The 71,582-nt window shown below is 39.3% G+C and overlaps 7 protein-coding genes and 1 long non-coding RNA gene across 8 annotated transcripts; 5 read left to right on the top strand and 3 right to left on the bottom strand.

The window, feature by feature from the left end:
• The first annotated feature begins 25,715 nt into the window (after positions 1–25,715).
• Positions 25,716–28,411, top strand: LOC145132706 (protein LIKE COV 2). The gene is made up of 6 exons (XM_079067600.1): positions 25,716–26,007; positions 27,266–27,318; positions 27,398–27,675; positions 27,772–27,869; positions 28,005–28,131; positions 28,207–28,411. Exons 1-6 carry the CDS (start codon positions 25,888–25,890, stop codon positions 28,305–28,307), a joined length of 777 nt encoding a protein of 258 aa, XP_078923726.1. The 5' UTR covers positions 25,716–25,887; the 3' UTR covers positions 28,308–28,411.
• Positions 28,412–28,497: 86 nt separating this feature from the next.
• COG0212 (NagB/RpiA/CoA transferase-like superfamily protein) lies at positions 28,498–31,719 on the bottom strand. Its single transcript, XM_079067588.1, has 5 exons — positions 31,253–31,719; positions 30,949–31,039; positions 30,356–30,582; positions 28,998–29,073; positions 28,498–28,888 (listed from the first exon to the last, which is right to left on the bottom strand). The coding sequence occupies exons 1-5, from the start codon at positions 31,640–31,642 to the stop codon at positions 28,608–28,610; spliced, it is 1,065 nt and encodes a 354-aa protein (XP_078923714.1). The 5' UTR covers positions 31,643–31,719; the 3' UTR covers positions 28,498–28,607.
• A 325-nt stretch (positions 31,720–32,044) lies between these two features.
• LOC145111431 (uncharacterized) lies at positions 32,045–32,749 on the bottom strand. Its single transcript, XM_079047708.1, has one exon. It carries the CDS (start codon positions 32,747–32,749, stop codon positions 32,045–32,047), a length of 705 nt encoding a protein of 234 aa, XP_078903834.1.
• Positions 32,750–39,853: 7,104 nt separating this feature from the next.
• LOC145111417 (uncharacterized) lies at positions 39,854–40,318 on the top strand. The gene has a single exon (XM_079047697.1). It carries the CDS (start codon positions 39,854–39,856, stop codon positions 40,316–40,318), a length of 465 nt encoding a protein of 154 aa, XP_078903823.1.
• Positions 40,319–46,069: 5,751 nt separating this feature from the next.
• On the top strand, positions 46,070–46,615 carry LOC145111395 (uncharacterized). The gene has a single exon (XM_079047680.1). It carries the CDS (start codon positions 46,070–46,072, stop codon positions 46,613–46,615), a length of 546 nt encoding a protein of 181 aa, XP_078903806.1.
• Positions 46,616–49,207: 2,592 nt separating this feature from the next.
• LOC145132690 (uncharacterized) lies at positions 49,208–51,470 on the top strand. The gene is made up of 3 exons (XR_013718197.1): positions 49,208–49,482; positions 49,716–50,740; positions 51,190–51,470. It is a non-coding gene; the product is annotated as an uncharacterized LOC145132690 (long non-coding RNA).
• Positions 51,471–54,575: 3,105 nt separating this feature from the next.
• On the top strand, positions 54,576–56,647 carry LOC145132681 (Low affinity potassium transport system protein). Its single transcript, XM_079067571.1, has 3 exons — positions 54,576–54,725; positions 55,441–56,137; positions 56,273–56,647. Exons 2-3 carry the CDS (start codon positions 55,503–55,505, stop codon positions 56,340–56,342), a joined length of 705 nt encoding a protein of 234 aa, XP_078923697.1. The 5' UTR covers positions 54,576–54,725; positions 55,441–55,502; the 3' UTR covers positions 56,343–56,647.
• A 146-nt stretch (positions 56,648–56,793) lies between these two features.
• On the bottom strand, positions 56,794–59,069 carry LOC145132671 (beta-caryophyllene synthase-like). The gene is made up of 5 exons (XM_079067561.1): positions 58,626–59,069; positions 58,276–58,494; positions 58,029–58,167; positions 57,389–57,637; positions 56,794–57,240 (listed from the first exon to the last, which is right to left on the bottom strand). Exons 1-5 carry the CDS (start codon positions 58,973–58,975, stop codon positions 56,947–56,949), a joined length of 1,251 nt encoding a protein of 416 aa, XP_078923687.1. The 5' UTR covers positions 58,976–59,069; the 3' UTR covers positions 56,794–56,946.
• Positions 59,070–71,582: the final 12,513 nt, after the last annotated feature.

Raw genomic sequence — 71,582 nt, 5'->3', positions numbered from 1 at the left:
AAGGGAATAATCGAGATTAAACATACCATTGAAAAGTTCAATGAATCTCAAAAGAATCTAGGATTTCATTTCATTTAAAACCCAATTCTTCATTTCGTTTTTCTTGGTGGAATTGGTAAATCGTCATTTACCTACCTTCAAATAATTTGCAATTGGATTATGGCATCCCTCTTCCGAATTGTGAATTATTTTGTTGGGTCCTAGCCTTAATATTTCCTTTGGGTGTTATATTAAGGATTGTTTATCTAATCAAAACTTTGTTCCTTTTCTTTTTCAGATGTCTGGCTCAAACAACGCTTCCGGCTTGAACTCCAACTCTTCAAGCTCCTTTTCTCTTTTGAACATTTGTGGGAGGGTCACTTTTGATGGGTCCAATTTCAATGATTGGATTCGCAACATTCGAATGGCCCTGCGATACGAGGAGAAAGAATACGTCCTCGATAAAGAACTCAAAGAGATAGATGAAACCAAAGCTACTGCTAAACAAATAGCTGAGTATCGGGATCACGAAAAGGACTCGACAAAGGTGTCGTGTATTATGGTAGCCACTATGACTCCTGAGTTGCAGCGGCTCTACGAGGACTACTGGCCTTATGACATGTGCCAAGATTTGATGGAAAAGTACCATCAAAGTGCGCGTCAGGTAAGGTACGAGATTGTCGCCTCGTTGATAACAACCAAGATGAAAGATGTAGATTTCATCACGAGCCACTTGCAAAGGATGCAAAGGTATGTTGATCATTTGATCAAGTTAAATGTCAACTTTGAAGAAGAGTTGGCGATTGATATTATCCTCCACTCTTTACCTCCTTGTTATGATCAGTTCAAGATGACTTATCATATGAACAAGGAGGAAGTCACCTTGAGCAAGCTTCAAGGTTTGTTCAGAACTGCTAAAAGTGGACTTAAAGGCAAAGCTGTCGAGTCCACCCCTACTACTGCTACCCCGGTCCTTGCTATAGGACATGGAAAAGGGAAAAAGAGGAAAGCTCCCTCTAAGAGCCACAAGGGAAAGTCCCATGATGGATCTACTTCAAATGGATCCAAAGGTAAAGCCGGTTCCGCCACTCCCTCATCCGATCCTAAAGAAGCAACATGCTTCTAATGTCACGAGAAGGGGCATTGGAAACGAAGTTGCCCGAAATACTTGCAAGACATCAAGGACGGGAAGATAAATCCCTCTTTGCAGGTATTTATACTATTCAATCTAATAACTCATCACATGCTAGTTCTTGGGTCCGTGATACAGGATGTGGTTTTCACATTTGCTCTGATTTGCAGGGGCTAAGAAGAAGTAGGGATGTGGAGCATGGGAAGATGAACTTGATAATGGGGAATAGGAAATAGTCGCCTGTCACCAAGATCGGGATTTACTCTTTAGTTCTTAGTAGTGGGTTAGGATTAGAATTAAATGATTGTTGCTACTCGTAAGAGATGATGAGGAATATTATTTCTTTACATGGTTTGTACAGACAAGGTTTTAGATTTTCATTTAATAATGAAGTTGGTTCTATTAATGCTTTCTATAATGGTACTTTATATTTTGAAGCATTGCCTTGTAATGGTGTATATGAAACTGTGATGGTTGTAGACAACTTAGGAAATAATGTGTTGCATATCGATTCATCTAATGGTTTAGACAAGGCATGCTTGTGGCATTGTCGTCTTGGAAATGTCAACAAGAAACGCATAGCCCAACTCCAAAAGGATGGAGTCTTGGAGTCATTTGACCTAAAGTCAGATGACACGTGCAAATCTTGTTTACTTGGAAAGATGACTAAATCACCTTTCACTGGTACTTGTGAAAGAGGTGAGGGATTGTTGGATCTCATACACACAGATGTGTGTGGTCCCTTCAGATCCACCACAAGGGATGCTAACCGCTTCTATGTGACTTTTACCGATGATTATAGAAGATATGTGTATATCTACTTAATCAAGCACAAGTCCGAAACCTTTGAAAAGTTCAAAGAGTGTAAGCAAGAAGTAGAGAATCAATTGGGAATGAAGATAAAGATGCTCAGATCCGATAGGGGTGGTGAGTATCTTAGTATCGAGTTCCACGACTATCTTAAGGAATGTGGAATTGCTTCACAAATGACGCCACCTAGGACACTGAAGCTCAATGGTGTAGCTGAGAGGCACAATCGAACCTTGTTGGACATGGTTCGTTCCATGATGAGTCGAGCTTCGTTACCTATCTCATTTTGGGGGTATGCCTTAGAGACTGCCGCCCATATCCTTAATCTAGTCCCAATTAAGAAGGTTACCAAAACACCTCACGAGATGTGGACAGGGAAGGTTCCCTCGTTGTCACATATCAAGGTTTGGGGTTGCGAGGCTTTCATAAGATGAGAGACTCACGACAAGCTTGAACCTCGTAGTGAGCGGTGTATTTTCATCGGCTACCCACATAAATCTTTTGGATATCTTTTCTACAGACCTAGTGACAACGTGGTAATCATAGCAAGGAGAGGGGTTTTCCGCGAGAGAGAACTCATATGCCAAGAGGACAGTGGGAGGCAAATTGATCTTGAAGAGCTTCAAGAGTCAAGAGGTGAAGGAACCTTTAACACTCGCACTCAACCTGAGGAAGAGATTCTTGTTGAACCAGTTGACGAGTCCTTACCTCTGAGACGTTCCAGTAGAGTTAGTGTTCCACCTGTGTTGTATGGTTTCCATATAACCAGTTGACTATGATGAGACCTTCTCACCAGTGGCCAAGATCAAGTCTATTAGGGTTATATTAGCTATCACTGCGTTTCATGATTATGAAATTTGGCAGACGGATGTCAAAACTGCCTTCCTTAACGAGAATTTGGCTGGAGATGTTTACATGTGTAGCCCAGAGGGATCTGATACCACTGATGGGTTTTGAGCATTCTAACACTCCTATGGTGTACATGCAACCATATAAACCTTGGATCTATGTTTGACTAAGATACATGCAAATAATTATTTTTCCAAGGTTCTTATCCTAACTAGCATGGCATGGGGTACTTGAATCAAATAAAACTAGTAGAATTACTTACCTTGTAGTAGTAGTTGATTGCTTGGAGTTTGAGAGCCTAGCACCAATAATGTGGATGCCTCAAATGGAAGTCACAAATCACCACAAACTTGGAAACTTGAGAGAATAGTCACAAACTTCTTGAAATCGGCCCTCTTAGTTTACACACATCAACTAGTGCAATTTCAAGAACCAAAGCCTCCTTTATATAGTGTGGTGGATTAGGGTTACATCCATGTAAACCCTAATACACATGTCTTTTCATTTCCATGAGATCCATGGGTTAAAGCTCCATGGAGTATCCATGGACTTTCCATGCAAGTCTAGCCCATTCCAAATAAGCATTAGCCCACACTATATAAATACAAGAGCCCATATTTAATTAGTCATACTTTTGATCTCTAAATTAAATATTGATCAATACTAATTAAATAATATGATTTTATATTAATATATTAGGACTTATAATATATTAATAAATCATAACTTATACTATTCTCAAACGATTATCCATAAATTGTTCGGGTGAAGTGCAACCCAAATGGACCATGCCGGGTCGGGTCAAGTACATACCAAATATAGTTATGGACTTAGACACTATATCCAACAGTCTCCCACTTGGATAAGTCTAATAACTATAGTTGCAAGTATGACTTCAGGAACCGATCAGCAATCGTAGCTCTTTAAACTCTGTTGAACTATGAAGCGCCATTTTAGATAAGTGATCATATAATCCTCTGTTCTAGATATCAGCCGGACAAATACATGGAACATGGTCTTGCTTATTGTCCAACATTTGTTTCCCGATTTCCGATTTGTTTGACATAGAACTTAACTGAACACATCAATTTAGTTCTGACCGGGCCCGGTACATAGGTCAAAACAAAATCATCGAGGGGCCCAGATATCGCTTCTAATCCTAGAAGGAACAGATAAACTTCGACTCATATGTTTGCTCTACTACTTGTTGAACTACACACAAAGGCACGGTTTATAACATCGAGTTACCAATGCGTTTTCGTGCAATCAATGCATAACCAACTCATAGGCAACAAATCATATCTCTAGGTTTGAAGACTTATATGATATTACCGTCTCACGATCACTCGAGATAAATTCCATGAAGTGATACAAGTGAGCGTGGGTTGAATCCAATACTCAGAACTTATGAGCACTCATGAGTGCTGTAGCCCCGCTTTGTCTAACATCTTAGACCTCTACAAGCCAACCCATGACAGTCTTGATTCATATCTACTTCCAACATATGACCGACTGTGGAGAGTTTGAATAATATGATATAAACCATAACATAATTATTCTGGAAGTCAAAACATGCAAAAAGAAATAATAGTAAACGATTGACAAGAGATAGCAACACTTTACTCATAAATAACAGCTTTTATTTATCATCAAATGTCAATTACATTTTACAAATTTCAAGATTATCTAACTACTAAAACTAATATCATCCTTCAGCCCTATGCTCCGAGCATGCTGGAGATGCTTAGCCCGAGTCAGTCCCTTCGTGAGGGGATCTGCTGGGTTCTCATCCGATGATACCCTCTTTGCCACGAGGATTCCTTCTTCTATTCGATGTCTGATGAAGTGATATTTTCTGTCAATGTGTCTGGATCTCCCATGATCTCTTGGTTCCTTGGCTAAGGCAACCGCACTATTGCTGTCACAGAAAATCTCCATTGGCTCCTTTATAGCTGGTACAACTCCAAGGTCTCCGATGAAGTTCTTTAGCCATATAGCCTCCTTTGCTGCCTCGCTTGCTGCTATATACTCTGATTCACAAGTGGAATCAGCCATTGTCTCCTGCTTGGAACTTTTCCAAGTAATTGCCCCTCCGTTTAGAGTAAAGACCCAGCCCGACTGAGAGCGGAAATTATCCATGTCAGTCTGAAAGCTAGCATCATTGTACCCTACAACTCTCAAGTCCTCACTGCCACCGAGGGTAAGGACCCAGTCCTTAGTCCTCCGTAGGTACTTGAGGATATTCTTTACCGCAGTCCAGTGTGCCTTGCCACGGTTCCCCTGATACCTGCTAACCATGCTCAAAGCAAAGGCTACCTCAGGTCGAGTACACGTCATAGCATACATGATCTATCCTACAGCTGAAGCATAAGGTATTCGACTCATTTCTGTTATCTCAGCCTCAGTACTAGGGCTTTGTGTCTTACTCAATATGGCGTTACTCTAGATGGGTAACTCTCCTTTCTTGGAGTTATGCATGTTGAACCTTTTCAACACTTTGTCCACATAGGTGCTTTGACTAAGTCCAATTAGTCTTTTACTCCTGTTTCTCAAAATCCTTATCCCTAGGATATAGGCAGCTTCTCCAAGGTCCTTCATAGCGAAACACTTCCCAAGCCAGGACTTTACTTCCTGCAGGGTTGGGATGTCATTTCCTATGAGTAGTATGTCATCCACATACAGTACCAAAAAGCTGACTATACTCCCACTAGCCTTGATATAGACACAAGATTCATCTTCACTCCTTGAAAAGCCAAATTCTTTGACTTTCTCATCAAAGCAAAGATTCCATCTGCGAGGTGCCTGTTTTAATCCATAAATGGATTTCTCGAGCTTACACACTCTACTGGGGTACTCTGTACTGACAAAACCCTCTGGCTGAACCATGTAAATATCTTCAGCCAACTTTCCATTAAGGAAAGCGGTTTTGACATCCATTTGCCATATTTCATAATCATGAAATGCAGCAATGGCTAACAGAACCCTAATAGACTTAATCTTGGCCACTGGTGAAACGGTCTCATCATAATCAACTCCCGGAGTTTGAGAATAACCCTTTGCAACCAGCCGTGCCTTATAAGTGTGTACATTACCATCCATGTCGGTCTTCTTCTTGAAGATCCATTTGCACCCAACTATCTTACGATCAGGTACATTGTCAACCAAGTTCCAAACTTGATTGTCATACATGGACTGTATCTCGCTATCCATAGCCTCTTTCCATTTAGCAGCCTCAGGGCCTGCCATGGCTTCCGTGTAGCTGTTAGGCTCATCCAGATTTACCAGTGTGTTATCACTGATAAGTGTCTCACCTTCTGCAGTAATATGAAAACCATAATAATGCTCATGTGCATTCCTAACTCTGGTGGAACGCCTCAGAGGTATAGATTCTTCAGTCGGCTCAACAGGAGTTTCCTCCTCAGGTTAATGGCTAGGGTTTGAGGTTCCTTCACCACTTGACTCTTGAATTTCCTCAAGGTCAATTTGCCTCCCACTGTCTCCTTGGCTCATGAATTCTCTCTCTCGAAAGAATCCTCTTCTTGCTACAAAGACCACATTATCAATGGGTATGTAGAAGATGTAACCAAAGGATTTCTGTGGGTAGCCGATGAAAATACACCTTTCGCTTCGGGGTTCGAGCTTATCGTGAGTCTCGCGTCTCACGAATGCCTCGCAACCCCAAATCTTGATGTGGTCTAGATTGGAAACTTTTTCAGTCCACAACTTGTGAGGTGTTTTGGCAACCTTCTTTGTAGGGACTAGATTAAGGATATGGGCGGCAGTCTCTAAGGCATACCCCCAAAATGAGATTGGTAGCGAAGCTCGACTCATCATGGAACGAACCATGTCCAACAAGGTCCGATTGCGCCTCTCAGCTACACCATTCAACTGTGGTGTCCTAGGAGGTGTCAATTGTAAGACAATCCCACATTCCTTAAGATGGTCAAGGAACTCAGTACTAAGATACTCACCACCACGATCGGATCGAAGCATCTTAATGTTCCTGCCCAACTGATTCTCCACTTCTTGCTTAAACTCTTTGAATTTCTCAAAGGTTCTGACTTATGCTTGATTAGGTAGACATATCCATATCTACTAAAATCATCAGTAAAAGTCACATAGAACCGATTAGCATCTCTTGTGGCGGTTCTGAAGGGTCCACACACATCCGTGTGTATGAGGTCCAACAAACCTTCACCCCTAGCACAAGTTCCAGTAAAAGGTGACTTTGTCATTTTACCAAGCAAACAAGATTCACAACTATCATCTGACTTTAGGTCAAATGACTCCAAGACTCCATCCTTTTGGAGTTGGCCTATGCGTTTCTTGCTTACATGTCCAAGACGACAATGCCATAAGGATGCTTTATCTAAGCTAGTGGAAGAGTTAATACACAATACATTATTTCCTAGATTATCTACAACAGATACACTTTCATACACGTCATCACAAGGTAATTCTTTAAAATAAAGAACATTATTAAAGAAAGCATCAATACTACCATTATTATTATCAAAATAAAAGGTAAAACCTTGTTTATACAATGCATGAAAGGAAATAACATTTCTTGCTATTTCTGGCGAATAATAACATTTATTCGAATCTAATGTAAACCCACTATTTAGCACTAAGGAATAAACTCCTATCTTGGTGACAGGTGAAGCTTTCCTATTTCCCATGATCAAGTTTATCTTTCCCTGCTCCACATTCTCACTTCTTTTTAGTCCCTACAAATCACAACATATGTGAAAACCACAACCTGTATCAAGGACCCAAGACTTAGAATGAGGTGAGTTATTAGACAATATAGTGTATATACCTGCATGGTTGGGTTTTACTTTCCCATCCTTCAAATCTTGCTGGTACTTTGGGCAGTTTCGCTTCCAGTGCGACTTTTCATGGCAATAGAAGCATTCAGCCTCATTAGGGTTAGCAGAAGGAGTGACAAAACCTTTCTTGGTTTTGCTTGAAGAGGAGCCTTCAAGGGTCTTACCCTTGGTACCCTTAGAAGGGTTCTTTCTCTTCTTCCCTTTGCCATGCCCGATTGCCAAGACATTGGCCGCAGTTGGAGTAGGAGTAGGAGTAGTAACAACCGACTTACCCTTTAGACCACTTTCGGCGGTCTTCAAGAGTCCTTGAAGTTTGCTGAGGGTGACTTCTTCCTTGTTCATATGATATGTCATGCAGAATTGATCATAACACGATGGCAAGGAGTGCAAAATGATGTCTATTGCTAACTCCTCAGGGAAGTTCACATTCAGCTTCAGTAAACGGTCCACATACATTTGCATTTTCTGCATGTGGCCCGTGATGGGTTCACCATCCTTCATTCGGGTTGTTATCATGGAGGAGATTATTTCATATCGCTCTTGACGAGCACTTTGATGGTAGCGGTCCATCAAGTCCTGGTGCATCTCAAAAGGATAATAGTCTTCATAGGACTTTTGGAGCTCGGTTGTCATGGTGGCCATCATGATGCATGCCACTTTTGTAGCATCTCTTTCATGTACCTCATATTCAGCAAGCTCTTCAGGAGTAGCAGTTGGCTTGGGTACCTTCAGCTCCTTGTCGAGAACATATTCTTTGTTCTCATACCGAGTGACCATCCTGATGTTTCTGATACAATCTGTAAAGTTGGACCCATCAAAGATGACTCTCCCACAAAGATTCATGAGAGAGAAGGAGCTAGTAGGGTTTGAGCCATAAGCATTGTTATTGGAAGACATCTGAAAAGAAGAGGGAATAGATTAGATTAGATATAGAGATAGTCCTTAACAAAACACCCAAATGTAATATTAAGGCTAGGACCCAACACAATATTTTATAACTTAGAAGAGGGATGCCGTAATCTAAGCTATAAGATATTTGAAGGTAGGTGAATGACGATTCACCAATTTCCACCATGAAAAACGAAATATTTAATTAGGTTTTAATTGGTTTAGAAACTCCTAGATTCTTTGAGATTCATTGAACTTTCTTCAATGGCATGTTTCAATCTCGAGTGTGCCCTTCAAGTTTTGTGACTGGGATGCCGAGGATCACAAAACAAGGTGTGAAGTAACCATGCAAATTACTTGGTACCCTTAATGTATTACCCCTCAATCGATGTGCCGGTTAACCACACACGCTCCATCGATACTATGATAAACATTAATTCACCCTTTACCTACCTTGTTAAGTTCAAGTTAGTGTGCCGGTTAACCACACACGCTCCACTAACGACTTAAACAAAGTGTAAAGTGTAATTTCATGGATTAACACCTTATTCATATTTTCCTAAAATAACTAAGATTGGGAATTCAATAAAGTTTAGTTACTTTAGTATTATCATTATACTTTTAATGAGAATTTATAAGTCCTTGTCCTACCCGTTCGGCTAACGACCCTCCACCGATCAAGGAAGCGGTGCGTGAGAGTGGACACCCATTAAGTTGCCATTTTATAGGCAACAACCTTATACCCCCCTTATAGACCGGCTTCGTGAATGAGGCGTACTAGCGGTAAGACGACTTGATCTTATACATATATAAATATTATTAAACTTATAATATTATAAAGTATAAGGGTTGAATTTTAACTTTTAAAATTCTAGGGGTTGGAACTAAAGTTTTTAATATGACTTTACATGTTCCAAAACTTGAGGGCAAGTTTTGTAAACTTTCAAAACTTTTCATTTCTCATAACTTATGAGTTAATGGTTATTAAAAATGAAGACTCTTCATTTTTTGTAACCTATGTGTTCTTTTAATGGTTATTTATAAATGTGACTTTTGGTTATCCATAACTTAAGAACTAGTTATGGACTCCATTAAAACACATAAAGATCAAGAATTAATCTAATCAATTATTAGCACATAATTTCTAAGATCTTCTAAACTCATATGTTTATGAATGTTCATATCAAAAATTTCAAGAATCGTAAGTACATATACAAAACTTGAAATTTTGATACGAGCTTTTGAACAAAACTTCGATTTTCAAGTTTTTTTTTTTTTGCATCAAGTATCAAATAAACAAACCAGGCTCTGATACCACTGATGGGTTTTGAGCATTCTAACACTCCTATGGTGTACATGCAACCCTAGAAACCTTGGATCTATGTTTGACTAAGATACATGCAAATAATTATTTTTCCAAGGTTCTTATCCTAACTAGCATGGCATGGGGTACTTGAATCAAATAAAACTAGTAGAATTACTTACCTTGTAGTAGTAGTTGATTGCTTGGAGTTTGAGAGCCTAGCACCAATAATGTGGATGCCTCAAATGGAAGTCACAAATCACCATAAACTTGGAAACTTGAGAGAATAGTCACAAACTTCTTGAAATCGGCCCTCTTAGTTTACACACATCAACTAGTGCAATTTCAAGAACCAAAGCCTCCTTTATATAGTGTGGTGGATTAGGGTTACATCCATGTAAACCCTAATACCCATGTCTTTTCATTTCCATGAGATCCATGGGTTAAAGCTCCATGGAGTATCCATGGACTTTCCATGCAAGCCTAGCCCATTCCAAATAAGCATTAGCCCACACTATATAAATACAAGAGCCCATATTTAATTAGTCATACTTTTGATCTCTAAATTAATTCTAAATTAATTATAGATCAATACTAATTAAATAATATGATTTTATATTAATATATTAGGACTTATAATATATTAATAAATCATAACTTATACTATTCTCAAACGATTATCCATAAATTGTTCGGGTGAAGTGCAACCCAAATGGACCATGCCGGGTCGGGTCAAGTACATACCAAATATAGTTATGGACTTAGACACTATATCCAACAATAGTGACGCCAGCTTTCAAACCGGGAGAGATAACTTCCGATCTCAGTCGGGCTGGGTATTTACCCTAAATAGAGGAGATGTTACTTGGAAAAGTTCCAAGCAGGAGACCGTGGCTGATTCAACGTGCGAATCAGAGTACATAGCAGCAAGCGAAGCGTCGAAGGAGGCAATATGGTTGAAGAACTTCATTGTAGACCTTGGAGTTGTACCAGCCATAAAGGAGCCTATGGAGATTTTATGTGATAACGAAGGAGCGATTGCCTTAACCAAGGAACCAAGGGATCATGGTAGATCCAGACACATCGACATAAAATACCACTTCATCAGACATCGGGTAGAAGATGGACTCCTCGTAGTTAAGAGGGTATCGTTAGAAGAGAATCCAGCAGATCCTCTTACAAAGGGTCTGAGCAGGGTTAATCACTTACAACATGCGAGGAGCACTGGTCTGAAGGACAATATTAGTTTTAGTGATTAGATAGATGTTTTGAAACTTTTAATAGATAAATGTAATTGATATTTGGTGATTATATAATGGAGATTTATATATAAGTATTGTTTGCTATCCTGTGTAGATTGTTTACTATTGTTTCATTTTTGCATGTTTTACTTCCTAAATAATTGGATTGTTTAAATTATCCACAGTCGATCATACTTTGGAAGTAATTAATGAGGCAAGACTGTCATGAATTGGTTGTAGATTAACTAAGTGCTTAGACATAGCAAAGGTTTGCTACAACATTCATGAGTACTTATAAAATAAGATTTGAGTATTGGATTAAACCCACGCTCATGTGAATCACTTCATGGAATTTATCACGAGTGATTGTGAGACGATAATATCGTATAATCTTTAAACCGAGATATATGAGTTGTTGTTTGCGAGTTGATTGTACATTAATAATGCGTAAATGCATCAGTAACTTGATGTTATAAAACGTGTTGTTGTGTATGATTTGACAAGTAAATAGTACAAGCATATAAGTCAAAGTTTATCTGTTCCTTTTATCCTAAGAGGGTAAAAGCGAAATCTTGGGCCCCTCGATGATTTTGTGTTGACTTATATGTCGGGCCCGGTCAGGACTGAATTAATGAGTTCAATTAAGTTCGTTGTCAAACAAATCAGAAGTCGGGAAACAAACTGTTGGACATTGAGAATGATTATGTTCCATGTCTTTGTCCACACGATATCTTGCAGAATGGAGCATTATATGATCCCTTATCTAAAGGACGCGTCATTGACTAGGTCAGAGTTCGACAACGGATTTTGAGAGCTACGATTGCTAATAAGATTCTGAAGGTGCATTGGCAGTTACAGTTATTAGACTTATCTAAGTAGGAGACTGTTGGATTAGGTGTCTAAGCCCATAACTATAATTAGGATGTACTTGATCTGATAGTAGCATGGTCCTTTTGGGTTGCCTTCACCATAGCAATTTGATAGGACGAGTTTTGTAGAAAGAGGTTAATTAGTGATTTATTAATATATTATAAGAATAATATATTAATTGAGAAATCATATTATTTAATTAGTATTGATTAGAAATTAATTTGGAATTGATTTAGTGATCAAAAGAAACTGATTAAAAGAACGGGGACTGATTATGTAAATTAGTGATAGTTGTAGTTTGGGCTAATGGATCCTATTGATAAGGGGTGGACGAAAATCTATGGGAAGCCCATAGAATTTTCATCCAAGGCCTATCATGTGGGGGTCTATGGTTTGCTTAGGGCCTAAGCAAGGGAATTAGGGTTTCCAGTTGAAAACCCTAGTAGCCTCAACTATAAAAGGAACCCCAGGGCTCATGAAATCGGCCACTTGATTCCTTAGAAGAAACCCTGGCGGAAATCTTGTAGCCTCCACCTCTCTCATGTTCAATCATTGCTAAGTGGTGTTTGTGACTCCATTAGAGGTGCAGTACTTGAGGCACTAAGCTCTTAAAGGTCAAGATCAAGCAATCAACAAGAAAGGTATTCTTCTAACCCTAATATGATTAGATTTAGTTTTCTTGTATGTTGGATTAGGGTTTTGCTTTGGAAAATTAATTTGCATGTATAACTTGAGAAAAACCTAGATCCAAAGCAAATAGGGTTGCATGTGCACCATAGGAATGTTGTAATGCTCAAAACCCATCAAACTTGATTTCCACTTAATCCATTAAGACAAAGCTTCCCAAACATAGATCTGGCCTCCTTGAGTTGGATTATCACGTAAAGTTGGCAACTTTACGTCCATCTATGACTAAATGAAGCTCTTAAGCTTAAAAAGGAACTTAATGGTTGACTTAATGCATGAATGACACCATTCTTCACATAAAGCTTGCACCTTTATTCTTAAGAATTCCAAAACAACTCAAATCTGAAAGAACCAGCCCTTAAACAACCCAACTCATCCGTAGACTCAAAAAGAAGACTAGAATATAATAAAATAGCCATTAAGAGATCTAATCATACACAAGCCAAGATGAAAACTTGATACCTCAAAAAGCTTCCCCGCAAGGTGATGATTCTGGATCCAAAGCCTCTCCACCAAGCCAAACAACTTCAAGCTTCGCTTCTTTCCTTCCCAAGGGCAAAATGTGTACCAAAAACCTTCTAAGAGCTCAAGAACACCACCAAGAGACTAAAATGGTCGATTTAGGGTTTTTAGGTTATGGAGGCTAGCTTATAAATGAACCAAAGGGACTAACATAAAGCATATATAGGGTACATCCCTCAAAATTAGAGTTTCATCCTTTCCCTCGCACGCCCAACGTACTCCTCGTACGCCCAACGTATGAGGTCTCACAACCCGATCCCAGCTTCGCAGTACACTAAACGTACTCCTTGTTACGCACGATGTAGATCCCTTCGCACCAGTACGCCTCGCGTACTCTCTTGGTACGCCCCGCATACTAAGGTCTACCCTCAAACCCTAATTCATTCCGAAGGCCATAACTTCTTCGATACAACTCCGATTCCGACCATCCTTGTATCCATGACAATGTAACAAGAAGCTCTATGCTTTAAAAAACACATACCTATCTTACAATATCCCGAACAAACAGCCAACTTCCATAAAATCCGAGCTGAAAATTTGCCAAAATACCATTGGCTCCAAAACTAACTCCGATTGCCCGAATCATTCACATACCATCAACCACACCCAAATGGGTAGCGATTCAGAACAGGGCATTACACACTACTAAACCTTTTTTAACACACATATACCCTAATTTAGTGATTTAGGAAAAAAAACAATTCGTATATGAATCCACACCCACACATCCCGCAATTGACCAAATTAGAAGATAAAATCATGTATAAAACCACACCAAAAAATCATATATTAACCCATACCAACACATCTGGCAATCAATGGGAATGTTTTCATGGATGATAACAAAGTGGGGAGAAGATAAAACCTATTGATGGACAGGGGATATGATAGGTACACACAATCAGTAGAAAAACAAACAATCGACCAAATTAGAAATCAATCCACAAAAGAATCTTGAAATCTTCATCCCCGCCCCTACCTCGCTTCATCCCCCTCATCTCGCCCTCTTCCCTACAATTCACCAACATAACCACCTCCTTTGGTAAACCAACCCCACCAACCACCATCTTCGCCTTCTGCTATGGAAACCACTACCATCTTCGCCTTTTGCTATGGAAACCTCGTTTCTTGGATGTCGATTTTGCTAAGAAGGAAAGATGGAGATATGCAACTTATTTAGTTTGCTCCAGTAGGAAACACCTTAAGGCAACAACAACATTGATGAATGCATCAAAGCTTACATGAGGGTGATAGGGTTCCGATTCTGTAACATCCATAAAAATCATGAAAAATTTAAACTTTTTAAACCAATCCAAAATCATAAATTTTTTACACATAGTTTTCAAAACATGTTCAATATCATAGCTTCCCAAATCATAAGTCAAAACACAAGGATGTGTACGTTCACGCCTTCGCCTTCCCGCGATCATCTGAAGTACCTGAAATATAACCCAAAATTATAATCCTAAAGCTTAGTGAGATCCCACAAAGTACCAACACATAAACAGATAACATATACAATTAACAGCATACTATGGGTCCAATCAACCATCGGGTTGGAATACACCAAGCCCCTCAACCATCGGGTTGGAATGCCAACATACTATGGGTCCAATCAACCATCGGGTTGGAATGCCAATACACTATGGGTCCAATCATCCTCAGGATGGAATACCCTCTGGCCCATTCAACCATCAGGTTGGTATGCCTCGGCCTGTTTGCTTACGCACAAAGCAGTGAAGCCTCAACCACCAACCAAACATGTGCACATATAACAGATAATCATATAGCAGTCTACAGCCAGCCAAACATATCTATGGATCACTAAGCATAACATCGTCCTCTATACCAAGATACCGATCTAACAGATCACTACAGTACAATAGCATGCATAACAGGATATCAATCCAACGGGCCAACCTTGGTGCCTTCTACCCGTAAGTACCGTGAGGAAAACTCACCTCGCAAACATAGAAGCTGATAAGGTCCCGACTCCGAATCTCAGCTCTCTAACCCACACCTAATCCCACAAATTGACCAATTCCACCAAAATCCCAAAATACCCTCAAGGTCAAACTTGGTCAAAGTCAACTGGTCAAAACCTACTAAGTCAACTGAGTCAACCCAGCCGAGTCAACCCAACCGAGCCAACTCAATAGGGCTGAACCAATGCAAGTATGTGGGGCGTACTCCTGAGGTACGCATGACGTACACGAGCCCTCGTAGCTTGACTACCATCGGGGTGGTTGATCGAGTACACGGGGTGTACCCTCGCAGTCTTCAAAATCCAATAAGTGCTTAATGGCTTAAGCACTTAAGTCCATATTCTATATCCAAGGCTCAAATACACTCTAGAGTCATAAAGTTTCCAACTTTATTACTTTACAAGTCCAATAAGTGCTTAACTCAAGGTCTTAATCCATTAAGTGATGGGTTTTGAGCATTCTAACACTCCTAAGTGTACATGCAACCCTAAATACCTTGGATCTATGTTTTCTCTATTATACATGCAAATATGATTATCCAAGGTATTATCCTAACTAGCATACCAAAACATTGATACTAGGATACTAAAATAGATAGAATACATACCTTGTTGTTGTTGCTTGACTCCATGAAGCTTGAGAGCCTAGTGCCCCAAGTGTGACACCTCAAATGGTTCACACAACATCATGAACTCTTGGAATAACCATGAGAAGAAGACATACATGTTCAAATCGGCTAGCCCTCAAAATATGTATCACTAGTGCCAATTTCTTGAACTAAAGGGGTTCTTATATAGTGTGGCTATTAGGGTTACACCATGTAACTCATGACTTTACCCATTCCTTATGCTCCATGGGTTTTAACCTCCATGGAGTATCCATGGATCACCACATGGGTTAAACCCAACATAAAGGAATCTTGGATCATAAGCCCACATATATAAGAATGAATGATTTACACAATCAATCCCCATATATTTAATTAGTCTCTTTTTAATCACTAAATTAAGTCCAAATTAATTATTGATCAATACTAATTCAATAACATGATTTCATATTAATATATTAGAACTTATAATATATTAATATGTCACAAAATGTCTTTTCCTCATAAACGGTCTATCCAAATGTGCCGATGCCATGCAACCCAAATGAACCATGCCGAGTCGGGTCAAGTACATACCAATTATAGTTATGGACTTAGACACTAATCCAACAGTCTCCCACTTGGATAAGTCTAAAACTATTATTGCGTATGACTTCAGGAACCAACTGGCAATCGTAGCTATCAAAAGCCGCTGTCGAACTCTGACCTTGTAGATGAACTCTGACCTTTGTCAATGACTTGTCCATTAGATAAGGGATCATATATTCCTCCATTCTAGATATCATATGGACTGAGACATGGATTATAATCATTCTCTCTGTCCATTTGTTGTTTCCCGATTTCCGATTTATGACGACTGACTAATTGAACAAATCAAATCAGTCCTGGCTCGGCCGAGCACTTCCATTTGTCATCATCAAATCATCGAGGGGCCCACAGATATCGCTTTTATCCTGAAGGTAAAAGGAATGGATAAACTTCGACTCATATGGCTTGTTCTACTACTTGTTGAATCATACACAAAGGCACGTTTTATAACACCGAGTTACCGAATGCGTTTTCGTGCAATCAATGTACAACCAACTCATAGTAACAACTCATATCTCTAGGTTTAAAGAATATAAGATATTATCGTCTCATGATCACTCGTGATAAAATCCATGAAGTGATTCCAATGAGCGCGGGTTGAATCCAATACTCAGAACTTATGAGCACTCATGAGTGTTGTAGCCCCTTGTCCAACATCTTAGACCTCTACAAGCCAACCCATGACAGTCTTGATTCATATCTACTTCCAACATATGACCGACTGTGGATCGTTTGAATAACTTAGTCAATCAGGAAGAACGACCTAGTTATTCTGGAAGTCAAAACATGCAAAATGAAACACAATAATAATAGAATCTAATATGGTATCAAAACCTATGAACATAAATAAAACACCTTTTATTTATCACTATATGATTACACATTATTCATTGTATACTGTTTCAGCTATCAACTTTATTCTTGAATTTAAAACAATAGTTGTCCCATGCTCCAAGCATGTACACTATGTTTTCTAAACACTAGTCATGCCATACACCAAGTATGCATACTATGTTTGTCTATGATCTTCACTTTGTGAATTAGATCAATTGAACATAACTCCAATGATCCTCTTTCACAGTCCCAAATCCTTACTGCAAATGTAAGAATTCCAAATTCATGCCATTTACTGAAATCTGTTAGATTCTAAACTTATATGCATTGATCCTCCTGTAATGATTATGCACAGAGTCAGAAAGACTTGACAACAACCATTACAGAGCATTCCAAGGAGATCAACTCCTTGGAAACATCCTTCTTGCATTAAGTTTCCTAATCTTACACAAATTGAATAATTTCCAAGTTTGAAACATTTCCATATTCCATTTTGACTATCACTTCTGAACAAGAGTTGCCTCCTTACAGATTATGTCAATATGGTCCTTCCAGAATTAACACTATACTTCCAACTGTCCTTGAGCAACCAATCTTTGGTAAACCTTAGATTGTCCTCGACAATTGCTTAATCCTTTTAGTCATATCCAGTTCTAGACCTTTTCCCTTCTTAATGCCCCAGGCATTTGGAAAATTTTAGAAAGGATAAATATAGCACATGTAATCGATCCTATATCCGAAGCATATGGGACACGAGTCATGATGTCTCACATAAAGACTAAACTAGTCTTTTGCTATAACATTTCCATTTCTATTTGCCAAGTTCTCATAATTCAGATTATGAAAAGGGATGTCGTAATCATAATCGAATTTTAGAACGCAAATAATGGACCCATATATAGAATTTCCTTATGTTGAGTCATTCCAACATGAAATTCATATATATATCCTTGACTAAATACGACTTAAAACCTCAATCTAAGCTTTTAGAATTGAAATGAAGTATAATTTCCTCTCCCTTAATTATAGCAAAACAACTTTTTCAACCCCTGCAGCCTCACGAATTGAAACTTTTGTTTTCTATAATTAACATTGCTAACTTGCAATCTTTATCATAATTATCATGCTCCCACTAACATGATTATTATTAGCATAACACTCATGCTCCCACTAGCTTTGACATGTAATCAGAAATCAGCTGGACTTCTAGAAATCAATACTTTATTGACTTTCTTACCAAAGTTCAGATTTCTGATACTAGATTACTTTGATAAAACTTTATCAATATCATACACCTTATCTTAGATAGCTCACAGGTGTGTCTAAACAATTTTAAGAACTATGAAAAGGGATGCCGTAATCATAGTCTCGATTGTTTAGACCTTTACCACTTCTCACAAGTCCATGTTAGTGTGCTGGTTAACCACACACGCTCCACTAACGACTTTGAGAATGCAAATATCACAATTGCTATCTAGCTAAAATCTACTTAGTGAAAGTGTTTCCTCACCATCATTTTCATGAATCGGAGAGAAACCTTATGACACTTAGATTTTATGGTGTATGAGTTCCTATCCATATGAATTTTGTCAAAACCATAATCACAAGACAAGGTTACTGACAAATCCACACTTATATGGATTAAACTTGTGCAATCTTAAATTCTTGCCATTTGGCAGCTCAAGGGCCTGCCATTGCTTCCAAGTAGCTGTGCAACCAATTGAGAACTCTCAGAACTCCTGTGCAAAGCCAACTTGAATAGGCACAGACATGTCGACACGATAGGTTATAAACCTCAAGTCGTGTGCTAGTGAAGAACTTCATGTTTTATTCTTGATTAGTTCTTGAGACTTTCAAGACCTTTAAGACTCCCACTGTCCTCTTGACATATAAGACTTTCTTGTCAGATATTCAAGAGATAGTGTGGATTCTAATCAAGACAAACACTTCACACAATTGGCCTTAGTTGGTCTTTGTTTTATCCAAAACATCACAACTTACCAATTTCAAATGTACAAGAGTAGAAAACTTTTACTCTTACATTTGACAAGTGTTTTAAACCTTCTTTAAGACATGTCACTCAAGTTACAATCTTAGAGTATAACTCTAAGAATTGTTTTTGGAACGAAGTATAAATCATCTTCTTGATTTAACCACTTCAACAATTCATAGCTCCTCTTCTTAGCTACCAGAATGCACTTAGAGGATGAATTGTGATAAGGTCTCTTAATCATTACGATGATTATATAACATGATACTAAAGTACTCTTCCATCTTTTCAGATTTGAGAAACTTTCATCTTTCTGCCTAAGTTGATTCTTCTTATTCGCTCTCCATACATTGAAACCTTTTCCAATGTCTCAGAATTACACTTAAGCTTGTAAGTATAACCATATTTACTGAGCTTTAGTAAATAATGACGAATAGTCTTAACGATTATTTGTGGTGGGCTTGATCAGTGCACAAGAATGTGTACTCGATCCTTTACTTGACTCACACATCCATGTGAACAAGTAGTTAGTCTTAATTTTTCCAATGCTTGAAAGTTCTTATTCATCATGCTATACAACTTGCATGATTCCAAGTTTCTATCCAACTGAAACTTAGGTGATGAGAATCTTTCCTTATTTGGTAAATTTAGACACTGCCACAAATGAAAGAATCAAATTCATATTTCCACTCTTGCCCTTAATGGAATCTTATAAGCAACAAAAGTTTTCACAAATTCCATTGTAAGGATATTTTAAAATAAATAAAATCAAAATTTTTTTTCCTTTTATTTTAAAACTTTGCGGAAAAACTATCCTTACAATGCAAAAGCACATGAAAACTTTGTTGTTATTATTCCTAAGCAATATATCATAACTCTTAAGAAGTAGCTCAAGAATCCGATCTTCAAACTATGCGATAGAAATCCATCTACGCCATCAGATTCAACATATTCTTTCTTTAAGTTTCTTCACTTTTCCTTTGATTCTTAAAACATAAACATGTGACCCAGTCACATCATGTATCAAGAATCTCAGAATAGAAACTTAGCAGAGTTAGATAGTGGACTTTACCTGAAGTAGAGTCAAACTTATTGACTTTAACATCCTTAGGTAAATCTGGCAGCTTCACAACCAATGCCCCTTTCTTTGGCAATGGACCCTTGATAATGAGACTATCTCAGACTTAGCCTTTCTCTTTACCATTTGATCAACCAAGTTGACTATGGCCGATCCCTTTCCATTGGGAAGAGAGAGCTTTACTGGATATCCAATATCATCATTGTCAAGGTCCATAAAGTTTTAGGAAGTTGATCTTAGCAAATAGATAAGATCATTAAGGGTCTTGTCATAGTCTGTTTCATAGGAGTCCCAAAGGAACTCACTATGTGACTTAGAAAGTGATTGATCATCAGCTTCCTCTAGACTTTGACACCCAACTCTCCCGGCTTGTCAATATGTGACTACATCTCCAAGATGTGATCACATATAGACCTTTGCTTGCCAATAGGGCTTGAGTGACCTTAAACTTTTCAGGAACTTGTGGGTTAGGGAGAATAACTGGAGGAAGTGAAAGAAGTATGATTTCCATGGGACATCATCTTCATTTAGGAAAGCTTGTTTCAAGAGATTTGGGAAGATCATCTTTTGGGAGATATTCAAGATAGTTGATTTAAAGTCCTTAATATAACACCCAATATGAAATATTAAGGCTAGGACCCAACACAATACTTTTATAACTTGGAAGAGGGATGCCGTAATCCAAGCTATAAAATATTTGAAGGTAGGTGAATGACGATTCACCAATTTCCACCAAGATAAACGAAATGTATTATTAGGTTTTAATTGGTTTTGAAACTCCTAGATTCTTTTGAGATTCATTGAACTGTTCAATGGCATGTTTCAATCTCGAGTGTGCCCTTCAGGTTTTGTGACTGGGATGCCGAGGATCACAAAACAAGGTGTGAATAACCATGCAAATATACTTGGTACCCTTAAGTGTTTACCCCTCAATCGATGTGCCGGTTAACCACACACGCTCCATCGATACTATGATAAACATTAAGTTACTCTTTGCCTACCTTGTTAAATACGAGTTAGTGTGCCGGTTAACCACACACGCTCCACTAACTGACTTAAACAAAGTGCAAAGTGTAATTTCATGGGTTAGCACCAAATTCATATTTTCCTAAGTAACTAAGATTGGGAATTTATAAATGTTTAGTTACTTAGTATTTATCATTAATACTTTTAATGAAGGGAGAATTATAGTCCTTTCCTACCCGTTCGGCTAACGACCCTCCACCAGTCAAGGAAGCGGTGGGTGAGAGTGGACACCCATTAAACTGCCATTTTATAGGCAGTAACCTTATACCCCCCTTATAGACCGGCTTCGTGAATGAAGCCTACTAACGGTAAGACTGACTTTCTCTTATACATATATATATATTATTAACTTATAATATTATAAAGTATAAGGGTTGAATTTTAACTTTTAAAATTCTAAGGGCTTAACTTGGAATTAAAGTATTCATAAGAGAAAACTTTTCAAATTCCAAAACTTGAGGGCAAGTTTTGAAACTATTCAAAACTAATTAATTCCATAACTTATGTGTTTAAAGTAGTTTTAATTAAAAAAAAAACTCTTCAAGTTCTATAACTTGAGGACAAGTTATGGAAGACTTTAAACTAATAAAAGAATGTAACTTTTCTTTATTTTTGTAACTTATGGAATTAATTAAGGTTACACTTTTTATTACTTAATGAAGTGACTCTTGAACCTCCATAACTTGAGGACAAAACTCTTCATTTTTGTAACCATTACCAACTTTTATGAGTTTTATGAAACTTAAATGTGACTTTTCATATAACTTGAGGACAAGTTACAAAAACACATTTTAGAATCAACTCTTAGATTAAAATGGATTGAAAACACATAATCAATTAACTTTTCTATTAATCTAAGCAACTCATAAGAACAAGATAATTTAATCAAACTTTTTCATGTAATTAGCCAAATCACTAAACTAATACAAAACATGAATCTATTGACAATTATCTTTGAAATTGGATTAGTATGAACATTACCACATCAAAAACAGGATTATAGGTTCAAAAACAGCTTATGGTAATGTTCCTAGTCCATTTCTAGCCAAAAAACTCGAAGATATGCTGTCAGGGGCTCCTACTCGTCGAGTGTATCAACCTACTCGCCGAGTAGGATGATTTTCTTCATGGACTCGGCGAGTGCATCAGTGGACTCGGCGAGTCCAGTGCCCAGAATGCCCGAAATTCGACTTTTTCAGCATTTTTCAGCAATTTGCATCAAGTATAATTGAAAACAAGCCTAGGCTCTGATACCACTGATGGGTTTTGAGCATTCTAACACTCCTAAGTGTACATGCAACCCTAAATACCTTGGATCTATGTTTTCTCTATTATACATGCAAATATGATTATCCAAGGTATTATCCTAACTAGCATACCAAAACATTGATACTAGGATACTAAAATAGATAGAATACATACCTTGTTGTTGTTGCTTGACTCCATGAAGCTTGAGAGCCTAGTGTCCCAAGTGTGACACCTCAAATGGTTCACACAACATCATGAACTCTTGGAATAACCATGAGAAGAAGACATACATGTTCAAATCGGCTAGCCCTCAAAATATGTATCACTAGTGCCAATTTCTTGAACTAAAGGGGTTCTTATATAGTGTGGCTATTAGGGTTACACCATGTAACTCATGACTTTACCCATTCCTTATGCTCCATGGGTTTTAACCTCCATGGAGTATCCATGGATCACCACATGGGTTAAACCCAACATAAAGGAATCTTGGATCATAAGCCCACATATATAAGAATGAATGATTTACACAATCAATCCCCATATATTTAATTAGTCTCTTTTTGATCACTAAATTAAGTCCAAATTAATTCTTGATCAATACTAATTCAATAACATGATTTCATATTAATATATTAGAACTTATAATATATTAATATGTCACAAAATGTCTTTTCCTCATAAACGGTCTATCCAAATGTTCCGATGCCATGCAACCCAAATGGACCATGCCGAGTCGGGTCAAGTACATACCAATTATAGTTATGGACTTAGACACTAATCCAACATTAAGACCTTCCATAAGATGTATGGATCAATTCTAACCAATAAGACTTCATTTTTATGGCTTAGGGCCCCTCTTAGGGTCTGAAAGGACAACTCACAATGACAAGAACAAGCCATGCACAAGATGAGACATTTGGGACCAAAAAGTAACATAAAAACCCCCATTTCTAGATCTACAAGATTGAAAAACAAAGGTGCAAGCTTTATACCTTAGGATACTTGCAAATGAAGAATAAATCCCAGATCCAAGGTGCTTCTTCCCTCCAAGATGAGTTTGGTTCCTTCCTTCTTCTTCTAAGCACACAAACACACACCTTAATGTTTGAAATGGCTTCACAAGGTGGTTCTAGGGTTACAATCACGAAAGAGAGGGTGGAGGTTGTTAAGGTGAAGGGAAATGAACCCATAAGGATTAGGGTTTCCTCATTTAGCAAGTACGCCCTGCGTACATAGATATACGCCCAACGTACTAGGGCGTGCCCTAGTACGCTCAGCGTACACACTAGTACGCATGGCGTACTCCTCACTGCCAACATTACGAAAATGCCACTAAGGCTCCAATGCACATTTTCTTGGACTTAGAGACCAAAACACATTATGATATAATTACAGGGTTGAATTAGAAGTACGTGAACATTAGGATGTTACAGATTTTGTCAGAAGATGATCCGAGGGGTTTTCGGAAGGTATTGACTATGAGAATAATGGTGATTGTGGTGTTGGCAGCTGATTTGTGGTGGCTGGAAGGAGAAACGTATCTGGAAGAAGGAACGATGGTGAGGAGCAGAAGGTGGGTTTTGAAGAAGATGATATATCTTCTGGGTATTAAAACGATAAGGAAGAGAAAGAGAGGGAGAGAGAGAGAGAGAGAGAGCCTTGTATATTTAATAATAATAAACTATTTAAGAAAAAGAAAGAAAAATGAAAAATAAATACCCCAAGGGTATTAAAGTCATTTTAGTTTACTGAGGGACCAAATCCATAACGAAATTAGCTTAAAAGGATCACAAAACCAAAAAAATCAAGGTTTTGACTAAAACTCAGAAAAAATACATACCATAGGGACCATTTTTGCAATTTTATCAAAATTATAAAAACGTATTGTACCAAATTTATAGAAGTAAATCGATATCTTATCTAAAAATGTAAATAAAGAAAACTTGAAATGTGGAGGAGGGATGATTGCTATCTACGAAGAAAAAAAAATCGTGATCTTGCCTAGCTTGGCAACGAGAAATTAAATATCCTTCTACCTTTTGTTCATACTTTTTTTCCTATCTATTTAAGATGATAACAAGTATACACATTTAACATCTCAATCAAATTTAAATTAAATTTAATGACACTTATCTTTTTTGGAAACGACAAATTTAACTTACTCTAAATTACACCTTAAATCCACCTATGTCCATGACGAGACTTGAACCCTCAACGTCAAGGAGGGAGGGCAACAACGGATACCGCCGGTCTAGAAAGCCCTTTGATTTAATGACACTTATCACCATCTAAAATAACTAGAAGGATAATAGAAAAAAAAAACAAAAAGATATTTAATTTTTCGTTGTCAACACAGCAACCACTAAACTACATAGCTGTATTTTTCCTACTATTGTTAATCATTTCATAGTAGAGGTGACAAAAATTGACACGACACGAAACCCGACACGAAATAAACGGGTTTGGGTAAGATATTTAAACCCGTTTAAATAAACGGGTTGACACGACACGACACAGAAACTAAATGGGTAAGGTTAGGGTTGAGAATTTCAACTCGAATATGACTCGAAAATGACCCGTTTATTTGTATGCAAGTTTTTTTAATCATTTAAATAATCTAGAAAGATACAAAACCAAAACCATAAGTAAAAGAAAACCTTCAAATTGAATTGTTTTGTAATGTTGAAATGACTTAGCCGTCTAGATCAAGACTTCATTTCAGTTTTTCCATTCTCTCCCTAACTACCCAGTCTCTTTCACCACTCTCACATCCTCATGACCTTGTCATCCGCCTCCCCAACTCCCACTCTTTTAATTTTGTCATCTGAACTTGCTATGACTTCATCTATTCTACCTCCAAACTATTAGGTTTTCCTTTTGGCCTACCCAACTCCTACTCTTTCAACATGCTCAATCTTTTAACCTCACATGACACGACATATTTCAAGGTATAGCCCTAACCCGAAACCCGACACGAACTCGACACGAAAATAAACGGGTTGACACGACACGACACATTAATTAAATGAGTCGGGTTAGGGTCAAGCACTTTCAACCCGTTTAGTGTTTCGACACGACACGAACCCGACACGACACGACACGATTGCCACCTCTATTTCATAGTGGTTAGTAAATAGATAGTGAAAAGTCAAAGCTAAATTTGTCACGTTGGAAAGTTGAAGGTTCATAGTTGAAGTTTCTATAAATTGAAGGGGCAGTTATATAGAATAAGAAACATCTAAACTTCCACTCCACTCAAAGACAAGCAGCCACACAGATTCATCCCTCTTTGGGTCTCCTCTCGTCACACTTCGCAATTGTTTCGTCAGGACATCCCGGCGGCAGATAAAACCCTCCTCCGATTATCTCTCCGATCAATATATCAACAGTCTCTCACTGTGTCAGAATCTGAATCTTCCAAATGGCAGAAGGGTCAAAAGAATCAACTTCAAGTACTGTTAGTCAACATGATATTATTGTCGAAGATACCGAAGACAGCGTCAAATCCCCTCCAAATTCTCCCAATTCTTCCACGCGGAAGGTTTTCCTCACCTCTTTCTTAATAGTTCTCTTAATATCTATGAATAGTTTTGGTTGATTTGTTTTCGAACTTTTCTGAATCAATAGTTGTTTTTGGAATTTCTGAGATCCAAGTTTCTCGATGGAATTCGAGTGCAGTGGCGCGGATGGCCAGTTTCGGATTTCTCAAATTGTTAATAATAAGTTCATGATTGCTACGTATTTCGAGAGAAATCAATCAATTTTGATGATGCTCCGTTATAGGTCAATTTTGAATTTGGAACATAAACCTAGTAGATGACGACGAATAAATCCTTAAAGTAATCATCTCTATTGATGTAATTTCCTTTTACATTCCGTAAGTAGGAGTCGACCAGAAATGTGTGCTACGAATTCCAATTGGGAAGTCAATGCCAACCTAAAAGAAAAATAAAGATTAGGAGAAACCATGTTTTGATATTACCATTGGTAGTATTTTGAAATTCGCAACATAAAACTAAATTGACAACGCATTAACTCATAATTAACATAATTTCTTCCTCATTTTGTAAATCCAGGGGGTCAACTATATAGATGTATGATTTTGGCAAATCAAAAAAAACTTATTGTATGAAATGTTGTTCCATGGATTGCTAGCTTGAAATTGAGTTGTTCTGAGCTCAAAATCAATAATGTTTTTGTAGCCATTATTGGTATTAAGTATTGCATGTGCTTTTACCTGCAATCTTTAAATCACCGAGGATTATAGTTATAGTGTATAAATCGGTGAGTGTTGAACCCTAATCCAGTAATAATCTGTTGTAGGAATAAGTCTAGAATCAAGGAAGGTTGTGACATTTTGGTGTTTTTATATTTAATTAGGGTGGATTTGCCTAGTCCTACACACCACCCTGGATTGGGGAAGACCGCGTTAGAATCAACTTACACTTACAATAATTACACATTTTATAAACAATGTAAAGAATCACTAGTCATACGATATAAATCCCAAAGATCCATATCAATGCTTACAAATCCAAAAAAGTTTCAATACCATTTGAAAAAGAAAAAGCAAACCCTTCTCCCAAGTTGTGATCTGATCACATAATGATTTATCCACAATGCAATCACTAATGCACAGTTTTTTGATAGTGGGATTTGCATGGGACTGATTAAAGAAATGGTTTGGTGTAAGTCTATTAATTAATTAATGTTATAGCAAATGTATACAAGTCAAAGCTTAGGTGAAAATCCATTATCCATATTACATGAAGGGTGGTATTGACATAAAAATTTGGCAGGCTTGTTATGCTGTGCTTCAGAGTTGGGTTTCAAAGAAATTCATGACCGGATGGTATGTAATATGTATACCTTTTTATTAATACATTTTTTTTTTCTGTTGTTTAATTTGGAATATATATATATGATTTCAGTGTTGTCCTGTTTCCTGTGGCTGTGACCTTCTTTGTGACATGGTGGATTGTACAGTTTTTTGATGGTTTCTTCAGTCCAATCTATGAAAGACTTGGGGTGGAAATATTTGGTCTTGGGTTCCTTACATCATTGATCTTTATATTCTTTGTGGGTATCTTTGCTTCATCATGGATGGGTGCTACTGTGTTCTGGGTTGGAGAGTGGTTTATAAAGCGGATGCCCTTTGTAAAACACATTTACTCTGCTTCCAAACAGATTAGTGCTGCTATTTCTCCAGGTAAGTTTGTTGTTGATTAGAATTTTAGAATTAGATTTTGTTTGGAATTTAAAAATTAAAAGTAAAAACTGTTTCTCTTTGTGGTTTTGGTGACAGACCAGAACACAACTGCATTTAAGGAGGTTGCCATCATTCGTCATCCTCGTCTTGGGGAATATGCTTTTGGTTTCATTACATCATCAGTTGTTCTTCAGGTACTTAAATACACAAACAACATAATACTTTCCCTTTGCTTTTGAAAATTCACCTCAACATTCTATTAAGGATGTGTTAATACCACAATTGACTTTTGAACTGATTTCCATATGATGATGATTTGCATTTTGCAGAGGGAAAATGGAGATGAAGAGTTGTGTAGTGTTTATGTCCCAACAAACCATCTCTACATTGGTGACGTATTTCTGGTCAACTCTGAAGAGATCATAAGACCAAATTTGTCTATCCGAGAAGGCATTGGTTAGTGTGCTCCCCTTCCTTTCCAAACATTTTCCCTCATATGAGTTTTACAAATTTTCCCTTGTTTCATTGCAGAGATTATTGTTTCGGTGGGTATGTCAATGCCACAATCTATATCTCCTATAGAGAGGGTCCCACATGCAAACAATAGGATCCCGCTAAACAGTATGATGTAGAACCTGAGCTTGTTTGTATCCATCTATATTTTCAACACTTACTATTATTATTATTATTTTTTTTAAAATATTTTTGTTTGAATCAAATGAGAGGTTCGTTTGTATTCTTGTATTCATCACATATTTTAGTAGCAACATGTGTGTAGTCGCATAATATTTTTAATTTTAGTAGCCACCCCGACGCTTCATCTTTTCTTTGTAAAAAATAACAAACATAATATATGTGATATACAAGCATGAATAGTTAAGTTTTAAATAATAATAATAATAATTAAAAAAAAAAACACACACACACACACACTATCGCTTTTGTCGTCTTTGAGCAGTAGGGGGAAGTTTCTCAGAAGGGCCAGTGGGAAGTTTTTGTCCAGTTTCTTTTTCGATTATGGCTTTAAGTTCTCTAAGGATTTTAACCTGGCGAAGCTTCTGAGGTGAAAGTTTATCCCAGTAAATACCTTGAGGTTTGGGGATGGATGTGTTGGTAAAAATAATTTGGGTGGGAGTGCATATGATGTCAACAGGGACATCATGGATTAACAGCTTCTCAACAGGAATATCATCCACTAGTTGTTCGTCATGCACTGAAACACAACTTAACCCATTACGACCAGACCATTAAGTAAAAAATAAAAAATGTGTGTCTTGAAGATTTACTGTTAAGACAAAAGATTACATTTAAATTTTTTTTACCAGATGTTACGATTGGGGTTGAGTCGTCAATTGCTCCCATATAACGCAGCATTCCGTATTCAAGTTCTGCAAATCCCTGCATTATTTGTATTACCCGTAAACTTTTAATCAATCAAAATCTAAGGAAATCTCAAGTATTATTATTATTATTTTTAATCCTTATATAATTTAACGCCATACAAAGGAGCCTATTAGTATTACTAGCCAAGCTGAAACCAAGCCCAACTCATTGAGTAAAAATAAAATACACACCAAACATTAAATTTTATCATGCTCACCAAGTTTACCGAAATGTGAGTCCATTTACACAAAATATGTCACATAAAAACTTTCTTTGGATAACTTTCTTTGAATTTTCACTTGCTTATTGGTTTTGTAAGGGAGTTCTACCTTGAAATGCAAGACAGCAAGAAACAACAAAAGTACTTACACTATATGTGTATGTATTGCAGCTTCATACTTTCAGTTCTTTCTATTACAACATTGTCCTTTCAAAATTTTCTTATTAAGACACTCTACTTTAAAAAATCTACAAAGTTATAACAATGTAATGATTTTTTTTTGTTAGGACATTTACTTCAAAAAATCTAACAAATTATAATTATTGAAATTTGCTTTATATATTTAAATGACATTGCTATGGTTGGGCAAATTATTAAAAGTAGTATGGTGAAAAAGTAAAAGCATGTTGCTACTTTTTGCATTTAACCCTTTTTTCAATATGGCAAAGTTGGAATCCAAAATTACCTAATTTGCCCATTTGTATATAGCATCTATTTTGGTCCATATAATAAAAACTATATTTTGTCATCTTTAATGGAGCATCTTAGATACTTCATTTCCATGAAAATCATAAAGTTTTACTTTGCATATGCTTTAGGCAAATTGTTTTTGACAAGTAACTAAAATACCCTTAAATAAAGACATAATAATGGAAATTTGTGGACCTACAAAGATACCAACAATTTATTTATAACAATAACAATGGGCAAAAAAAATAATTGTCACATAAAAAATTCCAAAAAAGGAAATGTTGCAAATCCCATGGAAGATCTTGAAAACTAAACTTTTGCAGTTTTCATGGGATATAGAGGCTATTTAACTAAGGCCCTATTTCTTTTTTCCCATTTAGTGTTATCTCGATAAATAATGTTCCTTTTTGCTTTTTGAGAAAATAAGAGACTTGATAAATAATGTTCCTTTTTGCTTTTTGAGAAAATAACAGACTTGACGAGGAAATCAAGTCCAATAAATCAAAAGATTAAAATACACCTAAATGCCTAATAGTCAAATACCTATATTAAATTATGCAGTCACATATGTGCAAGGATAGAGGGAGTTAGTTGTTAAATGTATACCTCACCCTTGCCTAGTCGAGCCCCAGTTTTTGGATCAACTGCAACAGAACCAATGACAATAAGGTCAACCTTAATCTTCTCATCCAATCCAATGGGCTTTCCATATTTGGCAACCCCGACAGATGTGCATGCCTCATTTATGGTACTAGGATTTAACGCATTTGATTCAAGTACAGAGAAAAATCCAGTCCTTAAACGGGGTTGTGGAGTAAGTAGCTTCTTTCCACCTTCACAAACACAAGTATCTTTAATCTTTAATCTATATAGATGGTGATCAATATCTATATATAATAACGAATCATAGACCAAGATTTTCTAATAAAAAGATGCATAATTGTAAAAACACTAATCTTTCATTCCATAACATAGTAGGAAAGAAATGAAAGTAGTATGTTAAACAAATCAATGAAAGTAAGTTGCCATTTCTTGCGTTTAACCCTATTTCACAATGTCATGATAGTTGAGGTGGATCCTAGGGCAAACTCCTAGTGTATCAATTGCTTGCAGGTTTCATTTGAGGACAAGAATGATCACCAATAGAAGTTGAAGCAACAAAACAAATTTGGAGAAGTAAACAGACAAATAAAACTGACCATTGAGTGTTAAAAATCTGACTTGCTTTTGAGGCGTATCAGGATTCACCTTCACACAGTCAGCCTTTAGAAACACATCCAGCCTACTCAACTGGCATACACAATTCCACCCCAAATGTATACAATCAGATAACTTTCTACCCTGTGTAACTCTTATAATGAACCCTAATGAAGGTTAAAATGGCTGAATTGAGCAAAAAAGGATACAATTTCCAATCATATCATCGAAATCTGATTATTTTTACCATAAATAAAGGGACAACTGGAATCATGATCAGATAACAACAGTGTAAAATCTTCTTACTTTATTAGCAGCAGTAGGAGCACCGACGAAATTAGGTATCCGGTGATGAACAGGTCTTGGGAACTGGGCAATGTTTTTGGCTTCCATCAAATCCCAAATCCTCTTCCGGATCACCCATTTCCAAGCTTTTGGATCATCGTCGTCATTACCATTTCCCAGTGTCTCATCCGCCTCCGTGGCCATGGATTCCCTTGCCTTAGCGTCGAGTCGAAGTCTCTCGGCCTCATACGCCGCCTCGTCAAAAGAAATGTCGTTTCGCTTGCTAGTGTCCAGTTTGAATGGATTGTAACTGCAGTATCGGGAGCTTCGGAAGAGATTTGGGGAGAGAAAATTTGATTTGGTGGAAGGGAGATGACTCAGATATGGAATTCGGAATATACAGGCGTCCATGGAGGATAAGATTTCAAGGATTCATGGAGGTTGGTGCTAATGTGTACATGATACCAAGAGAACGATGTGCAAGGAATTTTTATTTCTTTTAAAAAAAAAATAATAAATAACTAGAAAACATGTTTGTTTAGATAACAAGAGAAAATTTTTTAAAATTTTGAAATTTTTTTAAAGCTTTTAAATTTTCTATTTTAAACCATTGTGCACACAACCATTACCTCTTCAACATGAGGGGCGGACGCATGAATTAGTAGTCTGGGCTATACAATTTTTTTTTCCGGTCAAACATAATATAAAACATAAAAAAAAAAAATTTCGGTCAAACATAATATAAAACGTCTAATACAATTTTTTTTACTGGTTAAACATAATATAACAACGATCTATTACAATTTAAATTTGTCATCTTCGTGCAGACATCTTTTGAAACCGCTTCATTACTTTTTCATTCTCAACTTTTGCAAGTGTTTCGGTCTCGACATTACAAAGCAATGCGTCATTCAAAAAGTCATCGCCAATTTTGTTACGCAAGTCGGTCTTCAAGAGCTTCATCTTTGAAAAACATATTTCTACACTTGCGGTCGCTACGGGTAATATCAAAGCCAACTTTAAAAGCTTATAAACCAAAGGATAAGACCGATGCTTCCCCGTACTAACCATCAAACGAGAAATGTCGGAAATTCCTTTCAAACTAGTGAAGCGCTCATCTTTGATGCAAGAGTGATAAAATATCTCAAGTTGTCCTTCAAGTTCTATCATATCCGAATCATCAAAGTCATACTTGTATAACTTACCCAACTTCAACAACTTTGATTTGTCAAATTGTGCAAATGAATCACAAGGGCTCAAAGCACCCATGTATTCTAGTAACTGGGTGCTTGTTTCACTAAATCGATTTCGATATTCTGTAAGTTGCATATCTACCACCGTGTTGAAGATTTCAACCTCAAAATGAAACCTATTAGTCTTTGTAGACTTACGGTTTCTCGCACCGATATACAACTCTTCCATATCTAAAGTATCAATTTTGTGTGTTTGACAAAAAGAGGATACTTTTGGCAAAATGCTAGCAAACCTTGTGTTTCTAAAAGATTGCAATGCCTCCATTGTCCCTCTAACCATCTGATGCGACCTTACTATCGTTCCTCTCCGAGCTCTTCTAATGGATTTCGAATGGATTCTGCAAGATCACAAGAAAGAAAGGTCGTCAGCCGTTTCCCGGGAGGAGGCTCCCAGAAAGACGCTCCGACGGTCAAGTTAGATAGGGTTTAGGGTTTATGTGAGTGTTACTGGAAGAAGATAGCTTAACCCTTGAGCTCCTGAGTGTGCCCTTTTATACCTAGCGACCTTGTTCGTCCGTACGAGACAGGATCGCTTTGAGGAGACAAGGTCAGAGGCGTTGATTGGAGGATCGTGCGCCTCTTTCCGTTAGAGCGCTATCATTGGCTCCGACGGTAATGGTCTGACCCTGTGCCTTGTCGCCTGACCGTATCTTTTGTCTTGGTATTGGGAGCGTTCCTGGCGGGCGCGAGCCTTTCGCCTGAGCACCCTGCTCTTTAGGGGCACTGGCGGGCGCTGAGCCTTTTGCCTGGGCGCCCTACTCTTTAGGGGCGTTGGCGGGCGCTGAGCCCGCTGAGCCTGGCTCTACCAGTGCGCCAGGATCCTTGGCTTGGCGCGACTCTTCCGTGCTAGCTTATGCACGTCATCAAGTCCCCCAGTCCGGTAGCCGTAGTGTTGCAATGCTAGTTACGGCGTTCTAGACTTATCTGCTCTACACGTGTCGGTTCCCTGTTTGCCCGTCATTTCGGTTTTAATGACGATGTGACCGCTCATGATGGCCAGCGGTTACGTCACCGTGTCAGACATTTTGAATATCCCGCCCTTTCTGTTCTCTTATAAGGGCGTTTATTACGCTTTCTCATTTACGTTTCCTTTCCTTTGTTGTTCTTCTTCCCCAAGTCTATTTTTCTCTCTTTTCTCTTATGGCGAGTCCCCCAGGAATTCTTCCTTCTGCAACTGTGTATCAACTGCTTGAGAGCACCTATGGTCTCTCTTCTTTGGACAATGTGGAGTTCCCGTCGCCCGGTTCTTCTATCACGTCCCCCCCTCCCGAAAAAGTTGGGGTTTATCAGAAAACCCTAGACGCTGGTCTTCGTCTTCCTCTAACCGACTTCCAGGAGGAGGTCCTTCAAAATGATGGTTGCAGTGTTCAAATGCTGACTCCGAACGCTGTGAATAAGGTGGTGGCGTTCGAAATGATCTGTCGTGCCAACAGTTACCTCCCCGACTATTTTGTGTTCAAGTGCTTCTTCAGGTTTTGCTGTACTGGTGATAAGTGCACATTTTCTGTTCGGCAAGGAGGGCACACCCTGGTTCCTAATGGGCGAACACCCAAAAATTGGCAGGACAAGTGGTTATGGGTGAACCAGGGCTTGGCTGGTAGCGGTCGTTACCGTGCTAACACCTTCGCCGACATTACTCCCAAGTTGTTTCCCCATAATCAGGGTGTTGCCGATTTACTGAAGAATGTCCAGGTATCTCCCGAGGATTACTTTGAAGCTCTGCTGTCCGGTGTTGGGATGAGCCCTTCCTGGAGGCGCCGTGGCAAGATGGCAGTTTTCTTCTACGTCGTCGATGGTAAGTACCTGCGTTTTCTTCTTGTTCGCTTGCCCGGGTGTGCTTGTTGGGGCTAGGGTTTTAACCTTTTGGGATCTTCGCGTTCTGACGCGTCTCCTTATATTTTAACATTTTCAGGTGTCAAATTCTCCTTATCCATGGACGAGGTCCTGCGGAAGCGCTACCGGGGGAAGCTGGAATACCGGGAGGTGGACCTGGTCGATCGCCTTCCCCCGCCTCGTCAACTAGATCAGCTTGATTTAACCGTCGCTATACCCGTTCCTCCGGTGGCGGGGAGGGTTCGTCGTCTGCTGAGGTGAACCCTCTAGCCGCTCGTCCTATTTCGGCCATCATGTCGTCGGGTGGTGCTCACCACTCCTCTGCTGAGGACGACGAGGATAGCAAGGATGGTATCATCTCTGATGTTCGGCGTATGCAAGCTAAAAGGAAGGTTGTCTTGGCCATGGGAGAGACAGTCATCGGTGTGCCTAATGTCGCCAAACGGGTTCAGACCAGGCGCAGTTTCTCCCGCCTTCTGAGCTCTATTTCTTCAACGCCGGCGGCCGTTGTTTTGATCCCTGATGACGACGTTGAACAGCCCGAAGGGGTCAGTGGGGCGTCTAAACAGCCCGTTGTTCCTGTTCAAGTTGCTTCTTCTGTTCCTGTTAGCTCCTCGCCTTCAAAGGGTCCTAGTAACTCATGATGTGTTGCTTTGGTTAAGACCTAATGCCAACAAGGTGAGTTTCGTGTGAATTTTGTAGTTGCTTTCATGAAAAGTTGATTCTAATTTATTTGCAAATTACATGTTACCGTGGTTATTGCTATGAATATTTGTGTGAATTTTATGAACTAATTCATGTAAAAGGGTGAAAATGGTGGGTGACATATAAATAGGGAACATGTATATTGATGCGACCTTGGCTTGACCCTTCACTCGTATCACTCTGTTGGAACTTGGGTAAAATCTGCAAGATCATAAAAAAGAGAGGCCGTCAGCCGTTTCCCGGGAGGAGGCTCCCGGAAAGACGCTCCGACGGTCAAGTTAGAAGGTATTATAGGGTTTCTTGTGTGTAAAGCTGGAGAGGACGGCTTAACTTATGAGTTCTAGAGCGTACCCTTTTATACCTAGCGATCCTGCCCTATCCGTACGCGACGAATCGCTTTAAGGAGACAGGGCCAGAGGCGGTGATTGGTGGGTCGTGCGCCTCTATCCGTTAGAGCGCCCTTATTGGCTCTGAAGGTAATGGTCTGATCCTTCCTCTTGTCCCCTGACCGTACCTTTTGTCTTGACGCTGGGAGCATCCCTGGCGGGCGCGAGCTTTTTGTCGGGACATTGAGAGCGCCTCTGGCGGGCGCGAGCCTTTTGTTGGGACGCCCTGCTCTTAGGGGCGCCGGCGGGCGCTGAGCCCGCTGAGCTTGGTTCGGCTGGCGCACCAGGTTTCTTGGCCAGGCACGGTTCTGTCGTGCTAGCATAGGTACGTCATCAAGTCCCCTAGTCCAGTAGCCGTAGCATTGCAGCGCTAGTTTGGACTTGATTGCTCTAAGCGTGTCCGTTTCTTATTTGCCTATCGTTCCGATTTTAATGCTGACGTGACCGCTCATGATGGCTGGCGGTTACGTCATTGTGTCAGACATTTTGAATATCCCGCCTTTTCCGTTTCTATAAGAAAGCTCATAGGGTTTTCTTTGGACCCATCATCTTCTTACTGTCTTCTTTCTTTTTCACACCATTTCCTTTCTTAACTTTTTCATGGCGAATCTTCCCGGTGTTCTTCCTTCTGCGGCTGAGTATCAGCAACTCGAAACCGCTTATGGCCTTTCTTCCTTGGAGGGCGTAGAATTTCCCTCACCCGGTTCTTCTATTTCGTCCCCTCCCCCCGGAAAAATTGGGATCTACCAAAAAACCCTGGATGCTGGTGTTCGTCTTCCATTGACAGATTTCCAAGAAGAGGTCCTTCATAGGTACGGTTGCAGCCTGCAAATGTTGACTCCCAACGCCGTTAACAAAGTGGTGGCGTTTGAGATGATTTGTCGCGCCAACGGTTATCTCCCGGACTACTTTGTTTTCAAATACTTCTTCAGCATCTGTCTTACCGGCGACAAGTGCACATTCTCTGTCCGACGGGGAGGGCATGCTTTGGTCCCTGACGGACGAACGCCCAAAAATTGGCAGGACAAATGGCTATGGGTGAACCAAGGCTTGGTTGGTAGCGGATGATATCGTGCGAATGCCTTTGCTGACACCATTCCTAAGCTTTTTCCCCATAATCAGCGAGTTGCAGATTTTTTGAAGGACGTCCAAGTGTCTCCTGAAGATTACTCCGAGGCCCTGCTATCTGGTGTAGGGATGAGTCCTTCCTGGAGGCGTCGTGGCAAAATGGCGGTTTTCTTCTGCGTCGTTGACGGTGAGTGCCTGCTTATTCCTCTTTTCTTTTTTCTCTTGCTTTCTTCTCTCTTTTCTGTATGTACTTAGTTGAGGCTAAGGCTTTATGTTTTCGTGCTCTCAGGTGTCGAATCTCCCTTATCCATGGATGAAGTCCTTCGAAAGCGCTATCGAGGGAAGTTGGATCATCGGGAGGTAGACTTAGTCGAAAGCCTCCCTCCTCCTCGCCGGATAGACCAGCTTGCCTTGACCGCCGTTTCATCTACTTCTCCAACGACCGGGGTTGGCTTGTCATCCGAGGCGAACCCTCTGACTGCCCGCCCTATCTCAACCATCATGCCATTGGGTGGTGTTTTCCCTTCTTCCGCAGAGAGCAGCAAAGACAGCAAAGAGGGTATCATCTTCGACGCCCGACACATGTAGGCTAAGAGGAAAGCTGTGATGGCTATGGGCGAGCCAGCCACCGTCGTGCCGAACATTGCCAAGCGAATTCAGACCAGGCGCAGTTTCTCTCGTCTTCTGAATTCCATTGCTTCGGCTCCGACGGGCGTTGTTGTGATCCCTGATGACGACAGTCAACAGTCCGAAGGGATTGCTGGGGCGTATAATCAGCCCATTGCTTCTTCTGCAATTGTTTCTTCCACACCTGTTCAGACCGCCTCTCCTGCTCCTGCTAAGGTTTCACCTGCAAGAGACCTGGACGAGCAAAACCGGACTCCTGCTTCTCCGGGTGGCCCTGCTGGTGGGGATTCTTCCAGGCCTCCTAATTTTGAGCCCTCTTGGAACCTTCACAGCAATTCGCGCCTTTCTGTTCGTGCTAATTCCATCGAGTTCGCCCGACACGCCTTTCCTCCGGTTGCCGTCACTGATATGGATGCCATGGGTAGTCCTGCTCTTTCGGACAACATGTCTTATGCCGCTGCACATGCGATGTTCTATCTTGTTGCTGGTGCGCGACGTATCCAATCCCTGGGAGAAATGGAAGCTACGCATGCCAGGTGTGGTGTCCGTATTTCGGAATTGGAGCGTTGTGTTCTTGAGCTTGGGGATGATCTCCAACGGTCTGAAGATCCTTGCCTTGGAGAAAACTGTCGTGGAGGATGCCAGATCTGCCTTGGAAGCGAAAGTTGACTCTCTCACCCAGGTTAACGAGGGTTTAATGATCCAAGTTGAAAGCCTCGAACGTGATGCTGCTGATCATGACTGGGCAACTGCTGCTCTACAAGCGAGTGCCGACGCTGTGTGTCGTGACCTAGACTGGTTGGTGCGGGTGGGTCTTGTGCGAATTATTGACAAGTTGATTGAACATCCGAGTTTCACGAATGCTGTGAGCCTTATTCGACACTCTGCCTTTGTTGCTGGGGCGGAGTCTGTTCGCAATGCTTCAGCGGGTGTTAGGCTTGGAGACACGACTGCTGGTGCCTCTTCCTCTGGTCCTACTGTGAGTATGAATGAGGCTCTTCTATCGTTTGCCAGTATGGATCATGCGGTGCTCTTGGGGTTAGGAGATTTATACATCCAAGGAATTCGTGACTTGTATATCTTTTCTGGTTCTGAGGGTACTCCTAAAGCTGTGGCAGGTAACGAAGAGGAGATTGTGCAGCTAGGTGAAGATACTGTTGGAGCGGACAAGCGTGGGGCTGAGGGTGCTGGCGGTGGCATTGGTAACGTTGGTGCAGGCGGTGAGGATGTGGAGAGTGATGTGATTATTTATGTGGGCGATGGTGATGGCGATGGAAATGGTAATGAAGAAGATGCAAATGTTCTTGCATCGTGTACTACCCCTCATGGGGCGTGAAGACTTTCCTTTTCTTTTGACATGTTTGTGCTTGTTGCTTTGCTATAGCCCTGGATGTATGTTTGCTTCTCTTTGTTTTTGTTGTTGGTAATGTAAGATATGGGCTTTTGTTTAATCGTTACTTGGTATATGAACTTATTGTTAATCCTAATTTCATATTTTGGGTGTGGTGACTAATACACTAAGTACTAAGACCAATGCCTTAAGCATTTGATTTAAATTTGATATGCAGATGCAGGCCAAGCGGGCGCGCATGAGGGCGCACGCGCCTTGATAGGGAAGGTGCTCCGAATGGGAATTTACTGGCCCACCGTATACCAGGATGCCGCAGAGCTAACCAGGAAATGTGGAGAGTGTCAAGCATTCGCGCCAGTTTAAGCGAATCCTCCTGTACCGTTGTCTAACATATCTAGCCCCTGGCCGTTTTTTCAATGGGGAATAGATATAGTGGGGCCATTCCCGGAGGCACCCGGAAAGCTGAAGTACATGGTGGTCGCGGTGGACTATTTCACAAAATGGATCGAAGCGGAACCTTTAGCATGCATATCCGGAAGACAGATGATAAAGTTTGTATGGAAAAACATCATGACTAGATTCGGTATGCCTAATATTTTGGTCAGCGACAATGGCCTGCAATTTGCTGAGAACCCATTCAGGGAATGGTGCACTAGCAAAGGAATCAGCCAACGATTCACATCGGTGGCGCATCCACAGGCGAATGGGCAGACGGAGGTATCTAACCGGACCATTGTAAATGGAATTAAAAAGCGGCAAGGAAAAGCTAAAGGGAATTGGGCTGAGGAAATTCCAATGGTATTATGGTCATATAGAACCACTCCGCGAACAAGCACACAGGAAACCCCATTTAGTCTAACATATGGAGCAGAACCCGGTGTATTTTGTCAGTCGGGCGCTGCAAGGCCCCGAACTCAATTACCCTGCCTTGGAGAAGCTAGTACTGACGCTTGTCTACGCGGCGCGGCGTCTGAGGCGCTATTTCTAGGCGCACCAGATTGAAGTTCTCACAAATTGTCCCATTAAACAAATATTACTCAAACTGGAAACGTCGGGCCGGTTAGCGAAGTGGGCGGTTGAGCTGGGAGAGCACGACATCAGCTATCGACCGAGGACGAGCATCAAGGGACAGGCGTTAGCAGATTTCTTGCTCGAGATCCCGAGCGAGGGAATCTCGTTTGAAGAAGGAATCTGGGCAGTCAAGGAAGTACCAGGAAACAGTCGGGGATGGACATTGTACACTGACGGAGCATCCAGTAGAGAGGGCTCGGGCGCAGGCCTAATTCTGATTAGCCCAGAGGGAGAAGAGATCACGTACGCCCTTCGTTTCGACTTCCACACCTCGAACAACGAGGCAGAATATGAAGCTTTACTTGCAGGGTTGCGTCTCGCAAAACAAATGGGAGCAGAAGTTGTAACAGCCTTAACAGAGTCGAGGTTGGCCGCGAACCAGGTCAATGGGAGCTTCGAAACACGGGACCCAATGATGGGGCGATATGTAAAGATAGTAAAGCAAATTGTCCAATCTTTCAAGGGGTTCGTGATTAAACAAATACCGCGAAGTGAAAACAGAAGGGCGGATGCGCTGAGCAAATTAGCGTCGACATGTTTTGATCACTTATCAAAGAAGGTTCTGGTAGAGGTACTTAAAGAAAGGAGCATAGATGAACGACAGGTGAGCACCCTCTCAACCGACGGACCCACGTGGATGACCCCATTTGTCGAATACTTGCAATGGGGCGTCCTACCAGATGATCACAACGAAGCCAGGAAGATACGCATAAAAGCACCCTCATATGCGCTAATAAACGGGGAGCTATATCGCAAAAGGGTTCACGACGCCATGGTTGAAATGCGTAGATAATTCCAAGGGGAAGGAGGCGCTTCAGGAAGCACATGCAGGCCAAGCGGGCGCGCATGAGGGCGCACGCGCCTTGACAGGGAAGGTGCTCCGAATGGGAATTTACTGGCCCACCGCATACCAGGATGCTGCAGAGCTAACCAGGAAATGTGGAGAGTGTCAAGCATTCGCGCCGGTTCAAGCGAATCCTCCTATACCGTTGTCTAACATATCTAGCCCCTGGCCGTTTTTTCAATGGGGAATAGATATAGTTGGGCCGTCCCACGGATGGCGCCGAATGATGCGACCTTGGCTTGACCCTTCACTCGTATCACTCTGTTGGAACTTGGGTAAAATCTGCAAGATCACAAGAAAGAGAGGCCGTCAGCCGTTTCCCGAGAGGAGGCTCCCGGAAAGACGCTCTGACGGTCAAGTTAGAAGGTATTCTAGGGTTTCTTGTGTGTAAAGCTGGAGAGGACGTCTTACCTTATGAGTTCTAGAGCGTACCCTTTTATACCTAGCGATCCTGCCCTATCCGTACGCGACAAGATCGCTTTAAGGAGACAGGGCCAGAGGCGGTGATTGGTGGGTCGTGCGCCTCTATCCGTTAGAGCGCCCTTATTGGCTCTGACGGTAATGGTCTGATCTTGCCTCTTGTCCCCTGACCGTACCTTTTGTCTTGACGTTGGGAGCGTCCCTGGCGGACGCGAGCTTTTTGTCAGGACATTGAGAGCACCTATGGCGGGCGCGAGCCTTTTGTTGGGACGCCCTGCTCTTAGGGGCGCCGACGAGCACTGAGCCCGCTGAGCTTGGTTCGGATGACGCACCAGGTTTCTTGCCCAGGCGTGGTTTTCGTCGTGCTATCATAGGCACGTCATCATGTATTAACTACACGGTCTCATCATTAGTCGTCGTACAGGGCGTCAGTACGCGGCGGAGAGCTTACGCTCTGGTTAATTAGCTGTAAGCATATTTGTTGTCCCCGACGGAGGGACTTGTTCCCTGGAAATGACAGTAGTTCCCTAATGTTTCACCAAGGGTGGAAAGAATTATATTTCATAAGTTGTTGCATTTGTTTTTATTTTATTGACGTCAATATGCATGAAAACCACGAACTCACTAGGCCCTAGGCTTACCCATTAGAATCTTTAAATGCACGCAACCCAGGAAATAATGTAGCAAGTGGCAGCGGGAATGGAAAGGATAAGGCTCAGACTTGAAGAAGGCGACACGTTTTGAGGAAGACGTAGCGCACCAAGTGTTTACTTAAATTTTCTATTTGCTTCCGCTATTATTATTAATAATGACATTAGTAATTGAATTTTCGAATTTTAGAAGTTTTGGGACCATGTTAAATTAAAATTGGTATTTGAAATTTGGGGCGTTACATTGTCACGCTACATGCACCCTTGATTTCGAACACAACTCCGAAAATGCTTTACGAACTTCCTCCTTTGATTTCATCCTCGATTCTAAGCCGATTATCAAAATTTATGTGAGGATTCCACTCGATTTTTCGTGCTACATATAATGCCTAAGTGTATAACTGATGAAACCCTTTCATTTGCTCGAATTTTACTGCCTAATCAAAGTGACGTTTTTTTATTGGATATTAAGCCTCATAATTGGCCTCTAATTGACCCATAAATTTTGAATTAATCATTGTCTTATATTAATATAACCTGATTATATTTTTTGTCGATATGAGTTATTACACTTTTAATACAAAAAACACAAAAAATTAGGATTTTAACATGTTTAATAAGAGTACTGTGTAAATATTACTAATTAATTGGGGGTTTTTAGAGTTCTTAATCTTTTATGGTTCTCATTTGAACTACTCCGAATATATATATATATATATATATATATATATATATATATATATATATATATATATATAAATCATTTTAGACATCTCTTGAAATTTAAGAGGTACAACATCTACTATATTATATACAATCAATTTATGCTCATGTGGAACAAAGATACGAAACGTTCCATATGCCCTACGTGGAGTATACGCCAACTAGTCTTGGTTCCTATTGGGAACGGCTTTATAAAGATGAAATGCCACAGGCACAACGTGAGATTCACACTTTGAAAAGGAAAATTGAAGAGCTAGATGAGCATAGGTCAAGGATCATATAGGAGAACCAAATACGAGTTGAGGCTGCCGAGAAAAGTAAGTGCAAGATACGACGGTTAGAATAGGAAGTGTTGGAGCTAAGGAAACCCACTATCACTAAGTTGTGGGAAGGGTTCGTGGCTCGGGCAAAGCGAGCCAAGGTTGCGACAATGCTAAAAGGGGAGGCAATACATTGGTGGGACATGATGAAGGAAGTTAGGGGGCGTGAGGTGGCTAAGAAGATGTCATGGGATGAGTTTCTAATAATCTTTAAAGAAATGTTTTGCCCGCGAACAATGGTTAAACAGTTAGAGGAAGAATTCTTGAGGTTGGAACAGGGGAATATGATTGTGCGGGAGTACACCACTAAGTTCACGGAGAAAGCTAGGTTTTCCGAATTTTACGTATCTACAGAAGAAAGAAGGGTGGAACGCTATATTTGGGGATTGAGAACAGCTATCCGTGAATTTGTGCAAATTCAGAAACCAGGTACTTTTCAGTCGGCTGTAGATGCTGCAGAAGACCACGAACGTGAGAAGAATCGTCAAGGTGAAGACAGGGCTTTGGGGAAATAAAAATGGGATGGAACGAATAATAATTCCAAGAAAAGTAAGACTTCGGGTCAAGAACGCAATGTTGATCAAGGGTCCGGAGTAAAGCAATGCCCGAAATGCAACCGCTATCATAAGGGGGAGTGTAATATGAATCAAAAAGTTTGCTACAAGTGTGGGAAGCCAGGGCACATAACTACAGAATGTAAGACAGGAAGGGTATGTTACGGGTGTGGTTCCCCCAACCACATCAAGTCGGAATGTCCCCAGAGTAAATGTAGCAAAAATCAAGGTAGAATAACAGACAATCGGCCAGTGGATAAAAAGGCTGACACTAGTAGACCAAAAGCTAGAGCTTTTCGCATGATGGCTCAGGAAGCTCAGGAGACACCAGATGTGGTGACAGGTACTTTCCTAGTAAACTCAATACATGCTAGGGTATTATTTGATTCTGGTGCAAATAGATCTTTTGTGTCTACTACTTTTTGCAAATGCCTGGGTAGAAATGCAATAACTCTAGAATGTGCCTTAGAAATTGAAACAATTGACGATCATTGGGTAGTAGTAGGGGAGGAGTATGATGATTGCTCTATCAAAATAAAAGGTTGCATAGTACCGTTAAAATTGTTACCTATATCCATAGGTGATTTTGATGTTGTTATAGGGATGGATTGGTTGTAGGCAAACCAAGCGATCATAGATTGTGAAAATAGGATTGTTCAAGTTTGGGTGCCAGGAAAAGGAATGGTAAAGATTTATGGTGATCAGCGAGTTAAGGACTCCGTTTTGATATCAGTGGCTAAGGCAACTCGTTATCTAAAGAAAGGATGTCAAAGTTATTGGGCATATGTTCTCGATGTTAAGCAGGAAAAGCCTGAACCAACACATATACCGCTTGTACGCGAATTTCAAGATGTGTTCCCTGCTGACCTAACAAACTTGCCACCGGATAGGCAAGTGGAGTTTCGAATCGATCTTACCCCAGGAGTAGCACCGATAGCTCGTGCGCCCTATCGGTTAGCACCAACTGAAATGAAGGAGTTGATGGCTCAGTTGCAAGATCTGATCGACAAGGGTTTTATTCGGCCCGGTACCTCACCGTGGGGTGCACCAGTACTGTTCGTTAAGAAGAAGGATGATACAATGTGAATGTGCGTTAACTACAAGGAGTTAAACAAGGTGACTATAAAGAACCGGTATTCGTTACCGAGAATTGATGATCTATTCGATCAACTTCAGGGAGCAAGTTACTTCTCAAAGATCGATTTGTGGTCGGGGTATCACCAACTGAAATTCAGGGAAGAATATGTGTCAAAGACAGCCTTTCGAACTAGGTATGGTCATTACGAGTTTCTAGTAATGCCATTTGGTTTGACCAATGCACCGGTTGCATTCATGGATCTGATGAACCAGGTGTGCAAGCCATACTTAGACAAGTTTGTAATTGTATTTATCGATGACATCTTGATATACTCTAAAAGTAAAGCGGACCATGAGCAACATCTACGGCTAACACTTAGCTTATTGAGGAAAGAAAAATTATTTGCCAAATTTTTGAAGTGCGAGTTTTGGCATCGGGAAGTCCAGTTTTTAGGACATGTTGTAAACGAACATGGTATCAAGGTGGAACCAGCAAAAATCGAGGAGATTGAAAAGTGGGAGCCACCAAGAACACCATCAGAAGTTCGAAGTTTTCTTGGGTTGGCAGGTTACTATCGAAGGTTTATACAAGACTTCTCATGTATAGCTGCACCGCTAACTACCCTAACAAGGAAAAATGTAAAGTTCGAATGGAAGCCAGAACATGATGATGCCTTTAACATCTTAAAGGAAAAGCTTAGCACTGCACCGTTATTATCATTACCAGAAGGAAATGATGGCTTTGTCGTTTACAGTGATGCATCCAAGCTAGGATTGGGGTGCGTTTTGATGCAAAACGGTAAGGTGATTGCTTATGCCTCACGGCAGTTGAAGGTTCACGAGCAATCGAGCATAAATACCCAACACATGATATGGAGTTAGCTGCAGTAATGTTCGTTTTAAAGATTTGGAGACACTATTTGTATGGGACAAGGTGTCAGATCTTCACTGATCAAAAGAGTCTGAAATACTTGTGTTGATCAGAAAGATTTGAACATGAGACAACAACGGTGGATGGAGCTATTAAAAGATTACGATTGTGAGATATTGTACCATCTAGGGAAGGCGAATGTTGTAGCTGATGCACTAAGTCGTAAGGAAAGGAGAGAACCACCTAAGATTCGGATGATGAAGATTAATGTAACCACCAGCTTACTAGATGATTTGAGAAAGAGTCAGGAGGAAGCCTCGAAGGAAGAGAAGTGGAAAAGTGAAGGAGTGGTTGGAGTAATATAATCATTGGAAAAAGATAGTTGTGGCTTGAAGTGTTTCCAGGGAAGGGTTTGGGTACCACGAGTGGGTGATGTGCGTAACTTACTTCTCAAAGAAGCGCACATGTCGAAGTACTCAATCCATCCAGGAACAAACAAGATGTATCAAGACTTACGAAAATCTTACTGGTGGCCAAGTATGAAAAAGGATATAGCCTATTTTGTTGAAAGGTGTTTGACGTGCTTGAAGGTGAAGGCTGGGCACCAAAGGCCTTATGGTCAGTTACATTCAATGGAGATTCCGGTATGGAAATGGGATCACATCACAATGGACTTTGTGACTAAGTTACCTAGGACACCGAAGGGTTATGACGCAATTTGGGTAGTCGTGGATAGATTAACCAAATCGGCACACTTCCTTCCGATTAAGGAGACATACCCGTTGGAAAGGTTAGCTAAGTTGTACGTTGACGAGATATTGAAACTGCATGGAGTTCCATTGTCTATTGTTTCGGACCGGGATAGTCACTTTACGTCGACATTTTGGGGTAGCTTCCAACGAGAAATGGGTAATCAAGTGAATTGTGTTATTGATTTTAGAGGGTCTTGGGAAACTAATTTGCCGTTAATTGAGTTTGCTTACAACAATAGCTATCACGCAAGTATAAAAGTCGCACCATATGAGGCTCTATATGGTAGGAAGTGTAGGACCCCATTATGCTAGAATGAGGTGGGGGAGAAACAAATGGTTGGACCTGAACTTGTTCAACAAACTACCGATAAAATCCAGGCGATTAGGGATAACATTAAGGTTGCTCAGGATCGACAAAAAAGTTATGCAGATAAGCGGAGAAAGCCAATAGTGTTCCAGATTGGTGATAAAGTTATGTTAAAAGTGTCCCCATGGAAGGGTGTTGTGCATTTTGGTAAGCGAGGGAAGTTAAGTCCTCGCTACGTTGGACCCTTCATAATTAAGGAACGGGTTGGAGAGGTAGCCTATCGATTGGAGCTACCAAGGGAAATGCAGGGCATTCATAGCACATTCCATGTCTCTAATCTAAAGAAGTGTCTAGCGGATGCCGCCATGGAAGTGCCACTTCGAGAAATTAAGGTTGATGAGAAGCGACGATATACAGAAGAACCTGTCGCAATCATAGATCGAAAGGTCAGAAAGTTAAGGAATGTGGAGATACCACTGGTGAAAGTTCAGTGGAAGTATCATAAAGGTTCATATGCGACATGGGAAACTGAGCGAGATATGAAGACTAAATACCCTCATTTATTTGATTAATTAAAATTCAGAGGACATAATTTTTCAAAGGGGGAAAGTTTGTAATAATTCATATCAAAAATAAAAAAAATAAAAATCAAATTATATAAATATAAATTAATGATTAGTTCAAAGTTAATGATTCAATTATAGGCAAATTATGGAGATTAATTTTAAAAACCGTCACTTTCAATGGTGCTGTAAATTCGAGCAAATGAAAGGGTTTCACCAGTTACAGGCTTAGGCATTATATATAGCACGTAAAATCGAGTGGAAACCTCACAAGAATTTTGGAAATCGACTGAGAATCGAAGGAGAAATAGGGATTGGAAGTTCTTGAAGTATTTTCGGAGTTGTGCTTGAAATTAAGGTATGATTCTTCAGTTTCAGCTTGTTATAGTTGCTAGTGTAGGTTTATATGGTCGTGCTATGTGTTTTGGTTCCACTTAGGGTCTCGATTTGGCTGATAATACTATAAATTGATAAGGATTTTAAAGGAACACCTTGGATGCAATAAAAGATTTTATTTACCCTAATTTGATTTTGTTTTTGATGATTAATTGTGGATATACTACTAATAAGAAATGGAGATATGATTATTTTATATCTTTATTTGGTAATTATTTTTTTTTTTGAGAAAAGTCGAAGTCGCTGTACTTATGAAAATGGCAGAAAAAGAAAAAAAAAAGAATGTCGGGTAGGAAGACAACTTACCGGGTTTTTTTGTTGGGCGGATTAAAAGCTGGCCCATGGTCAATTCCCATTATTAGCCGTATATTATATATTCCTTCAAAATGAAAAATACATATTCACTCCTTCTATTTTCATAATATGTTTGATTTTGAAATGAGACTATATACGCAGGTGTGTTTCCTTTGAATTGAAATCTGATGTTGCTGGTTAGGTCCCTGTAGTTTGGCGACTTTTTTTTTTGGTGTCATAACAAGAATTTAACTTTAAGATATTTAAGTTCCTAAACTGTTTTTAAATGTTTGATAAATTTAAACACACAAAATTTTCATATATTTATAATAAGGTTTTATAAAATGATAATTTAAAGGAGAAGGCTTTCTTAGTTCGATAATGACAAAATATACTATTTGGATAAAAAATTAATATCAATCTTATGAATAATAAAATTGTATAGTTATTGGTTGGCCGAACGAGATAAGTGAATAGTGGAACTAAACGAACACATATGATGTTTTTCTAGGATTGCGACCTTAGAAAAATATGTTGGTTAAAGGTAGAGTGCGTGTAGCGTGACAAGCTTTAGTTAAGACCTAACGCCAACAATGTGAATTTCATGTGAATTTTGTGGTTGCTTACATGAAAAGTTGATTCTAATTTATTTGCAAATTACATGTTACCGTGGTTATTGCTATGAATATTTGTGTGAATTTTATGAACTAATTCATGTAAAAGGGTGAAAAGGGTGGGTGACATATAAATAGGGAACAAATGTATTAACTACACGGTCTCATCATTAGTCGTCGTACAGGGCGTCCGTACGCGGCGGAGAGCTTACGCTCTGGTTAATTAGCTGTAAGCATATTTGTTGTGCCTGACGGAGGGACTTGTTCCCTGGAAATGACACTAGTTCCCTAATGTGTCACCAATGGTGGAAAGAATTATATTTCATAAGTTGTTGCATTTGTTTTTATTTTATTGACGTCAATATGCATGAAAACCACGAACTCACTAGGCCCTAGGCTTACCCATTAGAATTTTAAATGCACGCAACCCAGGAAATAATGTAGCAAGTGGCAGCGGGAATGGAAAGGATAAGACTTAGACTTGAAGAAGGCGACAAGTTTTGAGGAAGACGTAGCGCACCAAGTGTTTACTTAAATTTTCTATTTGCTTCCGCTATTATTATTAATAATGACATTAGTAATTGAATTTTCGAATTTTAGAAGTTTTGGGACCATGTTAAATTAAAATTGGTATTTGAAATTTGGGGCGTTACATTGTCACGCTACATGCACCCTTGATTTCGAACACAACTCCGAAAATGCTTTACGAACTTCCTACTTTGATTTCATCCTCGATTCTAAGCCGATTATCAAAATTTATGTGAGGATTCCATTCGATTTTTCGTGCTACATATAATGCCTAAGTGTATAACTGATGAAACCCTTTCATTTGCTCGAATTTTACTGCCTAATCAAAGTGACGTTTTTTTATTGGATATTAAGCCTCATAATTGGCCTCTAATTGACCCATAAATTTTGAATTAATCATTGTCTTATATTAATATAACCTGATTATATTTTTTGTCGATATGAGTTATTACACTTTTAATACAAAAAACACAAAAAATTAGGATTTTAACATGTTTAATAAGAGTACTGTGTAAATATTACTAATTAATTGGGGGTTTTTAGAGTTCTTAATTTTTTATGGTTCTCATTTGAACTACTCCGTGTATATATATATATATATATATATATATATATATATATATATATATATATATATATATATATCATTTTAGACATCTCTTGAAATTTAAGAGGTACAACATCTACTATATTATATACAATCAATTTATGCTCATTCAATATATATATAGCAAAAACCCTAATTATAAGAGTGACATCGTATCTCATCTGCCAGACTCATCGTCCTCACCACCATCTGCTCTCCAACCTCACACCACCCACCGTATCAGTATGTCCTCTCGTAGCACTTTTCCGTCAACGACAACCCACTACGATCCGTCACTCTCACTCCCCCCCTCCCCCCCCCCCCCCCTCTCTACCCTAACTCGCTCTCCAACCCCGCCAATACTCATCAATGCTGACCCTACCTCCGCCTCCAACCGGTTCCAATGTGCCAACGCCTCCGACGACGATTTCCATCATGTCTTATGATGCCGTTTTCATGTAAGATAGGATTTTATTTTTGTTTACATTCATCGCTTACATTCTCTATATAATTGTGTGCGCACAGACGATGCACAAGTGTCTTAGACCTTAAAACAAGGCAATTTCGTATTTCTTATTTAAAGTTTTCATTTCTGTTCTATTACATGATGACAACTGATGTTTCATTTTTGGATCTTTGTTTTTACTTATTGTGGAAGTGGACTTTGCTAAAAGTTTATGGTTTTCTGTAGGAATCTGGTTTACAATGTGTACTCTTATTTATATCTTTGAATACCTCATGTGTAAGGGGAGCAATGGGATGACACAAGGTTATTCGTTGTATTTTTTTAGACTTTCGTTTTTGGATTCCCATTCTGCATCCGCAAATGAGTAATGTGCCTTTTTTTTCTGAGATTTATTCACTCTAATATTACATGGGGTTATATTTTGGACTTGATTGTGACTGAAAATTACACTAACATTTTCTGTATAATGCATAATCACATCAAGTATCTTGGAGAATGTTTGGAAAATGTTTCTATTGTTGGTGTAGTTGATCAATTTCATAGGTATGTTGTTTCATCCATTAACATTATCTATGATGAAATTGTTATTTTCAGCCTATTTTATCATGTTTGACTTGGATTTCTGTTGAAATATATATGGATTTAGGGTTCTATTTAGGGTTCTTGGTTGCCATGGCTGTTAATTAAGTAACTACAGTTATATGTAGTGGAAAGGTGTACCTGAGATGGATTAAGGATATATCTTTTTTTTTTTAAATGAAGTTATTCATCATGGTGGGGAAGATGTTTACTCGACATTGAGATTCGGAGTATGGAATTATAAGCTATTACTGACACTCCTGAATTTATATGCATTTATAGTTTCATGGATGTGGGTTAGCTAAAGTGTTCGACATTAAGAATTTTTCAAAATTCAAAGATGCGAACAATGAAATTTATGAGCATGGTTGTGTTCTTATGGTGCAAAAATAAACCTCTTCTTCATTCCAGATTTCCAGACCCGCCTTGATGTAGCCTCAGACCACCCCTGTTAAAGACAATTCGCTAGAATCCCCCATTACATGTGTTGTCATTATTAATAAAAGCTCATATTTTCAAGCATTTTTGCAGGTTTTGACCTTTTTTTTAAACCAAGTTACCCAGATGAAATACCTTTACTAGGTACCTTTTAAAACGGAGGAAATGTTTTTCATAGAATTCAAAATGAAAAGAATTCAGTTTATATTCCATCTTCTCCTGCTGCAGGTCAGGTAAATCAAAGTGCTTCAAGATCTGAAATTTTATTTCTTTTCTCTGATTTCCCTGCTCCTTTATTTGCCAATTCTGAAAGTTTATTATGCAAACATGCAATGACAAGAAAACAGAGCCTAAATAAAATTTTGCTATAGATGAAGTATTTGTATATATTAAGTGTTAAATGTTTTGAAAGTTGGTGTTTGGTCAACTTCTAATGGCGATATAGTTTATTATGTTGAAGGATGGAGACAATTTTTTGATAAAGACCTTGCTTTGTGTTTTGGCAAGATGTTAATTGGATGTTGTTTATCTCTATATGATACTTTAGTTTAGTTATATTATATACACATATATTTCATATATAAAAAATTAATATTTAATCACTTTGTGTCCTCCAAACCTTTATCATTTTTTGTTTAAAAATCTCCATATTTCAACCCTTATATTTTTTTATGTCATGCAGAGATTATGACTAATGGAAATCAAGAGAAATATGGATGGTACTTGTGATGATTTGTGTACGTGTTGAAAAGTCCAATGCCTCGGGTTTTCAAAGGTCAAATGTGATGGGGAAACATTCATTTCAACCAATGGATTATATGGACATTTTGTTACTCTTAAATGAGGGGAAACCTTTTTAACTGATTGGACATAAATTATGATTGAAGTAAATTTTAGAAAGACAATGATGACAATATACTATCAAAATATTTTCCAAATGACAAGGGTTATCTTATTGTGATTTTTTTTCATCTTTTTGGAATTTGGAAAATTCTAACCATTTTCCCTTTATAACATTGAAATTCATACTTAGGTGCTAATGTACATGAAACCTTTGATCCAAATGATTACACCTTCAAGCCTGAGTTTAAAGACGTATTTTGAAGGAATCAAAATGAGCCTGTATTGGAGATTAGGAAATATTTAAAGACATCTCATTTGAAATATTTAACGAAGAAGGTTCTAAAAATGTTTTAGGGGCCAAAATGGTCAATAATTTTAGTAAGGGATCTAATTTATATTGTTGATCCGATATTGTATTATAACGAAAAGTTTGTAAAGTAACTTTGTTATATGTATTTTTTTTCTTAGATTTCCAAACTTATTGTTTTTCAAAACGTAAAATGTAGGTAGTTTGTGAGAATCATAACACTATTTGTTTTATACTAATTATTTATGGCTTTATTTGAATTAAACAATTTTTATACTTTAAAAGTGTGAAAAAAACCAATCGACACAAATCACATTAATAAGATATGTTACACCAAAAGGCTTATATATAGGTTAGAGGTAAAGAGTTTTCAAAAACCAAATCGATAATTTTAAATTATGAACAAATAATCACATTAATAACATAATTCACATCCCGTCTACCCAAAATCAAAAACGTTAACAAAGAATATTTAATCAAATATATAAAGTTTCCAATAATGATATATTTTATGTTTGATCGATGATTTAATAGAAAAATGAAATAGCTTTTGACAATAGACATTATATCGAAAAATTAAAATGTTTACGTTTTGTCAATTCATTATATACTTAAACTAAAATTTTAAACAAATCACCAAAATAAAAATAAATATATAAATATTTGTTTTTCAATTAACCATTAGCTACAAAAATCATAAATATTAAACATACCAAAAAACCAAACATGTTACATGTTCGGTTAACCGAAATGAAAACAAAATGAACATAACCAAAACGAAATTATTTATTGATATTTAATTATTCGCCATAGTTGCATTGTACATATTTACCGCTAGGATATAAATAACTATTCGTTAAAAAGAAAAACATTAACTTTAAGAATATTATTTGAAGTCTTGTAATTTGAAGATTCGATATAAGTTACTCATATGCTTGAACACTTTTGGAGATTCACTTTTAAGAGAGAAGTAACAAACCGATGACAAATGATATTCTCTAACATAATAACATAACATGTTTTCGAAAGAAAACTAATTGCCGAAGGAAATTATTTGTCGCCGCTGCTTTGTGCGGGTTCATAACTAGTATATATATATATATATATATATATATATATATATATATATATATATATATATATATATATATATATATATATATATATATATATATATATATATATATATATATATATATATCATCAAACTTGTTATCTAATGATGCGAAACAGCTAAAGACCATTTAAACAAAATGGAAAATGAACCTGATATCAAACCATTTTATACGTACCAAATTTAATAATATATTTAAATGATGTAATATACGTATTTAATATGATTAATAATACATTTTTAAAAACAGTCTTTTAAGTAATAGAAACCAAATGGAAGCCTTTAATTAAATCATTTTAGGGCACACCAATTTTGCCTCTTTCCAAATGTCAATATTCTAGTTCGCCAAATGGTAACTATTTTTTATAAATCTAAAAAAATGCTGATTTATAATACTTAATGCTAAGACTATTTGATATGATTTTTTTTTATCAAGTCTAGTAAAAGATGGCCTAACTCAACTAAATTAGACAATTTATATTATAACTAGAAGTCTCTATTTAGTCATATATAATTTGACTGGTTCTAATTTAATTAGATTTTGATTCAATTAAATCTGACTCAAATAATATCAAATAACACTAGATGATTTAAATTTATGTACTATCAAACAATATCATACAACACCTTATTTAAATTTGTGTTTATATTTGTTCCTATTTAAAAACAAAAACAAGCATTTGACGGTTGACATACATAATGCATATAAATGAATAAATAAAGAATAAATAAATAAAGAATAAAATTAATTGACAAGTCAATTTTGAAAAAGAAAAATTAATAAAAATTTAAACGTGACATGATTCACTTACAAAATGTATATAAATAAATTATTTTTATAGATCTTTTAGAGAAAAAGAAAAAATAACAAAGTATTAATGCATAGAGGAATGGGACACCTTAATTTAACCATTTAGGTAGTGTTTGTTTTTTCTCTGCAGATCTGCGTGACCTCTTCTGTCTGCGCCGCGCAGACCACGCGCAGACATTAACCTTCGCAGACTGTTTGTTTTTTTGAAGACTGCAAATGTCTGCGCGCCCTCTTCTTGGCGCAGATGTGAACCAGAGTCTTCTAACATCTTCAGACATCTTCTAGCCTAAAAAACATATATCTCTTTACTTTTTTTAAGTTTTTTTTTTAATTTATATTTTTTCCAACTTTATTAATGATAAACAATTTGAAAAAAAAAATTACAAAACTTAAAAAAAAAAAAAAAACTTTCGACGATACAAACATAATATTTTTAAAGATTTATTAAAATAATAGTCGTTGAAGTTGTTTATATAAATATGAAAAAAAATCATAATATATTCTTATATTTTTTTGCCAAATTTTGTAAAACATTATTTAATATAGTATCGTCAATTTCTCGAGAAAGTATTTATGGTACGTTTTTAATGGATTTAATTGAAAAAATCAAAGTTTATTTCCATCCATTTATGTATCAAATTCTTTGATCACTAATTATAATCTTTAGTTATAACTTTGCAACCAAAGTTGTTGGTTTTTATCAAATATATACGTTAATTCATACAATTTTTATTTTTATTTTTTATATAATAATACATAAAGTTGATATAGATTCGTTAATTATTTATAACAAAGTCATAAAAATATTAAAAAATCACTTTGAAGTTTAAAAAAATCAGTTTATTTAGATTTCTGTTTATTTTAGTAGCCCGCAGATGTTAAAAAAGTAAACCGTCTTCTTTTTTCAGAGTGCAGACGTTTGGTCCACCCGAGGTAATCGGCAGACAGCAAAATCCAAACATTTTGCTGATAAAAAACAAACAGCATCTTACACAACAACAAAAAAAAACCTCCCCACCACTCCGCTGTCATTTTGTGTTCCAAAGATTTTCCGGCCATCGGAGACGATGAAGTATTAATTACAGAAAGGTGGTGCAGATACGGGAGCTTATCGGAAATCTCCCTTTTAATTCATTCAGATACGTGAGTTCTACTTTCCCTCCGATAAATCTCTGGATTTTCTACTTTGTCATGCAACTCTACAGAATTCGAATTCCATTAGGGTTTTTCACACTTGAATTATAATCTTGAGTTTGTATTAGTTCCATGAATGCGATTATGAGTTGTGTTTTTTGTTAATTAGTACTACCAAATCTGATTCTGTGCTTTAGATCGTAGTTTCATCGTCTGTTTCGGATTCAATCTTTACGATTCCTACAACTTTTCAGCGATACGATTTGTTGGCTTTTTTTTTTGTATTCTTTTTATCAAGGATTGGGATCGAACCCTTTCCAGCGCCATTGGGGGACAAGCTCCGTGGGACATTCAATTTCTTGGTGAAACCGTAGCTGTAGTTTCAACTAGTTTTCGAAGATCAACTAATGCTTCTTGATCTTAGCTTCTCGACAATGGCGGAGTCTAGATTTTTTACTTTGACTTTTGTGGAATTTAATCATCCAATCATCTCAAACACCTCTTCCAATTTCGTTTCATTTCATTTTCGTCTGAATCCCTCCCTATTAGCCGCCGATAAACAAAGAAAGAACAATTGATTCTCTCAATTTTCTTGAAATATTTTTGTGGGATTGATTATATCTGTTTACTTGAGTCTATAAGAATGGTATGATAATGGGCCTCACTTTTGATAAATTTCTTTCATTTATGGATTGAATAATTGAAATTACTGGTTACACTGCAGGTGGTTTGAATTACATTTTGGTAACAAAAAGTCTTTATGATGTTCCCAAATGAGAAAATCTGATGTTATTATCAGTGGAAGGAGGAGGGTTTTTCTCATCTTCTGCTTTAGGGTATAGTAAGGGCCTAACCCTTCTACTCTTGGGTAAAAAGACCGAAGAAACCCCCATGAGAGTTACACCGTGGAATCAGTACCAGTTGGTGGACCAAGAATCCGATTCCGACCTCCATCAATCCGATTCCGGCCTTCATCTGGCTTCCAACAAGAACCGTATTATCCGCGGCTGCGCTTCCTATCTCTGCTTTGGTCGCGCAGCCGCTGGACTCGATAGTCCGTGCCCTTTAAAAGTGGGCCCTACCCACCACCACCACCAAGACCCACAGGATCCTCTCAAAAGTCCTGATTTGGAAAAAGTCAAAGAAAAAGTCATTCATTTGGATGTTGTTGATGATGATGATGATATTAATGTCAGAAATACATGTTTGCTTAGAAGCAGCTTGAGGAGACCTGCAAGAACTATTTCAGTCTCTGTTGCTGTTGATAAAGAGGGTGAGAATGAAGGTGAGGGGAAGCATGTACAAATACAACAAAATGAAACAAATGGTGTGGATCATATTCATAAACAAAAAGAAAGGAGAGTTCAATGGACAGATGTTTCAGGGGGTGGTCTTTTTATGGTCCGAGAATTTGAGCCCAGGTATGTCATATGTGGCTTTTTACAAATTTGCCCTCCTTTATAACTGTGGTGTCAATGTCATTTTCTCATATATTGTTTGTTTGATCATTATTGTTTCTCAAACACTTTGGGTGAATTTTTGGCATATATTTGCAGTGAACACAGTGGGTCAGATGATGAGTTTGAAAATGGGATTGAAAGAAGTTGTTCTTGCAGATTAATGTAGTTTCAGTGCCAGAGTTTTTCCCCCAAAACCAGAGACTGCTTCATATTTTCTTAACCACCAATGTTTATTCCATTGGATTCACCACATCTTTCTGTCTATATTCCATTTCTTTTGGATTTCAATTTTGTTTTTCTTTTTCTTTCCAAGTTTTTGTGTTGTTTTCATTTGTTTCATTGTAATTAACACCCTTTTGTTCCCTTTTTCCCCTAGTTTTGTCGCTTGATGTTAATCGAGATTTTGAGAGTAAATCGTCTTTCGTCAATTGCTGTTTGTATGATGAAAATATTGAGTGTGTTTGAACTTTATGTTGCTGCTGTTGCTCTTTCATCAAGTCCATGTTTTTATTTTTCTTTATTATCTAATGAGAGTTAACTTAAGGTGGACAAATATATAATGGTATAATTTTGAACTTAATCACACTTTATTATGCAAATTCTGAAACACAAACAGCAAAAGAAAACCATATTGATAATAATATTAAACACATAGTCGCCGCACATCTAAGAAGTTGAGATCATGCTCAACATCCACAAGATCAATCGGATCTTTATGATAAGGGATCAAATTCCACATACATCAGACACACGTCATGAAGAAGATGAACTCATGTACTCATAAGGTGGAGCATAAGTGAATTGATATGGTTTTGCACTTCTTCCCCAACGTGTGTGAAATTATCTGAATACTTGTACAAGACCTCAATTACACGTGCCAAATTAATTGTGCGCATAATTATAGGCATTGGAACATCTTTGCACATGAGGGATTCCCGATTCATTTCTTTCCATGCATCTTCAACTTTTTCTTTGAACAAATCATAGACATGTTCCTTAGTCACATCAAACTCCTTCACATAACATTCAATTCCAGAGGCAACATGCTCTCTTTCTTGCTCCTCCTAAATGCATGTTCATCATCATTAGCACTTTTTAACTTTTACAAGTGTTCTTAACGTAAACTAACCAAGTGTGACTAACATATAATTAAGCTTCCTTGTTGTAATAGAGGGAGGTTAATTAATCAGTTGTACCACAAGTTGGATGTACCTTGTGGGAGACAATATCATCCTGGAACCTACAAAGTTTACAAGAAGCTTTGACAAGAGGAGGATAAGTGGAAGCCCATTTGAATGATTCATCTGTGATTATATCACCCATTCCAGCCAAACTTGCTATTAGCAGGAATTTGTAGGCACAACTAATCAAACTGATCGACATGTGCTCTTCGGTTGTTGGAGTATACCCTTCATTTCTCCATTCGGCTTCTTTCATGTAACTTCTCATGTATTCTTTCATCTGAGTAATCAAAAATATGTACAATGATACAAACAAATGCAACCTGATCAACGATCTTTCGAGAAATGCAAAAATTAGTATGAAATATTCGAAAATACATGATACTCATTTTTAAACACCAATTTTGATTGATTTTCTAAATTAAGAGTAGAAACAGGGAATCCTTGAAGATAATCAAAATAAAATAACATTTAAAAGTTTTCAAATATAACAAAAAGACGACATGACTTATTAAAACATATAATTGCAGTGATAAAAGTTCCAGATACATATAGTGAAAACCTTACCATTGTCAAATGTAAGTCCAAGAATTAAGAATTGATTAAATTTACTCTTACAAAGAAATATATAATTAAGTAGTATAAAATAAATGAATGGCGACGAAACTTACAGCCTCTTTCACGTAGTCTATATGATAAGCTTTACCCTCAGTTGCCATGATTTGCTCCATCTCTGTAAAAACGTCCAAAACCATGCGGTAAATGAGTTTCATGTAGTCTGGAAGCACATCCAAGCACTTAATCGACCACCTATACATAGAAAATTTATGATGAGTATATATACAGTATTTATCTTGGTTCCAAGGTTAACAAATTACTGAATATTAATTAATGTTGATTAATACTGCATATATATACCTTTGAATTGCGTCCGTAAGTATAAGTAGCTCCTCATAGGTTCCATAAGCATCATATGTATCATCCAAAATAGTTATCACAGCAAGAACTTTTGCTAAGAAAATTCTGGATCGAGAATATTTAGGATCAAAGTACACACCTTGTGCCCAAAAATAACATTCAACCAATCTATTTCTTGCGTAAGGCACATTCTTTGCCACATCGTAAACTTTCCACCACCTATGATGAACTAGTGTGTACATAATCAAACAATAACAAGAGAAAAAAAAAGAGCCCAGAATTTATATTTCTTGGTCAACTAGATGCTTAATGAAGGAAAGATCAAAGAGCTAGCTAAGGGTGTATCATACTTGGAAAGTTGACTAAGCTCTTTCTTGTGTAGCGACTGAAGCAAGTCAAACCCTAACTTGGAAAGTTTTAGTAAAGACTTGTTATGAGAAGCTTGTTCTTGGTAGAAAGGTATGTAGCGTAGTGCTTCTAGTCTTGGCAACCTTTTTCGTATAGGTTGTTTTAATGCTTGTTGTATTTGGTTAATTGTGTCAATATTGTTGGCCGCCCATTGAAGATCTTTTGCTATGTCATCAAGTCGAGCTTTTGTGAAAATAAGAGCATCATCTAGTGTAACTTCACCTGGCATCCTCATATAGGTTGCCTCGTACAAGTCAATCAAGCCTTGAACATCATTGGTTAAGGTATCCATGTAAACTCCCTATTTGTTGATTATGTTGGTTCTTGAAGGACGGTTCAGATGGCATATGCATAATTTATGGGGGAGTTAGAGAAGAAAATGGGTGGGAACTGGGAACATCGAGTTATAACTTTATATATCTTCTTATTTATGGGGTTGTAACTTTATTATTATTTTTTTTATAGATTTTTCTATTTGTGATTTTTGGTTTTATTTTATTGGTACGGCACGATGAATAATGAGATTTTTAATAATCACCAATGAAATTAGTCTAAAAACATTTTTTTAAGAAAATAAAAATCTTATTTTAAAACAAAAAGTTATTTAAAATGTGAAACCTGATAAAACAAATTGTATTAATTAAAATAAAATTGCAAAAATATGGTGCAATAAGGAAACAAGAACATTTTACACATGAAAAGTAAAAAATTGTTTAATGGTATAAAAATGTAAAAAGATTTTATAAAATGACATAATTTTCTTTTTTCAAACTTTAGGTGTTATATAAAAAAAGTTTTATTGGCCATTTTGCAGCACAAGAAAAACCTACTTTTTCTTCGAGATCTACCATTCATTTCCCTCCAAAAATACATCCATAAAATTATTTTTGTTAACAACTCACACACCCTTAAATCACTAAATTTACATCCTTCTTATTGTTTTAATGAAATTCCAACTAATCTCCAAGGAAAACACTATAAAAAGCCTTGTTGCAAATGTTATTTTGACAAGATTTGTTTATTTTGCTCCTACTAGTAGCTCCAAATTCATTCTTTATTGGATGGAATTGTTAAGTACTATTAGCTCCAAATTCATTATCCGCTACTAGAAAATTGGAGGAATACCTACAAGCTATTGCATAGGTTGAAACATCCCAAAAATACAGTCCAAAAATTTCGTTTTAAAACTTATAATAAAACCATGAATCACCGATCAACATAAAGAAAATCAAGAATCATGTATCTCAAAACATCATGTCAAATACTGTGTCAAAATCATATGAGAAAAATATCTAAGTGTAAACATCCCAGGCTATAACTGTGGTGTGTGCCATGCGATCATCCTGAGCCCTTCCCCTTGCTAGTGGAAGTACCTAAAACCAAAACTGAAAACTGTAAGCACGAAGCTTAGTGAGTCTTCCCAAACTACCACATACCATACACATAACATGCAACTAGGAGATACGGGCCCCGCCCACACTCCGCTAACCGGGAGATATGGGCCCCGCCCACACTCCGCTGACTCTGAGATACGGGCCCCGCCCATACTCAGCTACTACGAGATACGGGCCCCGCCCACACTCGGCTACTATGAGATACGGGCCCCGCCCACACTCAGCTGCTATGAGATACGGGCCCCGCCCACACTCAGCTATTAGACATACATACAAGTATCACACAGACAACAAGTATAACTAATTCTATCAATCAGGCATATATCCATAATCAACTAAGCTATGAGATACGGGCCCCGCCCACACTCGGCTAACTGGGAGATACGTGTCTCGCCCACACTCAACTACTAACATAATCATATTGCGGGTCGGCCTTGGTGTCATAGACCCGTTCCTACTGAAGGAAACTGACCTCGCAAGACTGACTGCTGAAAAATCGAGTGAGGAATCTCTGACTGCTGCTCCGGCGACTCCCCGACTATCAATTTCATAATAACACTTGATCAAAATCTGATAATCCTTCCTAGGGTAAAATGACCATTTTACCCCAGGTCAAAGTCAACGCTTGGGTCAAAGTCAACATTCTGATTGACCCAACTCGTCGAGTTACTCCATCAACTCGTCGAGTTCTAGATCCTGAAATCGCGATCTGACTCGTCGAGTCTCCCCAGACTCGTCGAGTTTCCATGCTACTCACAGTCGCGATTTACCGCTTTGACTCGCCAAGTCCCTTCACCGACTCGTCGAGTTCTTACTAAGGCTAAAACGGGACAACCCACATCAAATCGTCGAGTCCCTCTAAGGACTCGTCGAGTTCCTCTGTCTGATTGAGCCATCTTAACAGATTAAGACCCTGTTCTCTAAATCTACAGCCCCTACTTCTCTTGTTCAATGGAAATGACCTTTGTAAGGGTAAAGTTTCCAGCTTTACCCATTGATAGCCCTTCTTGAAGGGTTTAGCTAATACCCTAAATCCTTTAGGACATATATCTTGTCCAAACAGCCTTAGTATTCCAAACCAAAGCATGAAAACCTAGATCTAGGGCCTAGATACCAGTTAACCACATAAAGTCTCGAGCTTCCTTTGGGGCTTAAAAGGTCATAACAACATCCTTAAGGATTGCATGAGACTCAAATGGCATAAAATTTGCACCTTTATGCCTTTACAGCCCTTAATGACTCCAGATCTGAAAATATAATCAACTTGGGACATCCATGACTCATAAATCATGCTACTTGGACAAAACCCCCATAAAAGTGACCACAAAGAGATCTAAGGAACTATAAGGCAAGTTAAGAGCTTGATTACCAAAAAGTGATGAGAATGGAACTAACTCCCTGGATCTATAACCTTCTCCTTGAACCTTCAAGCTCATTCTTCTTCTTCTAGGCTTCAAGAACACACAAAACACTCAAAGATGGCTCACACACTTCCAAAATGCTCCAGGGTTTCGTGGATTAGTGTTTAGGACAAGGAGGCTGTAAATGAGGCCAATGGGTGGGGGTTAAGATGCTTAAATAGGGTGCAAAACCCCGAAATTAGGGTTTCACCCTGGTCGAGCTACTCGCCGAGTCAGGGACCTCGACTCGCCGAGTAGATAACTCAAACCCCGCGCATACTCTGCCCTCTACTCGACGAGTTAGGGCCACCAACTCGTCGAGTCCTTCTTTTAAAATAAGTAGATAATTAAATTAAATGCATACCAGGGAACCAAGCGTTACAATTCTCCCCCACTTGTCTTAGACTTCGTCCTCGAAGTCTGCTGCATCTGGAAACATCTCCGGGTAGTGCTCCCTCATCTCCTCCTGGGGATCACATGTCATCTCTGAACCCTTATGGTGCTGCCACTACACCTTCACTAGCTCAACCCTCTTGTTTCTCAGCTCCTTCGTGTTGCGATCCAGAATCGCCACCGGTCTCTCAATGTAATTCAGGCTGTCATCAACCTGAATATCCTCTAAGGGCACAACTGCCGTGGCATCCACCAAGCACTTCCGTAGCTGGGAAACATGGAAAGTGTTGTGGATATGGCTGATGTAACACCCCGTTCCTGGTATGCATTTTTTTTAATTATTATTCTTCTTGTTTTAGAAGCTACTCGACGAGTCAGTAGCCCTAACTCGTCGAGTAGCAGCGGGTCTGCACGTGGTTTGAGCGTGCCGACTCGACGAGTCGGCTATTCCCGACTCGGCGAGTCCGCGAGTCTGGATGAAACCCTAAATCCCAGGGTTTGTACCCTATTTAAACGTCATTATAGCCTCCCACCCCCAGCCTCCAGCACCTTTAGAGCATTTCTCTGTAAAACCCTAGTCCCCATTGTTGAGCTTGAATGTTTTGTGGTAGCTTGGGAGTTGTAGAAGAGAAGGAAGAAAAGAAGATCTATAGAAGAGAAAGGAGATCCAAGAGCTAGCTTCCATCTGCTTCATATTCTGGTAATAAAGTTATTACCTTGCTTATTCTTCCATTAAACCCTCTTTTATACTTGTTTATGTCTCTTTTGGAGCTTTATATGATTCAAACTCGAGATTTGAGCTCTCCTTAGGATGGAGACCATAGATCTGGATGTTATTGAGCTCTAGGAACTCAATATAGCTACCTTTATGCAAATATAACCTTGATTCCAAACCCTAAGTGCTTAGTGTTGGATGATTTTGGTGTTTTAGCCCCATTCTCGTGTGCATGCACGTAAAGTTGGAAACTTTACGTGCAAAACCAGCCCTAGAAGCCCAGATCTATGAATTGGATGCACTGAAATCGACTAGTATCGACTGTATAAGAATGCATGCAAGAGACTCGGCGAGTCCAATGCAATCTTCTTGCCTCAAGAACAGACTCGACGAGTTGTTCATACAACTCGGCGAGTCACAGTCTGGACGTGTTCATATGATGAAGGAGGACTCGACGAGTTGTTTATACAACTCGGCGAGTCGGATGAAGTTAGATTCGACGATAGTACGGGGGAAGAACTCGTCGAGTTGTTGCCAAACTCGACGAGTTGAAGCGAGTAGAGGATTAGAAAAGGTGTTAGGGACTCGGCGAGTTGGCGGCCCAACTCGGCGAGTCCGGTCAACTGAAAGTTGACTTTGACCAGGAGGTTGACTTGGACCAAGGGTAAATCAGTCATTTTACCCTGAGAACAGTTATCCGTATCTGATTTAGTGTTTATGGAATTTGTAGCCGGGGAGTTCCGGAGCAGCAGTCAGCCAGTTTCAGATTTAACATCTCAGCAGCCAGCGTTACGAGGTGAGTTTCCTTTCCAGTAGGAACGGGTCTACGGCCACAATGCCGGCCCGTTTAGTTAGCAGTAGTTCCGGACTTCGGACAGATGCAGTAGTTCAGTGTGCTTGAGGTCTTTGTGATTCAAGCATGTCTTTGTGTTATGTGTTCCGGACTTCGGTCCGATGTAGTATGCAGTATATGTGTTCATGCAAGTAGTTACGATTATGCTATGCTATGTTCAGTCAGATTTCGGACTTTGGTCCGATGCAGAGGGCAAGGCCCTGGTTAGTTCCGGACTTCGGTCCGATGCAGTTTTCGGACTTCGGTCCGATGCAGAGGGCAAGGCCCTGGTTAGTTCCGGACTTCGGTCTGATGTAGTTTCCGGACTTCGGCCCGATGCAGAGGGCAAGGCCCTGGTTAGTTCCAGACTTCGGTCCGATGCAGTTTCCGGACTTCGGTCCGATGCAGTGGGCAAGGACCAATATGTGTGTATATGTTTTTATGGTATGTGGTAGTTTGGGGGAGCTCACTAAGCTTCGTGCTTACAGTTTCAGTTTTGGTTTCAGGTACTTCCGCTAGCAAGGGAAAGAGCTCGGGATGATGGCATGACACACACCACAGTTTTATCCTGGGAGTTTGTTCAGATGTTTGATATGATAGTGACATTAGTTTGATTTGATACTTTTACTATGGCGTTTTGAGACATACGATTCATGGTTTTATTGTATGGCATTTGATATTGTGGGTTTTTAGTAATAGTAAAACAAAAATTTTCGGGTTGCATTTTTGGGGATGTTTCAAGTTGGTATCAGAGCCTTGGTTTGAGGGATTCAGGCACACTTTCGGGTGTGACTGGACTCAAACTAAGGAAATGGTAAAAAGATTTTCAAAAGAAAAATGTTTCCTAAAGAAATTTTTTTGAAAAAAGAAAACTTAAAAAGAAAAGAGTTTTTGAAAAAGAGAAAAGGGTGTGGTGCATGCGATCAGCCGAGCTCAAGTAAGTACTCCCAAATTACCCATACAAGTTTATGTTATGATTATCAGTTTCAGTTTCAGTAGAACAACATGCTAGAATAGGACTAAGGATATAGGAGGATGCCTTATGTGCCTGCTATATGTGTTTCAGCTTTACGAGAATTGCATGCTAGTATTGAGTAGACAGTAGTAGGATAGCCTATTTAGGTTATGTTTGATAGTATGTGCTTAGCATTGTATGCTAGTACCGTTTCTTGTTATGAGGATAGAATTTCTTGAGTAGTTTCTGTGTCTGAATACTGCTTGCTTTGTGCTTTGTGGAACTCTGAGTGAGGGGAGTTAGCCATTAGGTGAATACGCCACGTCACATGTGATCAGGGTTGAATAATATCAGAGTGCTGGATTTGGCCCTATTGCGCAACTCTTGTTTGAGTCTAACCGTTGTAGGGACGAGTCTTGTACTCGAAGGATTATTTGAGCCTCGTCACATGTGACGATATTCAGGTGATGGCTAATTGGCATTACGAGGAGGCCTTCAGCAGCTGAGGACTGGGTTGGGTAGAGTCAGAGATTTCCCTAGGGCAAGCCTAGGATGAGAGTAGCAGAGATCAGTAACAGTAGAAGTGACTTGGTGGAGTCGAGGCAGTTCTTGAGGAAAGTACGGATAGATGTGGAAGGTAGTATGGGCCCGTACTACTGAAAGCAGAGGATCCGTACTTGAACCAAGGAAGGCTGAGATGAGACCAAGGAATTTGTAAGTAGTAGCGATCCCTCGAGATATATCAGTGTTTCTGATGTTTATCATGTTGTGATTTCAGAATGGTGGTTTTACGCCCTAGGCCAACAATCGGCAGTTTAGGAGCCGGCGAGGGATCAGGATCAGGCTCGGGGGCCGAGCATCTAGATGAGCAGACCAGAGAGTTCATCACATCAGAGGTTACTCGCACTATACTTGAGCAGACTCCTGTGATCTTTGGTTCGATCAAGTAGGGTATTCTAGAGCTGATGGACGAGAGGTTGAGCACATTCCGTGCTGAGGTGGCGGCCATGATGGGGTCGCGCACACTCACCTTCAGGTGCCTTCGCTATCGGAGCGGCACCCGACAACAAATTAATGCGAAACTCCACCTGCCTATCCGGAGGCACTCCTGGTAGCTCTTAGGGAAAGACATCCCGAAATTCCTGTACAACCGGCACACTGCCCACATCCGTCGTGGTCTCAACCCTCGTATCCGAGATATAAGCCAGAAATCCCGTACATCCCTGCTGCATAAATCTCTTTGCCTTCGCAACTGAACAAAGGGTTGGCCCTTGCGAGGCCCTCTCACCATGTATAACAATTTCTCCTCCACTTGGGGTTCGAACCCTCACTAACTGGCGCTCGCAATCGATCATGGCCCCATTGGCCCCCAACCAATCCATCCCAACAATCACCTTCAGTCCTCGCAAGGGTATCGGGACTAGATCCACACGAAACCTCTCCCTAAGCAGATTCGGGACACAGTCCGATACACCCTCGCAGCACTCACAGTGCGGTCATCTGCAATCTCTACCTCGAGCGGGGAGTCCAAAGTTCCCGACGCATTCCGGAACTTCTTGCTAAGTGCAAGAGACACGAACGATCGGGTAACACTCGAATCAAACAAAACATGAGCCGACATACCATTGACCAAAAAGGTCCCAATACAAGCACAACGTACACATAAGCAATATAGATAAACATAGAGCAGAGAAGAATAAACACGTACCAGATACAACGTCCGACGCTGCCTGAGCCTCCTCGGTAGTTAGCTGAAATGCGCGGCTCTTCACCACAGGATCGTCCGCCTTAGTAGGGCAGCCATCCGTAATCCTCATCGTGGCGGGCGCGGGCGCCGCCACTGCTCCTCCCCCTCCCTGCAACCTCGGACAATCGACCTTTTTATGGCCAGTTTGGTTGCAGTGGAAACATATCAATCCCTTCTTGGGGCAATCCCTGCTCAAGTGGCCCTGCTGGCCATATGCATAACATCCTGAGCCTGCTGTCTCACAAGCCCCACTGTGCGATTTACCGCACCTGGTACACCGGCTCCGGCCCTGCTGGCCCCTGCTGGAAGTGTCTGAGGCCTTAGGCTTTTTAGCCTGACTCACTGCTGTATGTGCCTGCTCCGGCTTCCGCTTGGTGCGGAAGTCCAACTCCATCTCCTTCTCACGGGCCTTCTCTACCATCTCATTCAGGGTCGTGCACCCTGTAAAGCTCATAAACTCCCGAATATCATCCCTCAGCATGGAATGATATCTCGTCCTCCGCATGTCCTCATCAGTAGCATACTATGGGATCAACATTGCTCGCTCCCGAAACTTGGCGGTGATCTCCGCCACAGTCTCGGTTGTCTGTTGGAGCTCCTGGAACTCCCTCACCATCCGTTGCACCTCAATAGCTGGTGCAAATTCCAAGTCAAATCGCTGAATAAACTCGGCCCATGTCATCTCAGCCACACCGGCTGCTCCCACCTGACCAGTCACCTCGCCCCACCAGTCTCGGGCTCTGTCTCTCAGCATACATGAAGCAAAGCCCACCTTTACCACATCCGGACAAGAACTCGTGCACTGGGCATTTTCGATATCCGCCACCCAACATCGGCTCACAATGGGGTCACTGACCCCGAAAACTTCGACGCTCCACACGCCTTGAACTCCTGAAACGAGGGAGTTGAGGCCCCGATCTGGCCCGCAGCAATCTCGGAGCTGAATGACCTGAGCCTCTCCTCCATGATCTCCATCATGCCTTCCTTGACCGTCCCAAAGATCAATGGGGTAGCGTCAAGGATGCCCTTCGTCACCTCTGTTGCAATGATCTCGCGCAGCCTCTCATCAATGGGCTCAGTACCGCTGCCCCATCCGGATCCAGATCACGTTCCCGATCCTGATCCCCCTGTCCCAAATCGAGTCACCACCATGCTGAACTGAGATGTCATAAACCATAATAATCAGGATATCTATATAGGGGATCTTCCCCCACCGGTCCTCCTTAGAGCTGTCAGATCTAGCATTGGTTCGGGTACAGGTCCTGTGCTTTCAGTAGTACGGGCCCAATACTACCTTCCACACCTACCTGTACCTTTCCCCAAGGCTCTACCTGATAACTCCAATTCGTCCCAAAATAAACCATATCCCACAGACTACCACATATATCAAATCCCAGGCTGTCCTAAGATTTGCTCTACTCACATCATTCTGATCAATCATAACAGGTTGCTTTTATGCATGCAAATTATACACAGAATAGGATCAAATAGACTTTCGAATAAAAGATTCTACCCTAGGACCACAACCAAAAAGGAACAGGAAATAAGGCCAAATCAATCATTCAAAGGCTATAAGCTCCTAACCGTATACAATTTTAAAAGCATACATATAGCAAGTTCCATATAATTATCATAATTCAATTATCAGTATAACATGGCTATCACATTGGGGAACTACTTACTTGGCTCGGCTGATTACACGCATTGCACTCTCCTCTTTTACATCCTTTAAAAGTTTTAACTTTTATTCTATTTTTGAAAACAATTTTACCATATCCTTAGTTTGAGTCCCGACACACCCGAGAGTGTGCCTAAATCCCTCAAACCAAGGCTTTGATACGAACTTGTAACGACCCAATTTTTCAAAAGAAAATTTTCATTTTTGATTAGCCAAAACACATTTCCATAACCACGAAATCCAAATACAATTGTTTTCGAAACTCAAATCAATTACAATTTTATTTTCAAACGTCAGAGTGTCCCATAAAACACTTGAGAGAGAGTGCACGCCGCGCCATTAAGCATTTCCCTTGCCCTTGGGCTCAGATGTACCTGAAACAAATCCACAAACTGTAAGCTAATGCTTAGTGAGTCCCCCAGAGCATACCCCGCACACAATCCACATAACACATATCATATTAGCTATAAAAGCTACACATATCACATAAGCCATGCATACTAACATATAAGGATGTCGTGGGCTCCCCCCAGGGTCTTATACCTTCATGTCATGGGCTCCCCATGGTCTTTACCTAGGAATGCCATGGGCTCCCCCACATGGTCTTATTTCCAACTGCCACGGGCTCCTCCCGGGGTCTTCCATGCTATAACATAATAATCAACTAGCATATCATATATCACACAAGTATCTATCATACTACATAACTCATACATAAACATATAAGGAGGCCGTGGGCTCCTCCCAGGGTCTTACACCATCATGCCATGGGCTCCCCCATGGTCTTTACCTCGGAATGCCATGGGCTCCCCCACATGGTCTTATATCCAACTACCACGGGCTCCCCCCGGGGTCCTCCATGCAAATATCACATAATCACTAGCATACCACTTAGCATAAAGCTAACTATCATACCACATATCTCTACTACAGCTAGTGTACCACATATCATAAAATGGGCCGACCTTGGTGCCGTAGACCCATTGGTTTGGTGAGAAGACTCACCTCTCGGATGCTGAACTAACAAGCTAGAATCAGATATGTCCCACGTGCTGCTCTAACTCAACTGCCTATAATCATTATGTGATTAACTTGTCATAATCCCATAATTACCCCCCACAGCCAACCCTGGTCAAGGTCAACAGTCAAGGTCAACAGTCCATGTTGACCTCAACTATTCGAGTGCATTCATCAACTCGTCGAGTTCTTGTATGACTCGTTAACTCGCTGAGTTACCTTTGTAACTCGTCGAGTTCCTCCCGAGTCCATTCCACTAAGTCCCGCCTCAACTCGCCGAGTCACCCTATTGACTCGTCGAGTTCATCATATGTCCAGAAAACTAAAGTCTGAATGGACCAAAACCCTAATCCTTCACTGCACTCATCCAGAAACTCAGAAACGGGCAAACCCTACCCCGACTCGTCGAGTCAGCTAAGGGACTCGACGAGTTCCTTCAGTCCTTTCCAAGTTCAGCCCTTTTCAGTGGGATCTAAGGTCCCAAACTCTAGATCCAAACTCCCTTAGTGCAGATACCACGTAAAGTTGAAAACTTTACGTGCATGCAAGGCCCTTCAAGGCCATAACACCAAAACTAGGCTTCCTACAAGGTTTTTATGCATGGAAAGGGGCTAGGCTGCATAAAGTGAGCAACTTTATGCCATTGGGGACCTTGAGGGGTCCAGATCTGGAACCATATCATTATGATAAGTCCAGATCCAAGCTTGACTCCATTTTGCACCAAAAATGGCCATTTACTTCCAAGAAAAGGATCTAACCAACTAGAGATCAAGGTGACGACTTTATACCTCAAAACGATGGCCAAGACATAGTAGATATCGGATCTACTGCTCCTTTCCTTGCTCCTTCCTCTTCAAGATCTAGAATCCTTCACAAATACCCCAAAATCACTCACAAAAGCTCTCACTCTCACTCAAGAAGATGCAAGGTCGAAATAGGGTTCTCTCTGGATAAAAGGGTGATAAGGGAGGCCACAAGAGGTGGGTTATGATCCTTAAATAGGGTGCAAACCCTAAAAATTAGGGTTTCTCTTAACAGCTCCTACTCGTCGAGTCGGGGCCTTCCGACTCGTTGAGTAGGACCCAAACCCCGCGTCCCCTAACAGTCTCTACTCGATGAGTTGGAGCATCCCAACTCGCCGAGTCCATGCACAAAACCCTAAAAATAATAATAATTAATCAATACCTGGAAAAGGTGTTACAAGTACTTGGCTAGACACGACATTATAATAGTACTTTGGATAGGCACGACAGGTCACGACTTACTAATTTGCACAACTCTCACTTAACCTATCACAACCACTAACTTACATGACCCAAGTACAACCTCTCATTTATTATTACGCACAACCCTTTACTACCCAATTATATTATTAAGTATATGATTAGATCAAGTAACAATCATATCATATTGTACAGATATCGAACATAGAATTTAAGCAATTAGAATACTTGTATCTATGTGTAAGTTTGAAATTAACTATGCACTCACCTGATGAAAGCATATGGTGATTGGTGAATCGGGAAGAGCTTCGTTTTACACCTTTTCCAAAAGACCTAGATGTACATAACACTAAGTCTTAGTCTATTATCCTAAGGGTTTAGATTCCTCAATAACCCCAAAGTCTACTTCAAGATCTAAATAAGGAATAACCATGTAGGATCATATTGGAGGTAGGGTATGTTTGGTATATAGAGTATATTGTTTGGAAATCCCACTTTAAACACCCTACTAAATCCAACCTATACATCACTCCCGTAAATAGATCAAGTAGTATAACGACTTGGAATCATTGATAAATCTTACTTATAAGTTCCTAGTAATGACTTATAATTATAATTATAAATTACACAGAGGCAAAGTAAGTGTCGCTCACTTACAAAGTACTATAGATAATAACCGGGAATTAGTCGGGCATAATACTAACTCAGAATCTCCTACTCGAAGGCTACTACTCAGATGAGTACTTAGGGGCGTCGCAGGGCTTCGCCGTAGAATAGAAACGAAGGAAAAATGAGCCAAATGCCGAATATTTCAGAGAGAAATCGATTGAAATGGTGTGAGGATTGGAGAAGGAATGAGCTACTATTTATAGGGCGATGAATACTAATGCATGTCGCGCCATAGAGGTGCGCGATGTGAATTTCAAACACTTTGATCCTCTCTTTTGCTGACACGCGTCACTCGTCAGCTGGAGCAGTGTGGCCTTCTAGAAGCACGTGTGTTGCGCACGCGCGCGTACGGATTTTCAGATTTTCAAAATTGCATAAATTCTTCATACGAACTCCGTTTTTGACATATTTTATATCCCCAGAAAGCTCTCGACGAGATCTACAACTTTTGTTAGACTCTGTCGGCTAATTTTGATTTTATATTTTTCATACAGGTTTAGGTTGTTAAAGCCCGTATTAAAAGCATAACTCTCTCATCCGGTGTCCATTTTCGACAGACTTTTTATCGTTGAACTTTTATTAACGAGATCTTCAACTCTTATTTAGATTATTTTGGCTAAAAGTCGACCTATCTAAAATGGGATAATGTCACTGTAGCACATCAAAGTTTCGTCAATTATCCGATTTGGTCACTAAAGTTATTTTTTTACACTTGAGGCCATTAAAGTCATGTTTTACCTATCAATTAAACCATTTTGCTCAAATTTAGCAGGTTACCTACAAGGTTGATGTGGCACTTATAATTAGTTTATCTTTATTCTTTGTGAGCCACGTCATATAATCCACTTAGATAAATAACAATATACTTTTAACTTT

The sequence above is a fragment of the Lactuca virosa genome, chromosome 1 (assembly GCF_052849685.1).
Source record: "Lactuca virosa cultivar CGN04683 chromosome 1, Lactuca_virosa_CGN04683_v6, whole genome shotgun sequence".
Taxonomy (NCBI): Eukaryota; Viridiplantae; Streptophyta; class Magnoliopsida; order Asterales; family Asteraceae; genus Lactuca; species Lactuca virosa.
This window is presented reverse-complemented; position numbering and strand designations above follow the sequence as displayed.

Excerpts from the sequence above, each read along its gene's own strand:
- LOC145132706 (XM_079067600.1), top strand. The coding sequence starts at position 25,888 with ATGGCAGAAGGGTCAAAAGAATCAACTTCAAGTACTGTTAGTCAACAT. Across the intron at positions 27,319-27,397 it reads AAGAAATTCATGACCGGATG|TGTTGTCCTGTTTCCTGTGG; the intron begins GTATGTAATATG and ends ATATGATTTCAG. Across the intron at positions 27,676-27,771 it reads TAGTGCTGCTATTTCTCCAG|ACCAGAACACAACTGCATTT; the intron begins GTAAGTTTGTTG and ends TTTTGGTGACAG.
- COG0212 (XM_079067588.1), bottom strand. The coding sequence starts at position 31,642 with ATGGACGCCTGTATATTCCGAATTCCATATCTGAGTCATCTCCCTTCC. Across the intron at positions 30,583-30,948 it reads CAGATTTTTAACACTCAATG|GTGGAAAGAAGCTACTTACT; the intron begins GTCAGTTTTATT and ends GTGTTTGTGAAG. Across the intron at positions 28,889-28,997 it reads AACCCCAATCGTAACATCTG|TGCATGACGAACAACTAGTG; the intron begins GTAAAAAAAATT and ends GTTGTGTTTCAG.
- LOC145111431 (XM_079047708.1), bottom strand. The coding sequence starts at position 32,749 with ATGGAGGCATTGCAATCTTTTAGAAACACAAGGTTTGCTAGCATTTTG.
- LOC145111417 (XM_079047697.1), top strand. The coding sequence starts at position 39,854 with ATGGGAGCAGAAGTTGTAACAGCCTTAACAGAGTCGAGGTTGGCCGCG.
- LOC145111395 (XM_079047680.1), top strand. The coding sequence starts at position 46,070 with ATGGTTGGACCTGAACTTGTTCAACAAACTACCGATAAAATCCAGGCG.
- LOC145132681 (XM_079067571.1), top strand. The coding sequence starts at position 55,503 with ATGTTATTATCAGTGGAAGGAGGAGGGTTTTTCTCATCTTCTGCTTTA. Across the intron at positions 56,138-56,272 it reads GTCCGAGAATTTGAGCCCAG|TGAACACAGTGGGTCAGATG; the intron begins GTATGTCATATG and ends ATATATTTGCAG.
- LOC145132671 (XM_079067561.1), bottom strand. The coding sequence starts at position 58,975 with ATGGATACCTTAACCAATGATGTTCAAGGCTTGATTGACTTGTACGAG. Across the intron at positions 58,495-58,625 it reads GAGCTTAGTCAACTTTCCAA|GTGGTGGAAAGTTTACGATG; the intron begins GTATGATACACC and ends AGTTCATCATAG. Across the intron at positions 57,638-58,028 it reads TAGACTACGTGAAAGAGGCT|ATGAAAGAATACATGAGAAG; the intron begins GTAAGTTTCGTC and ends TTGATTACTCAG.